Here is a 72,089-nt window from a genome sequence, read left to right as displayed (position 1 = left end):
CACAGAGGGATAGCCATGCAAGGATGAAGGAGGAAGACTCTTCTTCAAAATAAAATGCCATCTGCCACGTTTTTACATAGGGGAGGAGATGGCTTTACAGCAGCCAATAGCATTTTCATTTTTATATAAAAAAAAACTTCTGCTGCCATAGCCACGTTGGATTTGCTGTGATTTTAAATGCCTTCTTCAGTGCTTCACAGTTCATGCACCATGCACAGGGAGAGGAGGATTTTTTCTGGGTCTTATGGTAGCCAATGCATTTGTTTAAATGGTTTAGTTTGCTGCTGTAGCTGCTACCAAAGGGAGAAATGGGTGTTGGCATGATTGCTTCAGCATGCCACTTTCCATAAGTTGCACATTGAATGTGGTCTCAAACAACCACTTGCATTTGCTTGGAATTTCACCATGGGGCTACTGTATATGAGAGGAACGAATGACAATTTTCATTTGCCAGAAAGTTCATGATGCCCTCTTTCAACTTCTATGCTGCCATTGGAGGGAAGACATTGCAATTTAATTGCATTTACTATTCACTATGCTGCCCATTTACCACTTTGTTGAAGGTTCTAATCCATCAATTGGATTTGCTGAGAGTTTTTTAATGGCTGCCTAAATCAGTCCATGCATTATTGGGCAATATGGCATCTCATATTAATTTTCAAAAATGCCCAACTGGCTTTGTCGACACTGCGGACCTGATGAAGTCAATGTTCTGGCAACACATGATGCCTTTCTTAAAAATACCAAATGGCCTCCGTAGGCCCTCAAATTTGGAACACAGGTACCTTTAAGTACATACTAAAACTTTGGATTCTTAGTTTGATCACCAGATTGATAGGATGCAAATGGCACGCTCACAAAAATGGCTACATTAACTGATATAGCACTGAAAGTACAGAGAACTAAATTCGATAGTAAAATGAGCTCTTTTGAAAACCGATCAAACGGATTGATAAAGGCTTGAAATTTGAAACGTAGCTCATCATTTATACCAACATCAGCCCAGAACAAACATTCTGACATGACGCTTACTGAGACAACTTTTACACTTGTGCGAAACAGGGACTAGTCAAACCACACAAACTACAAACGGATTTGGCTTTGAAAACTGAGCAAATGGATTCGTTAGGACTTGAAATTTTGTAGACTGACTCACATTTATGCATATGATTGAATCCATTTTGAATTTCTCCATGATGATCAACAGCGCAAAATATGTAATTGCTCAAAGTAGGCTACTCAATAAAATACTACATTTGTGCCTAAAATGCACTTCCAGCTCACCCCTCAAACTGGGTACCTCATAAACTTATCCAAATTGAATTCTAAAAGTTGCACATCACTAAATAGGCCAAATGAAAGGTGTGGGACATGAATCCTTAGCCTTACCCTTTGAAAATCAACTAGCTCCATTTTACCCCCTTGCTAACTAGGTCGTTCAAACTGACTCATTCAGATCATTTGGAAATGCAGGGCAAAATTTTGAAATGGGCCTATAAAATTGACTCAGTTTTAAATACTCCCAAAACACAGATTGGTACTAGAGTGTAAGATTGAAAATGAAGCGATCCCATGCCACAACCTTATGATAATCATTGGGCACATATCAAAAGACTTTCAATCCTTACAACAAATCTCAAACCGACAAGAACTAAAAAGATTTACTCAAGTTAAGATAGGTTCTTTTTATCAGATAATTGAGACAGAGAAGAAAAAGGTTGAGGAGAAACTAATCCTAATAAAAAATTCTTTGAAACAATGTACAAATATATATAGGGTATGTTGTAATACAAAAATACTTAACAAAAATGTAGATAAAAAGATAAAATAGATTCAAGAGAAATTTGCAAGTATTGCTAACTCTTTTTATGGATTAATTTCATTGACTACATCTGTGAGATTTTGCCAAGATCTAGAGGCAATGAAAAGCACAAATAAGAGACAAAAAATGTATGACGGGAATAAATTGTATTCTATCAAGATGAAAATACTAATCAACTGGATCATCCAACATTGTTACATACAATGTAGATGTGCCTACTTATATAGGCAAGGCTATATGGATATGTGAGCACACAAACATGACATGTGGCTCAATAAGAAACAAAGGTAGGTAGGAGAAACAATAAAATATTTCACATGAGGTGGATCACCCACTGAAGGTGGAATTATCACTCCACAATAAGTGGATATGATAAAGTAGGAACAAGATTACACCATAAAAGGTGGAAATTCTCCTACACACACTATCCCAATGTGGCACAAACACCCAAGTGTCTCATACCCAAACTACTATGAAATGCATTTCCCTAGTAAACATAAGGTGCAATAATATCCATGACGAATAATTATTTACACCAACACCCCCCCTTAAGTGCAACTTAGGGAAATGCACTTAAGTCTACAATGCAACTAAGCAATGCAAGATGGGTCCCAACTACTAGGCCATGTTAGGTACCCATGTACAAAAGAAAATGCATGCAAACCAATGCAATGAAATCTCTCACAAAGTTGGGAAAGAGAGAAAAACCCAATGGGAAATAACCCTCCGCCAAAAGAGAAATAAAAGCTATACAAGAGAACTCTCATATAAGTATGTGAGGAACAAAACCCCATGTGAGGAAAAAGTCCCCCCCATTTGAGAGAAGAAGAGAATCTAGGAAGCCCCCCCTAAATGTAGAATTTGCACCAATGATAGAAGCTCGATGATGTATGAAGAAACTTCTCCATGAATGTTGAACAACATTCCTCCCATTAGGAAGAAACAAAACCAAAGGTGTATCCATGAAGTCTCCCCAATCATTAAGGGAAGATGAATGAAAAACCTCATGATGAATGAAGTCTCTGAAAGTTGCTCAAGTGTCCCCATGTCGATGCTAAAAGGTACCCCCTCCAAAGGTGGTAAACTGCCCCACACTTCTAAAAAAAGCACTCCAAGATCTAGTGGAGATGAAAGTAGAACAAGTCTCAAAGACTCACATGTCTCCTCTAAACATAAAGAGACCTCCTCCAACTGTTGTCATAAGTATCCACAATCATGTCAACCTCAAAAGAATGATCATGTAGAGAATGAACAAGAGGTCCTGAGTATTCCTTCGCAATAGTCGAAGAAGGATCATCTTCATCAAAGAGAAGATGAATATAATCAATGATGTCTCCCAAATGTGCAATGTAGGATTCCACAAACAAACTTGTAATGTCTGTCAAGTACTCATCCCTTGAAACTGAAGCTGGAAGACATGAAAAATCCTGCTGCACTGAATCACATGAAGGCAAAACTATCACACTATCCACATCATCAGGGGAAATAGGTGATGTAATATCAATAGGAGATAAAATACAAGGCTCAAGAATGGGGTCACATGTGAGAATCTCCAAGTTCAAGTACCCAAAGTTCTCCTGAAAATCTGAATCATCACAAGAAGTATGATCATCATGTGTAGAAACATCATATGTGAAATTGTCATCATCAACAAAATAAAAAAATGAGTATAACCGAGATGCATGATCAACCACCCCAGTCGCAATGATAGCTCTAGTCTCCAAGTCTCTAATGAAAACTGACTTAGGTGTGAACTCCACAATTCTCTTAGTTGCGCCAAGTGTGATTTGATAGATAGAAAGGAGATTGTTTTTCAAATGGGGTACACACAACACATCATTGAAGGAATTATCCCCAATGTAAATAAATCCTTTCCCAATCACATCCATGTATGTATGATTTCTCATCAAAATCTATGGCATGGTGCAAGACTCAAATGTAGAGAATGTAGACTGTGAAGATGTCATATCATGAGAAGCCCCTAAATCTAGAAGCCATCTCCTTGAATCATGACTTGTAGTAGCACAAAGAGATTTTCCTTTTCTTGTCCCAAAAGAGTGAGACTTCTCACTTGTAGAATCCATGAATGCTTTCCCTTTTCCTTTTGATTGTGAGGAAGTGGAAGTTGATGAATCATCCTTCTTGTAGACATTAGGCAAATCAATGTTGTGCTTTTTGAGGATATGTGTGAGCTCATCAATCTTCTTAGAATAGCAATTATGCTTCTCATGGCCAAACTTTTTACAATAGGCACAAGTAGGTCTCTCCCTTAGGTGAATTGTTCCTCTTGGAAGAGGATGAATATCCTTGATGTGGAGAAGGTGGGTCTTTGTCCCTAGGCTTTGATTGCCATTTATTCTTGTTTGAGTTGTCCTTTCCTTGATTTCCTTTGTTCCCTTGATTTGCCACTAATTCTTGAGACTTTGAATCCTTAAGAATGCCCATTCTTATCAACTTAGTTTGTTCCATCACCAACATTTCAGCGAAAGCATCAAATGTAGGCATTATGTAGCTTGAACCCATTGTCATCTTATGGGTTTGGAAACTAGAAACAAATGTTGCATATTCTTGTGGAAGCTTGCCATCAAATTGAACATAAATTGAGTATCCTTCTTATCAATGCCACAATCCTTGAGTTGTGCCCTCAACTCTTTTACCTTAGTGACATAATCTTGTATAGTATCAACGTTCTTGGGATCTAAAATGGTGAGATCACTATCAATCTGATATCCTCTAATCTCATCAACTTGACCATACAAGTCTTGAAACTTTTGCTAAGCATCCTTGATTAGAGTACACTTCTCAATATGAAAAATGAGAGCCTTTGATACATACTTTCTTAGGGTACCAATTGCCATGATATTTTTAGGAAGCCAATCCAAGTGACCAATTGGATCAACCTTAGGATTAGCGAAAGCAACAATAGTTCCATCAATATAATGAATTGTTCATTTTTCCATAAGTTTACTCCATGCATTAATTTTCCAAGTAGCATAATTATGAGGAATTAAGAGAGGAAACTTAGAAGAACACATAGAAGCAAAAAGGAAAGAACACAAGAGGACAAAAGCACAAGGGACACCCCCCCCAAAAAAATTCACTCAATCAAAGTACCCCCAAAAAATGATGATTTTGGCACTTTATATGTAGTGCATGTACAATATGCCACTTGCAAACAATGGCAAGGTGGACTTCTAATTTCAATTTTACGACTTCCTCAAATAGGCTATAAGAGACTCCATCAAATACTACAAGTAATCTAAACTGAGATCCAAGCAAAATACAAGTACCAAATAGGCCAAAAATGATCAAATACTGAAAGTAAAATTTCTACTCAATATCACTACAAACTAATGGCCGATTATCAAAGTAGATGAAAAATAATGCACTTTAAAAAAAAATGGCACTTGAAAAGGAGTCCATATGAGCCTGAATGAAGCCTCCAAAGCAGGATTTCATGATTTCAGAAAACCTGGTATCCCAAAATCTAAAAAATCATTCAGAGTTGTACAAATCATGCAATTCTACCCTAAAACAAAAAAAAATTCTCAAAAAAAGGAGTCCGGGTAAGTGAGATATCACTATTTGAAACTTCAAACTTCAAATTTTTGTCGTAGCTTCTAACTTCAAATGCCTCTAGATTTGGCCTCTGAAGTCTAATTTGGATGAAAAAAAAGGCAAAACTGACTTTCTTTGACCTCTTCAATCCAATGGTGACCTTATATTTGACCCATCAAGCTTCAGTAATAACCTGCAATAGAAAGCTCCAAAATACACAACCCCAAATAACATCAAATTTCTCTCAATTGACAAACCAATGACACTCTAATGGCTCTGATACCATGTGATATTTTGCCAAGATATAGAGGCAATGGAAAGCACAAATAAGAGAGAACAAAATGTATGATAGGAATAAACTGTATTCTATCAAGATGAAAATACTGATCAACTGGATCATCAAGCATTATTACATACAATGTAGATGGGTCTACTTATATAGGCAAGGCTATGTGGATATGTGAGAACATAAACATGACATGTGGCTCAATAAGAAACAATGGTAGGTAGGAAATAGGTGTGGTAGGTAGGAGAAATAATAAAATATTCAACTGAGGTGGATCACCACCGAAGGTGGAATTATCACTCCACAGTAAGTGGATATGATAAAGTAGGAACAAGATCACACCAATAAAGGTGGAAATTCTTCTACACACACTATCCCAATGTGTCACAAACACCGAAGTGTCTCATACTCAAACTACTATGAAATGCATTTCCTAAGTAAACTTAAGTAAGGTGTAATAATATCCATGATGAATGATTATTTACACCAACAACATCAATTGATGGTCTAATTTTGACTTTGCAGAAATAATTTTCTGCTCTTGAAAAGGAAAGAGACAAAATAATTAGAAGAGCTAGACATTTGAGAGGCTTGGTGTGTCCCCGGTTGGATTCACTCTATGTACACAAGAAAGAATGCATGGATATGGTGGGAAAACTCACACCAATAGAGGTAAATGATAAAGAGTCTTTTCCATATTTATTGACTGGACTTGTATCTATTTCCCGCACATTCAAAACCGGCAAGGATACTTATGTGGAGTTACTGGAGAAAGCTTATCCAGGAATTTTGAAGTTGGTCAAGCTTCGGTAAGATATTTTTGGGGATATTCTTTGTATAGTTCTTATTCTTTGACATTCTTTTTAGAATTCCTAATGGAATTGATGTCAAAGGAGGAGTAGTATAGATGTGAAAAAGAATAAAAGAATTGCACACATTAGGGGGAGTTATAGAGTTATATAATTATTGGAGATATGAAATATTTTGCATATTCAGCTTAGGGGGAGTAGGGAGGGATGAAACCGGCAGATGAAACCTTGACCCATTTTTCACATGAGTGTTACCATCAATTCCAAAGGGGGAGATTTTTGGAAATTGACACTCTATTGGTTGGTTTCACTATTTTGTCATTGATGGCAACATGATTTTGTGTTCCAACTTCATGTTTTGATTCTATGGTATACCGACAGGCTATTCATAGATTCTACACTGGCACTACCACCGACACCAATAGGTCAAGAAGATTTCTTTGGTCACCGACAATGAAAGCCGATATGGTATAGTAAAAGCTATCGATATTGGAGGCCGACATATCTTGGATCTGGCATCAACAATTTGTTGTAATGTTCATACATTTATGTTATCTAGACGACATGTAATTTGATATTGTATATATCTTTGTAAGCTGACATGAGGCACCCAATTGTATAGGGTATATAGGTCAGTTAAGATTAGATCACTTTGACAAGATAGAAAAGGAGAGACATATATGGATATGTGAATGTAATATGAAGCGAAATTATCCAAAGGGATTATGTATGGGAGGAAAATATTGTAAGGGTTATTTCGTTAAGCGTTGCAGATTGAAACATAAAAAGCTTAAACCATAACTATATTCTAGCATAGATGATGCTATCTTAGCAGTTCACACTTCTTTAAATTGTAGTCTAGAATTTTATGTAGTTAGTGAGGCTCCTACTATGATTGAGTAGTGTGCTCTAGGCTGTAAGCCTTCTTGCAAGTGTAGGCCCCTCATATTTTGTAATATCTCTTCATATGGCCAATGGATTGATATTGTGGGTCACAAATCCCACCATGGTTTTTCCTCTTTGAGGTTTTCCACATATAAATCTGTGTTATGATTCTCATTTATATGTTTGTCTTATTGGTTGCTTTACTTCTTTCAATTATGTATATATCGGTATACTAGTTGGTGTATGAATGTGTTAATAAGGCTAAAATCTATTATTCTAGTATAATTCTGATTCACCCCTCCCCTCAGTGTTATTGGTTTCCAACACTATCAAATTGGTGTTATCTTGTCATTCGTCCTTCATAATAAGATTAAGTCACCCTAAATTTTTTTTATTCAAATCCTTATCTTTCTAGAAATTCCTTGGTTCAATCCTTAATCCATTTGTAAATTGTCTCTTAATCCATAATGCCAAGTTTTAATGATTTGTTTAAACCCCATTAACTCATTGAACTATTTTGAAGGGAGTTCATAATGTTCATTTAGGTTCCACAGGTTCTAAGGTGTCTAAAAGGTTTTCATGCTAATGTTCACTCAAGTGTTTTGCAACAATTATTTTTCATGGTTGCATATGATGTGTTATATCCTCTTTCTCCAGGCCGTGAACCCTTTGAACCTTGTTCATACAGTTCAGTGGTGTTCAACATGTTCAATGAAGTTCAAAAGATCAATGACACTTGACAGAGTTAATCCTTTCAAAGAGAATTTTCTTGGCGTAGTGTACACCTTTAACGACCCGAACTCTCGTAAAGTCAGTTCAAATTGTTCATGCATGTTCAAATTAGGTGGGTCCGATGGACTAAAGGACATGATGGTGCATTTATTGCTAAGTATGATGAAGATTGAACCATATCTTGGGTGACATCAACTGGTTGAGTTTTCAAGGCAAGTAATCATTTTTGGGAATGGGCGGTTACTCCAAAAATGCCACCATGCATTCAATGCACGTGTGTGATGTCCAATCCCAATGCTCAACACATTTGAGTTGATGATCAAAATTAATGCACTAAATAAGTTTGTATCACTTCTTTTTCTATAAGGTATGAAGTGATTGTTTTTTGAAACTTGTTATTCATTGTTGCGGAGTGTTTGATAGAAGGTTTGTTTGCTGGTAGTTGTCCAATTGGTCTCAACTATGAAGGTGAGTTTTGTTTTCTAACTCCTCTAGTGATTTTTAGCTACTTTTCTCTCTCGTAGTAAAATTTGTTGGGGAAAGTAAGGGTTGTTGTTTATGAATTATGAAGTCCACACTGCACCTTTTTGGGAATATTTTCAGTCTTGCATGCACAGAGCCCATAGTCAGTGATACAGACTTGAAGGGAGAAAATTTGGACGTTTTCAAGGAAAGGGTGTTTAAAGGAATTGACGGTTCATTCTGTGTAGAAATTCTAAGTAGTGGTTTCATAGAAGCGGCAGCTTCTCCCCTTGCTGTCCCTTTCCCAGAACTAGTTAGGGAGTGTATTGCGAGATATGATCCTATCTCTGAAACTATCAAAAGGGATAATGGTGAAACCCTCCTCGCAATTAACAGAGAAGTTATTTCCTCCATTTTCAAATTGCCTGATTATCAGTTCTCAAATTTTTCTCCCGCCCAATCAATCACCGAGTTCAATGTAGATAAAACTGGACACCGGAATAATATTGCAAAGTATTGGTTGAAGGTTCCTCAAAGGGGTGGCTCCTGATTACCTAAGTATCCTAATAGGAATCACATGCTTTGCCACATCCATGATGTCATGTTACTACTACACTGAGTTAGAGGTTTAGCTGAGGCCTACAATTTTAATGATTGGATTTACTCTTATGTACAGCTAGTGTTGGAAGGAAAGTAGTATCTCGACTGGGCATAACTTATTCCCGACTCCATGAGGGAACAGTTGAGCATGGTGAAGAAGTTCAAGCAAAATTTCTTTATGTCCTCATATTTGATGTATTGCTTGGCATGTGTTAAAGAGATAGTGGGAATGCCTAGGTAGCTTGTTGAGGGAGAGGTTTCTATGTATGACTTTTACCCCATGTTACAAAAAGATAATGCATTGCAAGATTTTAGGAGATTACATAATTCTTTCCTGGGAGATTTGTGTTATGAGTTAAAGAACATGAAAACCAAGAGGATGTCTGAAGATGCACGGGCATTAGTAAGGAGATATGGTAGTTTATTTGTTCAGTTTCCTCATTTTTGAGGAAGAGCCTTTCAAACTTCCTCATTTTTATTCGAATTGTTTTGTTCTTGCTGAAATCTGTAGGCAATTGGCTACCATAATTTAGGAAGGCTCAACCCAAAGATAAATGGGAGGATCATTTTCCTATTCAATTGGGTATTTTATCTTGCAGTTCAATGTAAGATGCTTTAAGCATTGGAGCCGACTTGAAGAACTTCAATTTTCCACTGTATCATGAAAGAAAGGGCTTTGACAATAAAGGTTTCTCACGGAGTCTTGGTTTGATGTTGCACCTCCAATCCCACACCTGGAGGACTTCTAGGAAGATTGCAATGATGAGCTTGAAGTGTTCAAAAGAGCAAACATGAGAATGGTTCTAGAGCAAGTAGTTTCACTATAGGTGAAACTTGATATAAGGGGAATCCAAGAGGATTATCTAGAGCTCTTTGAACCTGGATATCAAGACCAAGTTGAACCCGAAACATCTTGCATTAATTGGGATGTGGAAGAAGAGGATGACATACAACTTAAAACAAAGAGGGTCTTGGAAAGAACCTCAGAATGGGTTAACAAGAGAAGAGCAATGAGAAAAGGCATCAAGATTGGTCTTGCAAGAGATAGTGAGGTTGCTCTATGTTCCCCAAAACATTTTTCTAACCCCACTTCTATGCCTGTTCATGCAGGTAAAGATAAGAAGTCATCTCACACCAAGCACAAGCCTAATCTAGCTCTGGACTTTTCTGCTCCTCGATATATAAGGACACAGAGTGCTGCACAAAAGAAAATAGACCAAGTCAAAGACACAAAGGCAAAACTCAAAATCCTCGATACTCATATTTTTGAAGTTGAGGACCTTGACAACGACATTGTCAACACCATAGATTCTCATGCGGTCACTGTAGCCATGACATCACCACCTAAGGTGATTGGAGGAACAGCTAGTTCAAGTGCAACTCCTAAATGGCTAACCACTTCCGTAAGCAAGAAATGAAGTTTCATTCTAGTGATCATTCCGATTCAGGACATGGTGGTTAAATACATGGAGAAGGGTCCCAAACAAAAGAAGTTCAAAACAACTACTAGATTGGAAGCTGATGAAGAGACTAGGAAGTGGGTTGCCAAAATTTCTTCTTACAAACCCAAAGATGAGAATAAGAAGGTAAATGCAAAGGACTTTGAGATTACCAATGTGGAGCTCAGGAACATGAGTAGGGATTTGGATAATCACCTTTTCCAAGTATCAACTAAGAAGATGCTCACTAGGTTAGAAAAAGATGGGCAGGAGAGAGGAGAGTTGAAGTGGCATATCAAAATTCTTGCTCAATTCATTGATAGTATAGGCTGTTTTGGAGCACTTCCCGTATCACATGCTTTAGAAAGTTTTGACCCTACTATGCTAGAGAACAAGAAGCTGATGGGTCAAGTTCAGCAGGCCAAAAGCATCATGGGGGCTATGGAGAAATGGATTGAAGGAGTGATTAAAGATGGTGAAAAATTTATCACAAGCTCCAGGAAGTTATGCGACGAGATGCAAAGCCTCATTGCAGAGATTCAAAATCAGATTGTGCCATGGGAAAAAAAAAAGCATAAATGGGAAACTATCTTGCCCATGCTCACCAAGATAGAAGAGTATGGAGCCACCAAATTTTTAGCAAAAAACTCAATCAAGTTGGTAGATGAGTGCCAACTCTTCGTATTGAAGAAGACTATAATGTGGTGGGTACTCACATTCAAGTTTGTGATTTACGATGCCAGGGCTTCTGTTTATGAGCTTCAGGATCTTCAGTGTAGCTTAGTTAATGACAATAAAGTGATTAATCCAAACCATGATTGGCAACTGGGACTTTGTGGGCTAAACATGCAGGACGCAATAAAGGATTTTAGGCTACACATGGAGAAAGTTAAAGCCAAAGGCGACTTCACTCTCGAAGATATAACACAAGTCGCCCGAATTGAATCCATGACATTTATCGGTAACAATCAGTTACCTAAGCATGTCGAGAAAATGGTGAAGCACAAGTGGGACAAAGAAGCTGCAAAAGCAAAGATCAATGCCATGAAAAATCCAAGCCAGTCTATAATTCAGGAGCTTGCAACCGCCCACGATACCCATAAAAGTGGAGGAGAGGATGATGATGGAGAAGAAGCGTAGCATGATGATAATGCTCTGATTTTTTGTATTTTATGTGTTTTTCATAATCTTGCAAATGACTTTAGGACATATGTCCCTAAAATACTCTATTGGTTTTTATAACCATTTTGGAGGAGGTTGGGTTTTGAGGGAGACCTCCTCTATTCTTTAAAGTTACTATAAATTAGATTAAGATAGATAGAGAGGGGGTTAGAATAAGTTACTTAGATTTTGTTTTTAGAAGTTCTATTTTTGTTTGGAAAAGAAGTCATCAGTTTTTCAAATCTGAAATTAGAAAGAACTTATACGTGTATTGTTGTGTCTTTGTTGCATGAAATACATATATATATAAAGATCATATGCATTTTGGAGAGGAAAAATCTTTGAGTTTTGAATCCGTGGAGTGGTATTTCTTTGCAAATATTAATCCAATTAAATGACTATGATTATCTTTTTGATGGTAGATGTTGATATTAATCTGAGGCTCCTATCTATGTGTTTTTTTTTATAAAAGATAAATGTTTGAAAAGAGATTTTATTTCTCTTACCTTTTTTTATGAAGTGCTGAATCGGTGTTTTTGAACTTTTTTTGATCACTCATGATCTTCATGTTGAAGCATTTTGAAGAATATTTTCCCTAAAATATTTGCAAACTAGAAACCTCTCATCTAAGAATGAAGTAGGTAGCCTTATGTGCTTTCAGGTTAAAAGCATACTAGTTTAATTTAATTAGATTATTCCCTGATTAACTAATGGAGGGAGCTGTACCTATCAAAAATTTTGAGGGAAGTGGTGTATGTCACACTTACCCAACTGTTTAGTTGAACTTTTGTCTTTCAAAGAAGGCGACAGAGTTGGAAACAATTTAATTAGAAGAAAGGCAAAAATTTGTTCATTAACAACTAGTTAAATAAAAAAGATGCATGCATGTATGATCTACTACCAGGTCAACACATGTCATTCAATTCTTTTCCAAACCTGAGACAAAATTTCCTCAGTACACACCACCAAAGTTACTACAATGATCCCGGAATACATTGACTCACATACTTTGCAATACCAATCAATATCCATACCGGTCAATATACATACTGATTTACTATACCGGATCAACATCTCCACCAAATCACCTTCCTCTATTCTCAGTCCTCTTGTGTCAAGTGCCTCTGATTCCAATTGAAATTTGAACCATCGACTGACACATGCAGCAATAATTGATATCTTAGATGTAGGTATGTAGCCAAATCACTAAATACACACACTATCATCTCATCTTCTTCCTTATATTAGTGGAATCTTGTCCTTCCATTTGTCCATTTCAGCTAAGGGGGTGAATGATGTGATCAAAATGTAGCTCCCCCTGAGTCCTCCATGGTTCTATTTTCTTCCTTCTTCATCCATACCTACCTAAATGCACACCTTTTCTCATTTGCAGTCTTTGGAGTATGTCTTACCTTCTTCTATTGATTGGCCCTTTCTCTACAAAATTTTACAGCATGACCAGAACTATTGTTGTAGAAGCAAACTATATTCATTCCAAATAACTCATTTGAGGACCTTCCATCACACCGGTTTGATCTTCTTCTCCTAATCATGCTATTGAAACTAGCTACCAGAATCAATAGATTTCTTGCTCCTGCAGGAAGATTTCTCCTTTGGTTCCATGCAGGTCTTTGACTCCGATATGCTCTATAACCACTTCCATATTGAGCATAGTTGTTATACCGGTTGCCATATGACTGAATGTTCTTATTCCTACATTCATGACTTCTATGGCCAAGTCTATTACATCTTTGATAGACTAAATTGTTATTTCTAGGAAAAACATTTTATCTTTTCCTAGACCTCTTTTTACATTCATCTGCCCTATGGCCATAATTGTTTGCATGAAAAATAGTAAATAGAGAAAGGGGTCTTGTAACTTACAAATTTATTTCTCCAAGAATGAGGTGATCTTACTGGCTTGGTTTCTCCATTTCTACTTCTCCAAGGATTGTTCTTGGGAACATCAACATCTCTTTGTCTTCCACTCGCATGAGGTCTTCCAGACTGCCTTCTTCTGTTCTTATTTGTGATGAAGCTACCTTCATTTAGCTTCCTTTTTCCTTTTGGATCTACATTATTCCTTCTTGCAACACCGGTCTTCATCCTCATTTCTTCACCGGTTGTAGTTAGGTCAACCTTCTTCCTAGGGGAATTTCTAATAGTGAAGGTATGTCCTTTGTCATTTCCACTTGAGGAGACAGACTAGATTTCATTGTTTGAGACAACCTTTCTTGTGGAGCATTCACCAACACTAAAACCTAATCCTTCGATATCCTTAGAGTGCTTTTGTTTGTTCAAAATTTTGTCCAAGGCTTCAGTGCTCCCACTAAACTGAATCCTCACCTTGAGCTCATCTTGGCACTTCTAAAGGTCTTTTCAAAGATTCTCCATTTCTCCTTTTAGCCTCTGGCATTATTTATCCTTTGTCTCCACTTCAAGTTCCAACTCCTCACATCTACTCACCTTGGCATCAAAGACTAATTTTAATTCATCAATGATTCCTTTGCTTCTTCTAGTTGAGTTGTCAACATGCAGATATTCTTATCCGACTCTTCAAGACATGTTCTCAACTGGCTGCATTCTTCATGAACTAAATTTTTTTAATTCTTAAATTCCTTCCTAACATTTTTCAGCTCATCTAAGGCACTTACCAACTCTCCTCCAAGATCAACTTGAGATTCATCATCTTCTTTATCTTCACCATCACTGCCAGACACATCTTGCTAGTAGGATTGATTTGCATGATCACTTTGAGATGTGTGCATCTCACTTTCTGTCTCTTGAGCCATGAAGAGATGGCTATCTAATTCATCATTGTTGCAACAACCGACTGATCTATCTTCATCTACAGACTCATGTATCCCATTTCTTTTCTTTCTCTCACAAATCGATTCTATAGTGCTAGGTTCATTTCCATATAGATTCTCCAACCAATCCCACAAGCTTTTTGCCAATTTGCATATGTCCACCTGTGAAGAAATATCACCAAAAAGTCTACTGAGTATAGGATTCATGGCTTCAATGTTGCATTCATATCTTTTTTCTGCATAAGGACAAGTGGGAGGATTGACTAGTGTAGAGAGATCATTAATAATAGATATCCATACATCATACCTTAGAGAGGATAGGTAGACTTCCATTCTACAACTCTATATAACATGTTTGAACAATCAAACACCGGAGTAGGGGTTTACCCAAAACAGACCATTATATTCTAACTCCAGATTCTACCCAAGGTAGAGAAAGCTTATCGAATTGGGAACCTAGGCTTTGATACCAATTTTAGAATAGAAGATGCCACTAAGAGGGGAGGTGAATCAGTGGTTTCCAAACTTAACCCTTTTAATTCCTAAAAGGTGTGTACCAGTTAGCAGTTCAAACACAACATGGATATATCAGTGAGATAGGGAGAAGACTCAAATACAAGCACACACAAAAGGAACATCACATAACACCAGTTGTATGAGGAAAACCCAACATGGGAAAAAACTTGGTGAGAAATGTTGTCAGAGTCTACTTCTCCAATCCAGCCTCATAGTAGACATGGTTACAATGTTTAGGGAACCAACTCAAGGAGCACCAACCCCTACACCAAGGTCCAACTCAATGATTACAATAACATATATCAAAGAAATGGTAATAACCTTGTTACAAAAGAGCTTTGTAACTCTCACACATATCTCTTCACCGGTTCTCAGCTCACCTTCTCTGTCTCTTCCTCTACTCTACCTCTACCAGTTTTGTCCACTCTTATCTCTATTGGTTCACACCTTACTGGTTAAGCCTTTCTAAACACTCTTACTAGTTACACCTTCCAACACTCAGTCATTATGATCTTCGATGAACTCTCTGACTGGTTGGCTCTCTACTGCACTTTCACACTCTACTCTCCAATATCCAACACCTAATCATCTAGCAGCATCAATCATCTTAGATCTTTAGTCAACATATTTATATGTGAGTTTTCTCACCATGACCGACATTCAAATTTCACATGTATAGGGTTTCCTCATTGACCACGAGGCATACAAAATCCAATCAGATCTTGTCCCAAAGATTGACCATCTGCAATGGATCACTCAACTCCACCAATCCTGTTTCGTCCAAAACACATTTGGCATATTTAGCAAACATGGCATGTTTGTCGGTTTGTACTTGTCAACCATGATGAAGTCATCACGTAGTTAGATTCACCTACCCCAATCAGCACCTAGACACACTCCATCGATCATGATGCCAATGGATCAAATCTCTATCCTCTGATCTGGCTCGAGCCACATCCTTCTGCTCTTGACCTGTGATTTATGCCATCGATATTAATGTCGACCAAACTCCAACTACCTCACCGACAATGCATGGTCCATTTATTTGACACCTAGACTCCATGTGGCATCTCTGTCGACATGCACCTCAACTCTGTCACTGTGTTAGTTTAGACTATGTCACTGACCACGACACACAACCAGTGTTCATCTACCGATTCACTAACCTTGCCGGTTATACCCTAACCAGTCAACCTTCAAGCCTGCACTTTTCTATTCTATGAGAGGAACTACTTAACCCATTCACCAACCTTGTCAATCCATAGCATGCTCATCTTCATCAGATAGGATCCTTTCACTTCTACACTTTGTTCGTGTACTGGTAACCACCTTGATGACACCATGTCATCAATCTTCAATAGTCTCCATTTGTCTGCATCTGCATTCTAGTTGCACAGCTTCTCAACCTTTCCTTCTTCTTCATCAACTTGGATGTCATCTCAACTAGTTTTTCAAAGTGATAAACCAATCACTTCTTTAGTCTTTCTTCTCTGTCCTGGTAGCTCAACTTGCCAAGTCTAGCTGATCAGATGCACATCTCTAGTTTCACACACTTGAGACATCCTTGTGTTTCAATGGCTCATCCAGTGTGAGCTTTCAATCACCTGCCTTCTACTTTTTGGTCTTATCTTAGAGGGTTATGATCCATTCCATGGATATTTATATCAATATTATAAATTATAACAATATATACTATATATTAGCTATTATGATATTTGATAGTTTATTAATAATTTTAAATGTCATGTATACGGTTTTTGGAAAAAGTAGCATGTCAATACATAGGGTCTACAAATTTTATTAGTTGTCATATACTGTCTAAAAGTGCAAAAACGGTCATATAGACCATCAAATTCTAGGCCTGCTACAAAGTAAATAATTATTCCCTAGAAGCTGAATTACATGATGAAATAGCAGTTCAAGAAAAGACAATGTGGTCTGAAACAACTAGATTTTTAAAAAATCTATTTTTATCAATTTGTTATTCTTTCTTTTAGGTTAATCAAGTGGAATACACCAGAGATTTTGACGCTAAAAAAGAAAAAACAACTCAATTATTCCCTAAAAGCTCAATTGCATTATGAAATAGCAGTTCAAGAAAAGACAACTGGAAAAAGGAAATAAAAAAAAGATACAAAACACCAACTATTCAGAAAGGATAAAAAGAACAACTTAAAAATAGAAATACAAAGCACCATCTACCTAGAAATCAAGAGTCTAACTAGAAGTCAAGACAAGAGTCCAACTAAAAGCCAGATTTTCAAAAAATCTATGTTTATTAATATTTTATTATTTCTTTTAGATTATTTTGATGCTAAAAAATCAAAAACAGCTGGCTTGTGAGACGCATATGTCTACAAGTAAAAAATTATTCCCTAAAAGTTGAATTACATTATGAAATAGCAGTTCAAGAAAAGACAACTGCAAAAATGAAATAACAAAAAGATAAAAAGCATCAACTGCATCAACTTTTCAAAAAGGATAAATAGGACAACTTAAAAATAGGAATACAAAGCACCAACTATCTACCTAGAAATCAAGAGTCTAACTAGAAATCAAGACAATGGAATCTCAAACACTTAGATTTAAAAAAAAAATATGTTTATTAATATTTTATTCTTTCTTTTAGATTACTCAAATGAAATACAACAGTGAGCAGAGATTTTTATGCTAAAAAAACAAAAACAGCTGAGTTGTCAGACGCATGTGTCTACACAGTAAAACAAATTATTTCCTAGAGACTTAATAATTGGTGGAAACAATTCAAGCCTTTGTCGTGGTCATGGAATAATTTGCGTGGGGAGCAGACAGGAGAAGATAAGGGATGAGGGACTTTCAAAGACAAAATCATTCATGTGGTCCTCCCCACTAATACCTAAATCATTGTCAGCCATACAAATTTCACGTACTCTTTCCCACTCTGCACTATAAATAGCAATCTAAGCTCATGGCCAAGTATTAAGCTTCTGTTCTCATTAATGGCCAGTTTAAAGATAGAACACTCTTCTTCTTATATGCCAGAAAGATTTCACAATAAGTGGAATAATGATTTTGTGCAGTCTTTGGAAACACCATACGAGGTAAATGACTTGTTAAATATTATTACTATTTCTTTATAGATTTTTCTGGTATGTTTTTTAACATGCTGATTGTGCATTTTTCAGGGATCAGAATACCGCGAAAGTGTGGAAACACTGGTGAATGGAGTCAAAATCTTGTTAAAAGAATTGCAGATTGGATTTGATGGCGATCTGATCGAGCGGCTTGAGATGGTTGATGCATTGCAATGCCTCGGGATAGATCGATATTTTCTGGCTGAGATAAAAGAGGCTCTTGATTATGTTTACGGGTTTGTTAACTTTCTCTTTTAGCATTTGGACTGCTAACAAAATATATAAGCTGTGATGGAGCTTATAACATAAAACTCAATGTCATAATTTATATCTTAATACTGGTAACACTGGTTAAACAAGTAAAAATCTTGTGAAAAGAAATGCAGACTGGATTTGATAGCGATCTAATCCAGCGTCTTGAAACTGTTGATGCACTGCAATGCCTCTGAAAAGATCGATATTTTCAGGCTGAAATAAAAGCAGCTCTTGATTTTGTTTACTGGTCTTTAAAATTATATGTTTAAGATTTCGATTGTTAAAATTAGAAAGTGTGTTAAAATGGATGCAGCTGTTGGGATGGAAGTGTGGGGATAGGATTAGGCTGTAAAAGCACTAGAAAGGATTTGAATGCCACTGCTTGGGATGGAAGTGTGGGGATAGGATTAGGCTTTGCCACTGCTTGGGATGGAAGTGTGGGGATAGGATTAGGCTGTAAAAGCACTAGAAAGGATTTGAATGCCACTGCTTTAGGACTCAGAGTACTTCGACTCTATCGTTATCACGTCTCTCCAGCTATTCAAATAATTATTTATATTTTTCTTTTGTTTTATTAGGGGAGAAGATTTAGTAGCCGCATCTTAATTTGTCTGTCTTTTAGACGATTTCAAATCATTTGCAATTTCCTTATAATTAAAGTTTCAGACCCACATTACCACATTTACATTCTCAATTACTGAGTCTTCTTCTTGTTTATCAAGAACTAATTATTTATTAACATGTTATATATTGAAAAGATGTGTTGAAGAACTTCAAGAACAAAAATGGGCAGTTCATTTCCCATGGAAGAAATAATGATCAGATTGATATCAGAGATGAACACATGATGAGAAGTATGATCAACCTCTTAAGAGCTTCAAGTTTAGCATTTCTTGGAGAGACAGTTATGAAAGATGCTAAAGTGTTCAGCTCTGCTTATCTCAAACAATTATTAGAAAAATCTGAAGATATAAACCAGAAAAGTTGTTTGAAAGAGGTAATGGATTTTGGATTTTTTCTAAATAATAGATATTAAATCTAAGGTGCAGGTTACTCAAACACAAATATAAGTATCAAATTTAACATTGATTTTTTTTTGATTAATTTTAAATTTTATAGGCTGAGTATTCTCTCCTATATGAATGGGCTTCTACTTTCCCTCGGTGGGAGGCACGAAGTTATATAGAAATATATGAATTGGATAACAGGTAAGAGTTGTAGGATGTTATTATAAGTTTTTAATTTTTTTTTAATTCATAGATTCATTTTAATATATTTTAATTTTTTAGGTTGAAGGACAAAATCATTTTAGAATTGGTCAAATTAGATTTCAATATATTGCAATCTATATACAAGATGGAGATGAAAAAACTCTCCAGGTAATTATTAGGTGGAAAAAATTGAACAATTTTAACTTTATTTTTCCTATGATTTAATAGGAATCATATCTCCAATTTTTCTAATTTAAATGTTTATATCATAAGAATATGCACATCTCATTTTAGAGAATATTTTTTATGTCACTTATTACGCTGATATTTTTTTAATATTAAATTATTTAATTCATGTTTTATAAGATCATATTCTTAAAGAATTACTCTTTTTAATCTATTGAATTAAACAAGTACACCTAATTATTAAAAGCATAGAAATAGTGCACTTAAACAAGTGGCTAATATATGTACAATCATTTAATTAGTATTCTTAAAATTTGGCTTTCTAATCATAGAAGGTGTTATTAATCATCCTACTTTGTTCAATTGGGAGGATATCACTTGTTCTCATTTTTATTCAAATTCAATTAGAATTTCAAGTGAAAATTAATTTGATCTTTTTATCATTGCAATTGGTAGCAGAATTCTGGGGTTTCAAAATTGATTGTAGTTAGAGAGCGCTCAATTGAATATTACTTGTTGGCAGTTAGTGCTATAGATAATGCAGAGTTTGGTAGTAGCAGAATAGCTTTGGCCAAAGCAGCAACTCTTGTTTCTTTACTAGATGATCTTTTTGATGATTACTTGACCCTTGACCAAGTTGAGCTTGTTAGTAAGGCTATTGTTCAAGGTTGGGATATTTCTATTGTACAAAAAGTTCCAAACAATTTCAAAAAAATTGTGGAATTTGTTTTTAAAACATTACAAGAATTGACAAGTGAGGCAACACAAACCCAAGGACATGACATGATGCAATTCATTAGAAAAACAGTATGTATTCTTTCCTTAAATAATTCTAATTGAAACTATATAAGAAAAAAGTTATATATTTTTTAGTTTATTTAAATTAACATTAAAATTATAAAATAATTATATACAAGAAAAATTAATCATTGAATATTTTACATACATTTAGATTGTGCTCTTAACTTTTTTTTTTCTAAAAGAACATTTATAATATTATAAAAAATAAATGGAAGACATTTAAATTTAATTTAAGTTTTTTAAGAATTATGTAAATATTCTTAAATTCCTTCCAATAATTATTGCAAATTATATAAATTAGAATTAAGTTACAACTACTTATCTTTTACGATATTATTTAAGGAAAAATAATTAATAGATTATTATAATTTTTTGCATGCATAATTTTTTCAATAAATTTATTACAACAATTTTGAAAGATCTTAATAAGCATATTGATCATAAAATTAATTCATGGAACGGATTTTAAGAATTTTAGAATATTGTGTTTTAGTGGGCAGATTATGCAGAAGCTAGTTTGAAACAAGCAAAATGGAAAGAAAGTCAATATATTCCAACCTACAATGAGTACATAAATATTTCTGCAACAACTGGAGCAAGTGGACTATTATCATTGCATCCAATCCTTTTAGCATTTCCTAATTTGGAAGATGATGCTATTGAGAAAATATTTCTCAATAAATCAAGATTATATGAGATTATATGGTTGATTGGATGCATAGTTGATGATATTCATGATTTCCAGGTTTATTTCCTTCTATTTCTATTTGATGATTGTGTATAGATAAAAAAATTATCATTCTTATAATATTAACATATTTTTATTCTTTTGAAGGATGACAAGCTCCATGGACAAATAGCCTCAACAATTTCTTTCTATATGAAGGATCATCCTGAATATTTAGAAGAAGATGCATTAATGCATATGAACAACCATTTTGATGAATTGCTTACAAAATTAAGATGGGAATTTCTGAATCCCAACAAAGTTCTTCTTGAATGGGATAGATTATACTTCAATCTTGGTAGAGGAGTTCAAAGCTTTTATATATTTGGTGATGGGTTTTCATATCATGAAAAGGGAGTCCACCAACGAGTATTCAAAGTTCTTTTTGATATAGTTAAAATATAGAATGATAGTGCTTCTATCATATGAAGACCAAAGTAAAAGTTTACTATAGTCATATTGTCATAAATAATGGTCATTAAATCTACATTCCTACAAAAAGATACTAAACTTTATAAAATATACTTTTACTTTTTGATAATAATTCTATTGCTTCTACACTTTATCAATGTGTTAATCTATATTATCATAAATTACTGCTTTTAATTACATGTTAGATTCTATATCTTATGAAAGTGTTAAAGAATTGGCATTAGATTTAATATAAATCCATCTAAGGTTATATTTTTGTATAAACATAATTGAAAATATTACTAGGTTAATTATTTATACACTACTTTCTATTTTTTGAGGATAGGATTAATTTAGGATGCACCATTTTTAATGCATGTCACTCATTAATTATATTTTATCTATAGATATCTACATTGGTAGAGTTCCTCATAAGTTGCATATGATTTCATTATTGACATTTCACATTTGAATTGATGCATACTTAATGCATCTATATGGTTTAGAACACCCCCATAAAAATATAAGGGAAATAATATGTAAAATGTTAGGTAATAAAGAATACTGATATTAATTTATAGATAATTTAGTATTTAGATTATAATATTTTAGAAATTATTTTTTCATTACATCATTTTTGAAGATTGCCTAGGTAAATATGCATGATGTGCAAGGAATAAAATATCATACAAATATCAACTTTTAATGTTCACCTCTATTATATTAAGAATTTTTCACAATTTAAAAATATATATTTTATCATAGTAGTGGTATATTTAATAGCTATTTATTCTTAAGTAGGATAAAATTGTAAATTAACAATTTTTTCTTTAAAAACATCCCAAATTTTATGAATATTAATCTCAATATGCCTTTATTTTATCATGAAAAATGATATTATTTGTAACTTTTTATTGAAATTGAAATGTCTCAATACAATTTGCAAGAAAAACATTACACAAGACCAAGAATAAGAAAAATATTTCGAACACAAACTAACTCCTTTTCTACTCTTTATTCTACTTCACATGAAGTCAATGATATAGTTTATTTTTTTCTACTTAATATGATGAGGATTGATCGAAGTTGAAAAATATAACTCCCAATAGATTTTTTTTTGTTTATCTTCACTTCAATCTAAATCTATCAAGCCAACCAGGTTAATTGAGTACATATTACCATGGTGGATGTTATAGTGATTTGTGCTAAGAATGCATGTAAAACTATGTTTGTAGCCTATCAAGTCATAAAATGACACAATCCCAAAACTTACAAATAAGGATACCTATTTAGAATATAAGAATTCAACTCCAAGAAACTATACACATAAAATGAAATACACCTAAGAAATCTTAGATAGACAAATATATAGAATAGGGATATTTTACACTAATCTTTTTCATGATGTCTCTCTAAAGAAGAAATGCAATATATAATAAGTGGCATAGTTAGAATTCAATACTAGATTTTGGATTGGCCAAGTATTAATTTCATGCTTTCTCTTATTTTCTGAGTGTTTTGTGTGTGTCTTTGTTTAGTTATTCTCCTTATTTGATCCTAATGTAAATTATTTTTATTTGTCTTCTTTTGATCCCTTATTAGGTTTACTCCTAAATATAACTATTCTTTTTATATCATCTTGTGAAACATGTTCCCAACTAGATATTATTGGCATTCAATATTATATTGCAAAATTTACATGAGCTCTGGGTCCAATGTTTATTTTGGATCTTCTTACCCAATGCTAACAAATAATATAAGATGTCTCTTATTTTGACCCCCCTGGAAAGCATAAATGTTGTACATTTTCATCTCCCATGTTCCCATTACATGTTGTAGGCTAAAATTTTTAATTTTAAAATTGGTGTGTTTTATGTTAAGTTTTTTAGTTGCTATACTCAATGTCAAAGTCCTAGAGCTTCCCTACATCTAATATGTCATTATACAAAATTTTTGTATTTTATTTACCATTCTTTAGATATTCAACTTCTCCATCCCAACATACCTTTCATCCATTATTTACCTTCATTATTTTTCCTTTTCAAAATTTTTAAGTCTCTTTCTTGGCATCTCTCTCTGGACTTCCACTTTATATTGTGATGTCTCAAAGGTAGAGATAGATCCATAGAGATGAGTCATGGCATATGTATCCATACGATAACTTTCCTTAATAAAAATACAACTTAGATCTATAGAATATAGGCAAAGTTCTCATTATTATTACAAGGTGTGCACCCTTGGTTTCCTTGTACAATGAAGTGCAACACTTAGGTTTGCAACATGGCTTAATTGCCTCCCATCGATTCATTAATTATTTTGGTTTTATTAGGAATTAACAAGTTGAACTTTTGGTGCAACAACAACTGTGTTTCCAATAAGTGGTATCAAAGCTTGGGTCATAGGTTCAAACCCCACGCTTGCAATGAGAGGGATTGTTTCAAGGTGTGTTCCCTTGTTCTCCTTGTCTTGTGCAACACAACACTCAGGTTTGTGAAATGTCTTAATCGTCTCATGTGGATTCATTAAGTCTTATAGTTGTATCGAGAATTTATATGTTGATCTCTTGGTGCAATGACAACTATGTTTCCAACAATTACTTTTCTCACAACCTCATTTTCTTCCATCTTTTCACCAACACCATTGACTCCATTTACTATATCATTTAGTGAATGGAGGTAACTATCAATGTTATCATCTTTAAACATCCTAGAGTCTAAAATTTATATTTCATATTCTATATCTTGACTTCCTTAATCTTCTAATCTCCCTCATAAATGTTGCCTAGATTCTTCCCAACTTTCTTTGTAGTCTTGAGGAACATGTCTTTCAAGAGAATAGAATCACTCAAACTATTGATAAGTTCATTTCTTACTTTCCCATTGTCTTCACACAACTTGGTCACATTTGGATTTGAAGGAACACAAGTCGAAGGAGTACAACCATCCTTAATAGCTTCCTATTATCCCAATGGCATAGAATCCAAATAAGATTCTATTTTCTCCTTCCAAATGGAAAATATGAATGATAAAACTTTGGTACATTTTGACCATAATCTTGTTCCATCTTGGACCTTCCTCAAGTGGTTAAGCCTTTTCCTAAAGAAAATTTTCTCTGGTAGCCATTGTTGAACACACCAAAAGATTGAGGGGCAAGGGGATGAATAGTCTTGAGAAAATACATAAAATTTCTTTAATCACAAACACATATCAATTAGCTTCAGTCAACTAAGAAACAATGGAAGATGAAATAATAAACACAAAACACATGAACACTAGATTTTTATATAGAAACCAAATATAGGAAAAACCACGTTCATATTAAAACTCGCTGTATGATTAAATGAATCTAATATTTTAGCCTCAAGGCCACGGAGGCTCATTGATCCTAATTTATACATGGAGGATAAGGTGCACAAGCTTAGGGAAAGATACAATGTGTGTAGGGGAAAAAATGACACTAAGCAAACATGCCCTAATCTCACTTTCAATCACACACTTGTGGAATACGAAAGAGCCTAGAGGTATCACACAATTGGCTAATTCTTTTTGTGGAAGAGAGAGCCATGGGCTACCTATTAGGATTTCTATTCCTTTGTTGCAAATGATAGATAGAATGATGCAAGTTCAACTATTAACCCTAAAGTGTAAGTATGAACTAGTAACTTTGAGCACAAGATTGTAGAATTCAAATTTAATGATGAACAATTGTAAGGATAAGAGGAGAAATGTAATTGTGTACCTTGAATGGATTTTATTCTGCAAGATCTGTTGCTGAAGCCAAAAGCCTGAAATACTGAAGCTGCTACCTCTGAAACTGCCAAAATTCACTGAAATGGACAAGGACCAGGGCGCCTAGCGCCCCTGTCCCAGGGACCAGGGCACCCAACGCCCCTGTCCTGGAAGGACCAGGGCACCCCACACTCCTATCCTAGCTTTCTAGGTTGGAATTTGGTGTGAAGTTGTGTCTCGGTCCGCTTCCATCGGATTTGCAACTTGCGGCGTCCTTCGAATTCGAAAATCTGTAATTATATCTAAAAAGGTATGGTGGGTGGCTATATAGGGTTTTGCCTTAGTCAAACCCCTGCTTTGGTGATTTCTACCTCCATGAATAGCCAAGTTGTATTGTAAAAGTAGTGTGCGTGCAGACCTTATGTGTGTGCAAGATCCCAACCCCAAGGGAGGGGTACAAGCCAATCTTCAATCGGTGATCCCCTATTGCTCTTCAATGCCTTCAAAGCCCTAAATGGATGAATGAAATTGATGAATGCTTGATGGATGGATGTTGAATGTTGTTGAAGTCTTCAAAGATCTGCTCTTTTGCTGCATAGAAGGTCCTTGAAACCAAAATTCCCATGTTTTCAAATGAAGAAAGAGAGCTCTTATATATGAAACCCTAGGTATTAATTTCAACTTTTGGCTGACCTAGAGATTGAATCTCCCACCAATTTCTTGGGGTTAAGCTTTATTTTATGATTGGATCGCGCTCCTAAAATTTCAGGAAAAATGTCTGGGACCGTGTGCACTCCGGGCGCCATGGTCTTGGCAACTTCTCACCAAATTTTTAGGGCCGTCGGATATGATGATTTTAGAGAGAATCCCAAAGTTATAGGTGATTTTGAGATGTTTTGACCCTTGAAATCAAGCCCCCAAGTTCGAAATAGGACCTAATTAGGGTTTTTGATTAAATGATGTATTGGAGGAATAAAATGAAAAGGGTACACTTTAATGAAAGGGCCCAACTTTATGATATGGGAAAAAATAGAACCTTAGACCTAATTAATTTAATTAATTAAGTGCTAAAGGGGAAATGCAATGCAAAATGCAAAATGCGCCAAGGCGGGTGCTAAACTAGGTGTGAAATTGTACCACCCTAGTAAGTGCGTACAATTTATGATGCTATATTTAGCCCCCACTTTAGCAGTCATATGAACACTACGTGCATATGCAAGCTAAAGTACAGAAAAGTAAACATTATTTGAAAAAGGATATATCCATAAGTTGTCGGATGAAGCCCCCAGCGGTATCTGCAGTACTCAGTTAAGAACCACAACCTACAAAACCACATGTTAGATCACAAAATCACCTAATGCTTACTAAGGAAGGTGATGAAAATTCGAGGGTAGCTATATGCCCCCCCCTGTTTCGGCTTGCTAATTTTAGTGAGTTGAAACAGGGTATCATGTTTACCACTTCGAATTGTTAAAGAATATTGATGACAAATGCTCACAAGAAGATTTGATATGAGATCAAAAACTAATGGAGAATCATTTGGTAAGAAAGAGGACTAAATCTCAATTCCAACACAACAAAGAGTGTGAGGATTTGGGAGTTCTCTAACACAAGATGAAGGATGTAAATGGAAACAAAATGCAAAGAGAAGAAAAGAAAGGAAAAAAGCATGAATACACACATTGGTGATCCATGAAAAGAATAGTGAGAGAGAAAACATGGACTTCTCACCCCTAGATCTTGTCTAGGTGATCCATGGGAAAAAGGACATGGAAAACTAGCCCCTAGAGTCTATCTAGGTGATCCATGTAAGGGAGGAGAGTGAGAAAGTCTAGCCTTATGCCGCTAGTTCCACTCAACCTCATGCATGTGTGTGTAAGGGAGGTTAGAAGCACCTCATAGGAGTCTATGCCCGAGTATGCTACAACCTATATATGTATAGTACAAAAGCGTGACATCTCGCTCTAAGAGTCTGTGCTCTGGGTCCGAGAATAATCACCTTGCATAAAAGAAAAATGGAGACATCTCGCTCTAAGAGTCTGTGCTCTGGTTCCGAGAATGACCCATTGCTCAAAAAGTGTAATGTTTATGTCATAAGCAAAGTAGAACAAGGATACCTACCTTCATCACAAAAGAAGATAGCCCAAAAATGCAACAATGTCATAGATCCAACCAAGAGAGTTTTTCACTCTTTAAGCAAGGATAAGATAGTTGAAAAGGGATATCTTGTAGTATGTGTAAAGGAGATCCTTAGAGGAGAAGAGATCTTTGTACAAAAGACACCTATCCCTGAGATGAATTGTCTTAGAGAAATATAACATCTTCTAGAATAAGACAAAGAAGAGAATAAGAATGCAATACTTCCTTCTTTTGCGAGGTGAAAGTGATTCTTAATGAAGGATGACACTCTTTTTAACCCAATTGGGAGAGTGAATTCATTATGGATGTATTTTACCAAGTGCAAAAGAGGTTGTAGTCAAGGACTTACACCTCTTGTAAGAGAGAATCCTTGAACAAACAATAACAAATGCATACAAGGAATAACATCAAGTAATAAAGTTCACACCATCCACAAAATAGGAAAAAGTGGATCCTTAGATAAAAATAAGGAAAGATCATTGCCTCCCAAGGATAAGGACAATGAGAAGGACTTACACAATCTTCTAGGGAGAGATTTAAACATAACCAAAATGTACTACATACTCACATGAGTTCATGCAAGCAAGACATTAGTGTATGTAAAATGCTCCTCACAAGAAGTGGGTAGGATAAGAAAGAGAATACACATCTTCTCCCATATCTAGGAAAAGAGGATTCTAAAGAAAAGATGACCAATATTTCCACACTATTACCCCAAAGGGAAATTTTAATCATAAAAAGAAGAGATGTATGAAATCACTCTTGTCCCCATAGGAACAAGAGATAACATAGAAAATTAGGCTATTATGTTGCTTCAAAAAAAATATGATTGCACTTGAAATTGTACCATCATGAATGACAATGAGCCCCCAGTAAATGAGCTACCAATGTCACATAATGATGAGCAACATAATAGCCATTAATGTTATTTAAAGACATGATAGATTGAATGAGGTATTTGAATATGACATGCTAAACACTCAACCATAAGTGAGATCAAAAACATGTATAAAATGATAAAAATTGAAGAAGAAAAGTCACAAGAAATCTTAGAAGAGGGATGAGTGTAATTTATTAGAGCCTTATCCCTAGAGGAAAGGACTTTATGATGAATAGGGGATAAAGATTCATAAGTGGATTTAGAAATTTGAGGGGATTCATAAAGAGATTTGTTCATCGCCAAGATTTCCTTATGAGGGGAATGAGAGTTGATAGAAGTAGAAGATGATTTAGTTGAAGTGAGATCATCATCACTACTAAATATAGCATTCACATTGAGAGATGGTCTTTTAGATGCTTTGGTGCGCTTGTAGGGATTATAACCAAGTCCAAAGGTCTCATCATAAAGATTATTCCCTAGAGGAACCTTTATCCCTTGTTCGTGAGCGCCACAACCATTTCCGTTATACCCATACTTAGCTAAAATATGAAAACCACGACCATAACGATTAGCCATTTCAGAAAGAGAAGGTGGTTTTTCATAAGAATAAGAATCAAATTCTTCAGAATTAGAGGTGTGAGGAGAAGAAGTTTGAGAAGAGGCCAAAAAATTACTGTTCATAGGTTCAGGTAAGGTTGATTGATCTTTAGTTTCTTCCTTCTTTTTAACTTTATGCTCTCTAGGAGGAACCCTATACTCACCTACAAAGGTGGGATTAAAGTCAAGAGATCCCCAATCATCTTCTACAAGAACCTTCTCAAGATCAAAAGCCTTTTCATGTGTAGATTCAAGTTGAGAAGAATCTTCTTCAAGAACTTCAGACTCATCCAAAGAATTTTGATTATCAGAGGGTGATGATTCATCCATAGGTATCTTGTTTAAAGAGTCATCACTAGAAGAGGAAGGTTTAGAAGAACTCCCTTTGGAAGTAGATGTTTGCAAACAAGCTTGAAAATTAGTATCACCTATCAAGGTATATGTCTTATTGTTATAAATAAATTTAACTTGTCTATGCAATGTAGAGGGGACAACTTGCATACTGTGAATCCAAGGTCTCCCTAATAATAAGTTGTATGTTAGATTTCCCGACATAACATGGATAGGATTAGGCAAAGTAACAGGTCCCACTATGATGGGTAAGGTGATAATACCTAATGAAGACTTAGCCACATTATCAAAGCCTCGAATGGGATGAGAGTCAGGCTCAATAAGGGATGTATCCACATTCATCTTATGCAATAGATTAGTGCTACACACATTAAGGCCAGAGCCATTATCTACCAGTGTTCGTCTTATAGCAGTGTCATTTATGATAACCACAATCATCAAGGGATCATATTGATGTTGAATTTCACTAGTAGGCAATTCATCTTGAGTAAACACAATTTGAGCTTTAGGATTCATCACAGAGTTAACCAAAGACACTATATTACTAGATGTATTAGGTGGAGGAACATTCAAATCTTTCAAGGCATCTTGTAACATTCCATGATGAGCAGAAGAAGTTTGGATCAAATCCCGAAGGGATATCTTAGCAGGGGTAGCTTTAAGTTGTTCTATGAGATCATATTCCTTAACAATAACTTGTAAAATACGTGGAGCTTGAGGAAGAATAGGCTGGGAAGGAGGAAGTGAAGTTGGGATAACTAGAGGAGGATTAGGTTGCCTATTGTTTCTTGTGTTATAGGTATGAGCAACCGCATTATAACTCTCTCTAGTCAGTTGCTTAGCATACTCATAAGGGCTCTTAGAAGAATAACCTCCTTGCACAGTAATAATAGGTTTCTTAGGAGTGCAAAAAGAATCATTAGCATAACCACCTTGAACCACTAAGATAGGCTTATTTAAAGGTTGAGAATTTTGAGAAGGACAAGCACCTTGGACAGTGAAGAGAGGTTTGTTAGGTGTTTCATTCACATGTATCAAATTGATTGAGGATGGTTTAGAGGAATGAACAAAAGTGTTGGAAGAATTATTGATAGTCTTCTCTTGCACTAAAATCTTATCCCAGATTAAATCAATTTTAGGAGAGAGACAAGGGGTAGGCATTGATGTTCTAGTAGGAAGAGTAATACTAGGAAAGGTCATATCATCCTCTATCATCAAAGGATCTACATGGGGAATAAACTCTCTAGGAGAAGGATCAACATTACTCTCTAAAGTCTCACTTTTGAGAGGGAGATCTTTGAAAGAAATGTTAACCATCTTGCTTTGAACTAGGGTATCCTTATGAGTAGAACCAAGTTGAGGAGAGGGAGATGCTTTATTTTTAGAGGGAGAATAATTGAGATTCAAGGAAGGTGAGAAACTATCAAGGGAGTTTTCAATCTTAATTTCATCCCCTTTGGCTAGGGTTCTCTCATGGGATAGAGAATAATCTACACCTTCTTCTAGTGGTTCATCCCAAATAGTGAAGTGGTTGAAAGGAATGCTTGGAGTATTGTCAATTTCGAGAGAGGAGATAACATTGTTTATTAATTCCTCACCCTTAGGAGGGACAGCATCAATAGATGTGTTAAACTCATCCTCTTTCCTCAAAATATGTTCAATATGATCTTTAGGGGAGAGAGAATTAAGGAAATTGCTTATTATTTCATCTTCTTTCTCTAAGGGATGCTTATGGGTAAGACAAACTTTGGGAGAAGGGTAAGCATTTATCATTAATTCATCATTTCTAGTGGGAATTTTGTTGGAAAAGGAAATGCCATCACTAGGAAATGTAGGGATAATGTCATCTTCTTGCACAAAAGGATCCTCATGAAGGGAGTGTTTTTTAGGAGGAACATGAACATATTTCTCGAAAGATTCATGCTTAGGAAGGAGATCTTTGAAAGAAGTGTTCATAACCTCTTGTTGCACTAACATGCCCCCATTGGAAGGACCAAATTTAGGAGAAAATAAGTCAATGTCCATCAATACCTTTTCACTTAGAGAGGCATCATGTAGGGAAGGTGAAGTAACATTAAGAAAGGTGTTTATGATATCATTCTCTTCCTCTAGGATAGCTAAATAGGGAGGGCACATTTTAGGAGAATTGTCAAGATCACTCTTAAAGTCTTCATCCTTAGAGCATGGGAGAGTCTCAAAGGGATTGGTAGCAACTCTTTTAGGCACTAAAATGTTGTTATAGATGGGGGGAGGTTCTTTAGGAGAAGGAAAAATTGAAACAAGGGAAGCTAACCCATTATCACATCTATGAAATGAATGCATCATGACAACAATTTTCCTCTTTCAAATGATAACACATGCAAAATAGAAGGAAATGTTTAATTTTAACCAATGCAAGCACTTAGAATGTAGATTTATAAAATGAAATTTATGATTCAAATGAGTTCCTAAATCAGATTTGAAATTATTGATCCCAATTAAGCTATCCACAAGTTCAACTTTGAATTGAAAAATTAGGGTTTTAGCAAAAATTTCCTCTAAATTTTTGAATCTTGTAAGAAATTAAAACTTGTAAATAAAAATTTGAATTTGAAATAGCATAAACACTCAAATTTGAAAACATAAATCAAAATTAGAGAAGATTGGAATTCACGTCGGGTTCACCAAAAATGTGTAGGGGAAAAAGTGACACTAAGCAAACATGCCCTAATCTCACTGTCAATCACACACTTGTGGAATGCGAAAGAGCCTAGAGGTATCACACAATTGGCTACTTATTTTTGTGGAAGAGAGATCCACGGGCTACCTATTAGGATTTCTATTGCTTTGTTGCAAATGATAGATAGAATGATGCAAGTTCAACTATTAACCCTAAAGTGTAAGTATGAACTAGTAACTTTGAGCACAAGATTGTAGAATTGAGATTTAATGATGAACAATTGTAAGGATAAGAGGAGAAATTTAAATGTGTGCCTTGAATGGATTTGATTCTACAGGATCTGCTACTGAAGCCAGAAGCCTAAAATACTGAAGCTGCTACCTCTGAAACTGCCAAAATTCACTGAAATGGACAAGGACCAGGGTGCCCAACGCCCCTATCTTGGTAGGACCAAGGCACCCCATGCCCTTGTCCTAGCTTTCTGGGTTGGAATTTGGTGTGAAGTTCTGTCTCGGTCCGCTTCCGTCAGATCTACAACTTGTGGCATCCTTCGAATTCAGAAATCTGCACTTATATCTGAAAAGGTATGGTGGGCGGCTATATAGGGTTTTGCCTTAGTCAAACCCTCACTTTGGTTATTTCTACCTCCATGACTAGCCAAGTTGTATTGTAAAAGTAGTGTGTGTGCAGACCTTTTGTGTGTGCAAGATCCCAACCCCAAGGGAGGGGTACAAGCCAATCTTTAGTCAGTGATCCCCTATTGCTCTTCAATGCCTTCAAAGCCCTAAATGGATGAATGAAATTGATGAATGCTTGATGGATGGATGTTGAATGTTGTTGAAGTCTTCAAAGATCTGCTCTTTCACTGCATAGAAGGTCCTTGAAACCAAAATTCCCATGCTTTCAAATGAACAAAAGAGAGCTCTTATATATGAAACCCTAGGTCTTAATTTCAACTTTTGGCCGACCTAGAGATTGAATCTCCCACCAATTTCTTGGGGTTAAGCTTTATTTTATGATTGGATCACGCTCCTAAAATTTTGGGAAAAATGTCTGGGACCATGTGCACTCCGGGCGCCATGGTCCCGACAACTTCTCACCAAATTTTCAGGGCCGTCGGATATGATGATTTTAGAGAGAATCCCGAAGTTATAGGTGATTTTGAGATGTTTTGACCCTCGAAATCAAGCCCCCAAGTTCGAAATAGGACCTAATTAGGGTTTTTGATTAAATGATGTATTGGAGGAATAAAATGAAAAGGGCACACTTTAATGAAAGGGCCCAACTTTATGATATGGGAAAAAATAGAACCTTAGACCTAATTAATTTAATTAATTAAGTGCTAAAGGGGAAATGCAAAATGCGCCAAGGTGCGTGCTAAACTAGGTGTGAAATTGTACCACCCTAGTAAGTGCGTACAATTTACGATGCTACACAATGGACTTGCAAGATAAGATGCAATCCAAGTGAAAAATACACATTTTACACAAGCTATCAAAACAACTCAATATCTTTTGGTAGGTATAGAGGAATGATGAATTAAAATGAACAAGATCTCCTGATCATGAAATTATAGTTGAACCTTTGATTCAAGAGACCAATATCATGGAAAATACAAGTCTCAAATTTGCTACATCAAAACACTATTGCATTGAAAGATATGATCATTAATTCTCATCACAAAATAATATTTGCACATCTAATTACCACATATGATTCCAAAGATCTTCCAATCAAATCACCCAAAAATTCACACAACTGCATATCTAGTAATATCACCTTATTCACCAAAACTTTCAACTAGGCTAGCAATAAAGAGAATAAACATAATTTACATAAAGTTGGCCACCAGGACAAACCATGCTAAATGTAGTCCAATTTAGGATATAAAGAGGACCAAAATGCATCACAACATGTGGATATCCTTGTACCTAGATAAACCAATTTTCTAAGGAAAATGCAACCTATATTGGGCTTAAAATGGCTCTTCATGTAGGTTTCAAGAAGGTTGACCTGGAAAGTGATTCGCTAAACATAATTAACTATTTGATTAAAAAGAGTTCCCGCAATTGGATGATTAATAGCATAATGTAGGAGTGCTTTGAAATGATTACCAAATTTTAAGAAGTTCAAATCTCGCACATTTTTAGGGAGGGCAATATACATGAAAACCATGAGGCAAAGCTTGGAATTGCTAGTGATGATGAAAAATTGTGGTGGGAAGGGGAATCCTTTCCCTTTCATTTATGTAAAAATGGTGAGGAAGAATGTCAAAAATATCTCTTCAATAGAAAATTAATGATGATAACTTTTGACATGTGTAAAGCCATTCCTAGAAAGATGTGGAGGCGACCTTCCATATTTTTTCTTTGTGTTTGGATTTTTATTTCCTATTTTGAAGCCTGATTTTAATGTTTTTGCTAGAAATTATAGATGAAACAATTATATGGGGGAATAAAAGAATAGGATGGAACCATCTTCGTGTGAGATATAAGAGAAAAATGAAGAGGTTTGGAGGGAAGATGTCGATGGTGTTCTAGAACCATATATTAGAAAACTCCATGGCCAGAACCACAAGCTCAGGGAAATGTTTGTTAAAAACTGGAATAAGGGAGTCTTAAGTATCATGGTACTAAATTTAGGGTAGACAAATATTTCATTGCTAATATTACTAGGCTAAGTATGGAGGGTAAAAAATCTATAGGAAGAGGAAAAATTTAGAAGAAGCCCTTGTTATTTTCTATGACAAAAAGAGTGAGAGAAGTAGACTTAGGAAGAACTTGGATGGTGGCTACAACAGAAAGGATCTTCTAAAGCTTTATAAAAATATGGCAAAGTTCACCATGAGGTACATAACCCTAGATGGTCGATATGATAATATCTTAACTTATCATTTCACAAGTCTAAATCACTTTAGTCATGATAAAATAATTTCAATGTCATTTTATTTACTGTCTTCTCTTTCAAGCATTCTATTCATAAGCACTTTGAAAATGAGGAAAATTTAGTTTTGCATGAGGGGTTAATCCTCTTGATTATGGAATATGATGAGTTTCATGAGGTTAAACCCTCTCCTATTCTGAGAAAAGACAAACCCTCAACCAATCAGGAGGTGCATGATGTTTTTGTACAAATTTTGATGAGGAGGAAGGTGGGATGGCTATGAAATAGAATGACATCCATGTTTTAGATGAATTTGAATATAAACCCTAGTAGGATGAGGCCCCCCAACAAAATCTCACTCTAGGAATTACTAGCAGTAGAAAAAGAAGAAATCCACCTAGATGGGTAGCGAAAAACTTGAAAACCCCTATTTGTCAATCCCAGAATTTGGGGCCATAAAATGTTGAAAAGAAGAAGATGAGGAGAAGGGTAAAGACTCAAGAAAAAGGGGATAGTGAAATTAAACTTAATATTCTCCTCACAATTAACCACAATGAGCCTAAAAGAGATGATATTGATGTTGATAGGCTCTTGGGTCATTTGATATGCAACTGGGAGAAATGTTTTCACTGGGTTTTTGGTGAAATTAATCTTCTAAAATAGGAGATCAAGGACATTATAGACACTTTCACTTAGGATCTAGCACCTGATAAAGCTGATAAACTCTTGAAGTTGACCCAAAAAATTACAAAGGATATCAAGGTCATTAAAACTAAGCATGAGGCTCGGATTGACAGGTTGGAGAATGATATTCAGGATTTGAAGGGTAAACTCAAGGGCTCATTGGGGATCAGTAAGGAGGCACTGTATAATAGTGTGGAAGGTCTCAAAAGAGTGAACATGGAAATGGCCATTCAAAAAACTCATCTGATCAGATTTGACATATCCCCTGACATTAGCTTGGACAAGAAGAACCGGGATGTGTAGAATTCCACAGGGCCCTCTACCAAGACCAAGAATAAAAAACAAGATAATGGAAGCTCAAGAATTATCAAAAATTAACTCTAGGTGATAAACAATAGGACATTCCAAAAGAATATGGAGCTCTTGAAAGATCTCAGTTAGTTGTGTTTTAGCTTGTATTTTCCACTTTCATTGTGTTTTTTTTTGTTAGTCTCTTTGGGATGCTTCCCCTATTCTTGTTGTTGTTTGGCAGTTGCTTAGACTATGGTTTATATCTATGTATTTTGTCATGGATTTAGGTTTCGTGTCCCTGAAAAAACCCATTTATCTTAATAAAAAGCATGTGGATATCCTTTTTGACCTATTATGTGTGGATTGTTTCTTGGCATATAATGTTCTTGAGATGAATGATCTAATGTTGTTATGGTGTCTAGTGTGAATACTGATTGAATGTATGATATTTTTGAAAGGTAATAATAGTTAAAGCTAAAAATATATAGGAAAGCATATTTAAAGTCTTTATAGGAGAATTCTGTGTATTCCTCTGGCTTTTAAAGATGATGGCTTGTGATTATGGATTTAACATCTATTTTTTTGTGGATGTTACACTATTACATGTTTTTTAGGTTCTCAAGGTGTTGGAGTTAGTTGTTGTAGTTTGTTGCCAATAAGGTTGTCCTTGAAGACTAGTTTAGAGAATGTTATGCATTTCTCCACCATGTTGATTCAAGTGTTACAGTTTGGAGGACATGTTCAAATTGTGTGTGCATGTTCTAGTTTAGAATTCAAGTGACAATTTACTTCACAAGTGAAGTGATGATGCTCTATTGTTTGACGTTATCATTTGTGTTGGTCTTTAGCCAACTCAGATGGTTCATATTTTTGGATCATACTCTTTTTCTCTAGATATACTTTCGAGGTTGAGTTGAGGTATTTTTTGAGTCTTAGCATGGTGTGAGAAGATCTAAATTAAGTAATTTTATATGCATAATACTTTTGGGTTGACTAATTAACATTTTTTATTATTTATCTATATGTTTCATTTGATGGTGAATTTATAGGGTGTGTTGTTGTGTGTTTTTTATTGGAATCAACTTAGAAATACATATTGTAATATATTTAGCTCCTCTTTATCTCCTAGAGTGAACCATATTTAATGTAGTTTCTCATGGTGGTCAAATTCGTGTAAATTATGTTTATTCTTTTTATAGCTGACCTAGTTGAGAAATATTTGAAGAATTGTATGTGGGAAGCAAAAGTGCAAATAACAATTTGTAATGAGCTTTGATGATCACACCTTTCAAGGTGATAGAGCTTTGATGCAATGAATGTGGGAATAGTGTTTTTCATGATATTTGTCTCTTGAATTAGTGGAGAAAGGAAAACCTCATGATTAATATATATTGTTCATTTAAATTCATCATTTATATATACTTGCCAAAAGATAGTGAGTCACATTTGGTAACTTGTGTTGATTTGTATCTAGCCTTGGGATCATTCATCTCTGCTTGGAAATTGATTATATCTTGCCCTAAGGTTATGCACCTTATCCTGAAAGTCCAAATAAAGAGCAATGAACCTCCCTAGCTTTGAGCCTAAAACATTTTATTCATTTATTCTTATAGTGAGTTTAATTCCCACTTTGGTTTTTTCCCATTTTGGATTTTCCACATAAAAATATTGTGTTCATGTGTTTGGTGTTTATTATTTCATCTTGCATTGGTTCTTAGTTGATTAAAAATAATTGATATGTGTTTTTAATTGAATTTTTTTAAAGCATTTTCTCAAGTTTGTTCACCCCTCTCTTAGTCTTGTGGTATGTTCAATACTTTAACTTGATATCAGTAATATTTGTTTAGAAGAAGGAAGTAAGTTACTAAAAAATGATACTTTAATGTTTCTCCCATGTTGAGATATATCTTTTGTACTTTCTCTTGATAAAATTAGAAGACTAGATGAAGAAATTTTTGCTACAAATGAGCTAGAAAAGAGAGCCTTATTTGGGTCGCGATTTAGCACCAAATTTGATACATTGACAATCTAAGAAATGATCCCTAACATAAATATACCTAAGGTGGTGGATAGTATTCATGAGATAATAGGGAATCTCATAATAAGAGATTATATAACACAAATTTTCTTGAACTAAATTTTTTTGGAGTAAACAAAACTCTTTTAAACAAGGCAACAACTAATAAGTTGCAAGAAAATTTTGATAAGATGCGTGAATAATATGTGAAGTTATCTTAAATGAGTTGAATTGGTTGAAGTCCCTTATACTTTAATCTCTAAGTATATAATGGTGTCAATAATTTTTAAAGCTTCTAGGTTTATAGAGCCATCAACATTAGAGAAGGATGCCCTAGTTGTAGACATTTAGCAATTGACATATCAAATGAAAGTGGCCAAGGAAGATAAAATGAATTTTTTTGATTTACAATGTTTCAATGATTTGATTGATTATATATTATCCAAAATAATAGGTCAACCAAAAGTGAGAATACATAATTCATTTTATTACCCAAGGAGTTTGATCCTCTATGCATGGTATATCCTGATAATAGTTGGACACATTACAAAATATAAGTGACATACATTCAATGTTGAAAAGGATGCAATATGGGTTAGTCCTAGAATATGGATAAAATAATGACTTTACATAAATTAAATATTTCTCATTTTTATTTAATTTTTATTTTGCATAAAACTTCTAGTTTGATCCACCTTTTACAACACCTTTCACATCAAAGTCATTTCTAGTAATATTGATTCACCTTTGACATAAATAACAATAATATTTTTAACAATATCACACATCTAGGATAAAAATGATAATATATTACCATATTGAACCTATAGTATGTAAAGGAAAATATTCTATAATATTTGCAAATATGCTAGCAATAATATAATCTAATAAAATACTAAAAAATATTTTAGAACTTTGTAAATTTATAATAATTCTAAAATTTAATTGAGACTGATTTTTTAATGAACATGTGATATAACAATGAGATAGATATATGCAAGAGAAAGAGATTTCTTATGTGTGATTATTGTAGTAGATCTAATAATTGTTCTATGCAGTGTAAAATTAATGTAGAAGTGTATAATAGGAAAATGCAAATACTATATATAATCATTTCAATACATAAAGAAAGAGAGAGTTAGTAGACTCAATAAATATAAATAAATATGAAGATCTAATATATATGTGTTCATTTAAAAATATTTTTGAGATCTAAAAGCATTTATTTTAAAATTTCAATTTAAATTGCTTGAATTTTATTAATTTAAAATAAAAGTAACATTGATTATTTCTATAATAGTTGGTGGATAGATTGTAAGAGATCTACAAAAGAATGATGATAAGACAATATTGAACTGGATATATTTGTGGGGAATATTATTATAGATGTAGTGGAATTTAGTAGTAGTTGGGTGGTCATCATCGAAACCTCAACCCTTGTCCAAGTCAATTTATTACTAAGGCCATTATTCAATGTTGAGATATTTCTATTACATAAAATATCTCAAAAAATTTAAAGATAAACATATCATCAAATTTGTTTTTAATACAATGGTAAGTATAATTGATTAAAAAATTATTAAAGAAAAAAAAAACATGTCATGATCACTAGAGGAACCTAATTTTGTAGGTAAACATTTATACACATTTCAATTTTATTGTTTTTTTATTAAAGAGTGGGGAAGGGTTACAACCCATTACATAACTAAAAAAGACCAAGTAAAAAACATATTGTTGGAGGAAAAACAATAATTTTACTCAAAATTAATCAAAACATAAGACAACCAATCTCAATTGATCCAAAACAAGCAATTAAAGATTAAAGTTGGGAGCCCAGTGGGCCAATCTGAGTTTTTTGGGTTAAGAGGGAAAGATGAATCTTCTTTAAATGAACAATAGCATGAGAATAAACACCTTTGTTTAGAAATATGAAAGGATTATTTTTGGAGGAGTCATCAAAGGTAGTAGAAAAGTTAATTAGGTATCCCACCAAGCATAGAAGGAGAACTTGATAGTCCAAAGATAGAGAGTTAGGAACCATGGATGGGATGGGGCCCAAACTTGAACGAGCATGGAAAGGAGATAAATAAATAGAAATAACACAATTTAATGAAATAGAGGCCATTTAGTAGGGGCAATTGAAGTGGTAGCAACATGAATCATAAAAAAATGGGTCACCTAAGCAAGGTTCATAGGAGTATAGATAGCATGATCCATTAAGGAAGGCACAACAATTGAAGACATAGGTGCAGAGTTTGGAAGAAAATTTGACCTAGAGTTTAAATATTTTGGAAACATCATAAGATGGCATTGCTTGACATTAGTTCACTAGGTAGGAGAGGAATATAGTCAGGAGCCATGTGGGCATGTCATGTGGAGGCTACATGACTAGTAGTGAAATAATGTCTACATTAAAAACTGATCCCCTGGTAGTCCAAGATGTGTCTACAAGATAACTTGTCAACCTTAAGTGAGATTTGAGTAGGAAGTGAAGAGAGAAAAATGAGAAAGAAAGTTAATTGCATAAAATAAATCATAAACATATTAAGAGCATACACAATATGTTAGGGTTTAGGCAGATCCGGAGAAAATACAAATTAACAATTATATGCATATACAAACACAAAAGATGAAGAAAAATTCATAGCATAGATAACACAAAGATTTAACATGGTTCACCCAAGATGGGCTACATCCACCAAACACAGTCATCCAACCTTTTCTTATTATCTAGTAAATCGGTCCAACATTGTTACAATGCCTTATGCATTCCAGTCGCTTATAACATGCAATTTTAGGGCAACATACACAGTTGCCTAACAAAGAATAACCCTAACCCTAAAGGAATATTCTCATAATCTTCTTCTTGTACATGTATTCTCATACTCATATTTTCATATTCTCATATTCTTATATTCTCGATTCTCATATTCTCATTCACATGAGAAATTGTCCGGTTAGCTCCACTTACCATGAGCATTTGGCTACCAAATACTTTGGCCCTTCCGACTGACTCGTCTGCCCAATGAGTGTATAGTACTAGCATGATCATTCACCACATACTAACAATCTCCCACTTGGAGATTGATTAGGCACCAAACAATCTTCCACTTGGAGACTAATCTTGGATGGCACTACTAAACTTGTAGCTCCCACTGGATAAAACTCTTGGACTCAGTTGTACCTTAATTAAACAATGTTCAGTCAAGAATGCCGAGAGAAAATGAGGAGGAAATTAGCTTCTCTTATGGGACTACCTTCATGAACATATTTGCAGGATTGTCACTTGTGTGAATCTTATCAAGTCATAACTAGAAATCCTCCAAAACAAACCATATGAAGTGGTACCTGAGTTGAATATATTTTGTCATCGAATGAAGAGAAAAATTCTTGGCAAGATGAATGGAACTTTGGCTATTAGTATACAATGGGCTATCCTCCTTCATGTAGCCTAGTTCCTCTAGAAAATATTGTAACCAAATCATCTCCTTGCTAGCTTTAGTAGTAGCTACATACTCATCCTCAATGGTTGAAAGCACAACAACCTTTTCCACTCTAGAAATCCAACTAACTACAGTTCCCCTATAGTAAAAACATACCCTGTAGTACTCCTCCTTGTATCAATGTCACTAGTTAGATCAAAGTCAACATTCCAATGTTCCATTCCTGGATTGCTCATGAACTTTCTCACAACTCCCATTGCATGTGCAATATATGGCCATGTGCATACCATCTCATACATCAGACTGCCAATAACTGATGAATATGGGATGTTATACATCTTATTTACCTCTCGTGTGTCTTTGGACACATCTCCTTATTCAATTTGAAATGACTAGCCAAAGGTGTAACAACTACTTTTTCATTATGCACATTAAATATTTTCAACACCTTCTTTGTATACTCACTTTGGGACAAAGTCAATATTCTTTTTTACCATCCCGTGAAATCCTCATACCAAGCTTGCATTTTCTTAGCTGCACCGAAATCCTTCATAGCAAATGATTTTTCTAATTTCTATTTAAGTTCATTTATATGTTGCATGTTAGACCCAATAACATGCATACCATCAACATAAAGTAAAAGGATAATATAAATAGCATTATCCAATCTCCTAAAATAAACACAATGATCAAAATTACATATGTGGTAACCTTGTTGAGCCATGAAACTATAAAATTATAAATACCATTGTCAAGATGCTTCCTTTAAGCCATACAGACTCTTCTTCAACTTGCACACTAACTCCTCCTTACCTTTGACCACATATCCCTGTGGTTGTTGCATTTAGATTTCCTCCTCTGAATTCCCATAAAGAAAAGTTATTTTAACATCTAGCGGTTCAAGATGCAAGTCTTCTGCAACCACAAGTCTTAAAACAATTATAATTAAAGTCATTTTTATAAATGGAGAAAATATTTCATCAAAATCTATACCTTTTTTATGTACAAAACCTTTAACCATGAGTCTGGCCTTATATCTTTTCTATACTCCATCTTCCTCCTTCATTCTATAAACCCATTTATTTGGTAAGGCTCTTTTTCCTGCAAGTAATGGAACTAGGTCCCAAGTCTGATTCTTCATCAAGGAATCCATTTCCTCTTCCATGCTTACCTCCCATGATTGTTTACCATCCACCTGCATTGCTTCTTCATATCCTTCTAGTTCAACAGAATCAGTTAATAAAATAAAATACAAAGAAGGAGAAAATCTTTTAGGAGGCCTACTTAACCTTGTCGAATGTCTAACACTTGCAAGAGTTTGTGAGATATTTTGTTGTTGTTGAGAATCAAGTACCAATGGCATTTTACTTTCAGGAATCTCATCCAACACCACGTATTCCTTTTTGACAAGTGCATGCTTCTTTTCCTACATCTCTTCTTTATACAAGACCTTCTAGTTTAATATAACATCCCTACTTCTAATTATTTTTTATTTTCAAAATCCCATAATTGATAACCAAAGTCATCCATTTCATATCCAACAAAGGTACATTTTTAAGATTTAGCATCAATCTTGGTTTTGTTTTGTTTATCAACATGGATAGAAGCTTCACAACCAAAGGTTATTAGAAATGAATAGTTTACCTTTTTACTAGTCCATGTCTCCTCTCAAATTCTACCATCCAAAAGATTTGAAGATCCTCTATTTATCAAATAAATAAGAGTATGTATAGCATTGGCCAAGATTGTAGGGGCAGTCCAATATAAAATATCATGATCATTGTATGCTCCATAATGGTCCTATTTATTCTCTCAGACACACCATTTTCTTATGGGGTTCCTAGAACTATTTTCTTCCTTCAGATTCCATCAAAAGATTAGTAATCTTCAAATGCTTTTTCTGCAATAGTAGCCTCCATTATCATATTTGAAAAACTTCAACTTTTTCTCTGTCTCATTCTCAACCAAAGTTTTCCATTTCTTCAAAGTTTCAAACAAATCTAATTTATGTTTTAGGAAATATACCCATGCTTTTCTAGTTACATCATCTATAAAAATAACATAATAACCAAAATAACACAAGGGCATCCTTTAAATCGTCTGTAACCCAAAATTATTACCACTGCAATCAACATTGAACCAAGAACAACAACCATGAAACTATAAAATATCTTATATAATGGAATCTCGTGGTTATGAGAATTGTGTGTCATTCGTGATTGGAAGTTAGTACTGTAGATAGTGCAGAGTTTGGTAGTAGAAGAATAGGTTTGGCCAAAGAAGCAAGTTTTGTCTCTTTATTAGATGATCTTTTTGATAATTACTTGACACTCAAGCAAGTTGAACTTGTTATTAAAGCTATTGTTCAAGGTTGGGATATTTCTATTGTACAAAATATTCCAAACAATTTAAGAAAATTTTGGAATTTATTTTCAAAATATTACATGAATTTACAAGTCAGGCAACTCAAATCCAAGGATGTGAGATGAGACAATTCATTACAAAAGTCGTATGTATACTTCTCTTAAATAATTTTAGTTGAAATTATAACTTTATCGTAGTTCACCTATTATTTAGAAAAATGAAATTATATATTTTCTATTTTATTTAAATTGACATTAAAAATATAAAATCATGCATACAATAAACTTAATCATATAGTATTTTACATACGTTTAGATTGTGTTCTTAATTTATTTTTTCTATCAAATGCATTTATAATATTATAAAAAAATTCAAAAATTATAAATTTTATTCTTATTTTTGTTTTTTTCAAAATTTCTTAAATATTCTTAGAATCCTTCCAATAATTCTTGTAAAAAATATAAATTAGAATTAATTTATAGTTATTTCTTAATCTTCTCAATATTTAAATAAAAAGTAATTAATGTATCTGGAATTTTTTGTATAATTAATCATGAAATAAAATCATGGAATGGATATTAATTATTTTATAATATTGTGTTTTAGTGGATAGATTATGTTGAAGCTAGTTTAAAACAAGCACAATGAAAAGCAGGTCAATATGCTCCCACCTATAATGAGTGCATAAATGTTGCTACAATAACTGGACCGAGTGGACTATTATCATTACATCCCATCCTCTTAGCATTTCCTAATTTGGATGATGATGCTATTGAAAAAGTATTTCTCAGTATATCAAGATTTTATGAGCTTGTATGGTTGACTGGACGCATAGTTGATGATATTCATGATTTCTAGGTTTTTTTCCTTTTAGTTTTATTTGATGATTAAATGTAGATTTTTTTTTACCATGTAGGAAACACTAACATATTTTTATGGTTATGAAGGATGATAAGCTCCATGGACAAACAACGTCAGCATTTTTTTGTTATATGAAGGATAATCCTGAATATTTAGAAGAAGAGGCAATGATTCATATCAAGAACCTTTTTGACTAATTTCTTAAAGAATTAACATGGGATTTTTTAAATCCCAAGCAATTTCCAATTGAATGGGAGAGATTATACTTCAATATTGGTAAAGGAGTATAGAGATTTTATATATTTGGAAATGGTTATGCATATCATGATAAGAGAGTCAAGCAACGAGTATTCAAAGTTCTTTATTGATCTAGTTAAAATCTAGAAAGATAGTGTTTCTCTCATATGAATACCAAAATAAAAAAATTACTAGTCATATTGAGTCATAAGTGATGCTCATTAAATCTACATTCCTACAAGAAGATGCTATACTTTATATTATATATTTTTTCTCTTTGATAATAGTTCTATTGTTTCTACATTTATTAATGTGTTTTTATAAGCGACTCAAGCAATGAGTACTCAAAGTTCTTTTTGGTCTAGTTCAAATCTAGAGAGATAGTGTTTCTATCATATGAATGCCAAAATAAAAATTTATAGTCATATTTTGTCATAATAGATGATCATTAAATATATAGTCTTACAAAATATACTATACTTCATAAAATATATTTATGCTATTCGAATGTAAGTCTATTTTTTCTACACTTAACAATGTTTTATTTTAAATTAGCATGCATTGCTAGTTTCTTTTAGATGTTGAATTCTATATATTATGAAAGTGTCATATAATTGACATTAGATTCAATATAAATCCATCTAATGTTGAATTTTTATCTAAGCATAACTAAAAAATATTACTAGATTAATAATTTATGCAATGCATTTTGTTTTATGTGGATAGGCTAAATCCAGGATACGCCTTTTGAAATGTATCCCATACATTGACTATATTTTATTTATATAGATATCTACATTGGTAGAGTTCCTCATAGGTTGTACATGATTTCATTATTGACATTTCACATTTTAATTGATTCATTCCAAATGCATATATATGGTTTAAAATGCCCCCATAAAAAATAATAGGGCAATAAGAAATAAAATCATAAGAAACAAACAGAAAACTAGAGAATACTGATAGGGTAAATGCACAAAGTTGTGTGCAAAAAAGTGGACACCTTCTTAAAAAAACATGTAAAAACTACTAACATGAACATGTTTTGTTTTAAATTTAAATAACATGTTCATGTAAAGGCGTTGGTTGCCAATAATAAGCCCTAATCAAGTTTTTAGTTTCAAAAACTGCAAACACATTTTTAGTTTTAAAAACCTTCTTATGTTTTACTAACAATAAAATAAATTTTACTATGGCCAATTGAGTCATTTTCACCCATAGCCACACGAAAAGGATTTTGGAGAGGAGTAAAAATAAAATATAGATGAATGAGTTTTGAGAAAAAAAAAATCATACACAATGCCACACCGACAAAAAGGTATGTAATTCATTATTTTTTATCAATTTTATGTATTTGATTTTTTTTTTTTTGAAATTTAAATGCAATTTCATTATTTTTTATTATTTTTTGTTATAAATATATGTTAGATTCTCAAAAAAATACCCCCTAGAAAAACAAACCTCTTGAGAACTCAAGGAAATACCCACAACAGGACCCTCAAGATACAAACCCTCCATCTCCTCTAATAGGCCCTTCACAAATGACATAGGAGGATTTGATAAACCAATTATCATTAAAAACTATAAAAATTACCAAATTGCTAAATAGATCGAAGAGATCCAGGCATGAACATCATGCATACCTCTCCATAGCCCTAGAATCAATGTTTAATAGTGTGAAGGAAGTTTCCAAACAAGTTACAAAACCGGGAAGCTATAGGGATCTATGTCATGCATTTTATGCTAGTGGGTTGTCCTATGATGCAATAAAAAATAAAATGATAAGTAAACACATGTGTGCTATTTTTAATGACCCCACAACTAATGAGACCTTACTTCTTAATTCAAAGAAGTTTCATATGCACTAGTATAGCCATTTGGGGATTAAAAATGCATTTTGGGATAGGTGGTGGATGGTGTTCGACCAACCACCTTGTAATAATTTTGAGGTTCCATTATATTTTTTGAGGAAACTATATTATGATTTTGTCCTTAATCAGATGCTAAACTATTTTGATATGAGATACTTCTAGAGTAGAGATGGAGGATTTTCCTAGGATAGACATGGAGCCTAGAGGTTACTAAACCCCCAAAATCACATCCCTCTAGTAGCAAAGCCTATGGTCCATGTCATCATCCTAGTATCCCTGAAAGAGTCTATGGAGGTAGAGACTCTTCAGGTCACTTCTACATTGATTGATGTCATCATTCAGTATGGCACACAATGACCACATCCTCTTAGCCCAGATGATGATGCAACAACTGAACCATTTGGCCCTAGTAAGCCCATTTAGCATGTGTGTCCCAATTGATCAATTATATGCTCTGGGATAGATACCAATGTGAATGAAGATGGTTCCACACCCCATGTGTGTACATGTTGTGAGGCTAGATGTCAAACTAGCACAATAAACGATCTGGAACTGACTAATGATTTGATGGATATGGTGTTTGTCAGTCAGATACAAACATAGGTGTCTTGATTTCAATTGATAATATTTTATTTATTAATCACTTAAAAATTGTAAATATAAATAATTTTTTATTTATAGATTGATTTTAATTGATATGAACAATATAAATTTCAGGATGCAATAGTTGGTATTAATATACCATCTCTCATTCCTCCCACTTTTGTTATAGTTGTAGATTCGATGCTTGAGGTAAATAGGACCTTGAACTAAAAATATTTTTTATAGGATATGCTAACTGTCTTTAATGTATATTTATTTTGTGTTTTATAGGCACTGTCAAGGGATCAAATGTCCTATATTGAAAATGTAATGCTCTTGACCATTGATTTTGGCCTAGAAAGGCTATGTGGTATCATATTTTGCACACCTTTTATTTATGTATTTTTTTTGAAAATGTGAGTCATTTAAATTTGGATTTTTAAATTATATTTAATATTATCTATTGATATCTCTTATGTTAATTTCATTCCTTTTAGGGTAGCCCATGTGCATCTAGGATACTACATGGGCAAAAGAAATCATCAAGGACACCTAAACGTCAAAAGGTAATTGAACACATTTTTAATTGACACAATTGTTTGAAAATATTGGTATAAATTGAATTGGAACTTTTAGATTGATTAGTTCTCTTTTATATAAAATGACAATTGGGCTTTATAGAATTAATGAATGCACCTAATATGGTGCAGGTTCAAGAGAGGGAAGAGGTATGTATCCCTACTTTATTTTCTTGATTTCATGATTATGTGCACATATACATGTGATCTTTAGATAAATTATAATGTTATCATTTTTCATTTATGAAATAGCCATAGCTTCCTCATCAATGATGAGCCTTCCTAGGTCAACATGAGAACTGTCTTAGGCTCTGATATGCTTTCGTTCTATATATTGGAGTTTTTTAGTGTTTTTGATCTGTATATGTTATTACCTTTTATTAATTGTATTTAACTTGAAATAGGCCCCTTCACAGTTTGCTCATAACATAGATCCTCTCCTGTACCAATTTAAAAGGACTCCTAAGACTATCAGGGCAAGGAGAGAAAAGACAATAGATCCCATATCAACATATGTGGTAATCTACAATTTAATTGCAAAGAAATTATATTTAAATATATAGTTATTTTGATAATTTTGAATTATTTTTTACAAATGGAATTTAATTTGGCATTTCAATTGTAGTCATACAACCATCTACAGAGCTTCATACTATATCAAAAAGGCTTGATTTTCATGATCCACCACAACTATAAAAAATACAATATGCTCCTTCAAAGTTTATAGATCCAAGCCCTTACCCTATCTTGGGACAATGTCATCAAGGTTTACAAGATGTTGATCCTTAACCTGTGTTGGGAATCATCTTATTGATTGGATTTAGACTGCTCCTCTTTGGAAACAACTCAATTCCCAGCTTCTTAAATATTGACATTGGTAACAAGTATTATATATAAATATATTCTTCTTATTGTTATTAACTTAAAACTTCTTTGTGATAAATATTCTAATATTGATTACACTATTTCACTGATTAATTACTCAAGACATTATATATATTTTGCATTAAAATTATTAGGCTTTATATATTATGCATACATATTAAGCAGATCCCCATGCATGCCACAAAGAATAAGAATTTTATTTCTCATAACTTATTAATAGTTATGATCACATTTGATCCATGGTAATGATCACTCGATGCTTTTGATTCATTTCCTTTATATATCTCAATGTGAGTGGTGCAAGAGCACCCTCATGCCCACAATGCTCAAATTTAGGTTTTTTTCTTGTTTTGTGTTGTTTCATCTAAATAATATTGGAGTTGAAAAAATACAACACCACAAGAGCCCAAATGATCTCTGCAAGCTAAAAAACCTATTACAAGGAGAAGCAAGGAAGCAAATCATAGAAGAAAGAAATACACAGAAAATGTGCTCAAAAAGAGAGAGCTCAATATTCACAAAAAAGTGTAATGTAATAATCCTTCTTCTTACAATGAAAAGAAAGAATTCAACCTTTAATAGGTCAAGAAACCCTAACGAGGAAAACCTAGGTTTGCAAATAATAATTAATAAAAGAATTAATTATTATGCACCTAAAGTTAGTTTAAGTGTAAAAGAGATAAAGGGAACTTAAATAATTAAACAAATATTGTTTAATTAATCAAGTAAATACCCGAATACTCTAACAACCCCCCTTAAGCTAGACTTAGGGAGAAGCTAAAAACCTAGAATAGGTACTAAAAGCAGGAAAGATGGGACCCAACAACAAGGCCTGATCAGGTACCAAAATACAATGAAATCTCTATGAATTGGAGAAATAGAGAAAACCACGTGGGAAAAAAAATCTACTCCAAAAAGAGATGGAAAAGAACACCACTGAAGCATTAAGAACCTGCAAACATTGTTGAAGAATAACTACTGATCTGAAGAACCTCCACTGAAATAGAACATGACCAGGTAGAGAAGACTATAATCTTTTGAGTTCCCTCAAATGACACTACTCAAATAAGAAGGCAAACAAGGAAAACAACTAAAATCGAAGATACACATGGCATGAAAACACCAAAGCTTGAAGAGCTGATCAATCAAACCATAGAAGCATTAGAACCAATAGGACAAACCTCCCCATAATGCTGAAAAAGGAAAGGGACAGGAACACTAAAAAGAATGGCCAAGAAGAACTGCATGACGAAGAACTAGGAACATCAAAGGTCCTGAGAAAAGTACATGGTGTCAGGGAAGGAACACTCACTTGACACACAGCATGAGGTGAATGTCATGGAAGGAACACTCACTTGACAAAGGTGGATGGCAAACAAGGCAAACATCAACTCCCTCATGGCACTTTAAAAGAAGTGCATGTACAATAAGGCACAAGATGTGCAAGATCCCAAGTAAACAATGCATGATGATACTTTATCTCAGTGTGTTTGTATAAATACAATGCTACAATGATAAGAAGACTAGAAATAGAAAGGAGAACCAAAATAGAGACATCATACTCAGAGAAGAGATCCCAAGACCTCAAACAACCATGATATCCACCAGAGTGCTGAAAAGAAAAAAATTGAATAAAATATGCATGGAGCAGAATTTGGAAATAAAACTCATATGGCTAGAAAGTACACAACACATGCTTTCCAAAAATATAAATTTTTCAAAAAATGGAGTTCGGATGTTCATTCTATGGCTCTCGGAGTGCAAAAAATAAGACCTCACTTTGACTGGAAAAAAACACAGTCAAACAAAAAAATTGGAAAAACATACCAACATCACAAGGTTTGACTCTAAACCAGCTTTCTAACGGCTATTCATTTTCAAAAAAATGACTCTGTATGCCCAAGATATGGCCAAAAAACCAAACCCCCCTTCAAAACAAGAGGAAGGGGTAGTCTGGTGATTGGCCAGGTGGCTAAGCAAGTGGAGGAGGCCAGTGGGCGGTGCTTTGGTGGCGACCGGGTGGAGCTCAAGTGGCTAGGCAGCTATTTACCATGAGGGCTATGGTTTCCAGCAAGCGGAGCCAGGGGTGACCAGCGGTCCGAGGGTGGAAGGGCCAGCGGGTGCGTTGGGTGGCGGGGCCAGTGGGGAGCTGCGTTGGCCGAGGGTGCAACAGCAGCGGCAAGGGCCAAGAGGGCCGATGGTGGGGGCTGAGAAGGTGGAGTTGGAGGTGGCCAAGAGGTGGGGCCAGATGGCGGCGCGGGGCCTGAGGCCTAGAAAAGTCTACTGCGGCAACCTGCGGCAGTTGCAGGGGTCCCACGGTACCCTGCGTACTGTGGGAACCCCAAGAAAATTTTGATTTTTTTTTTTTTTTTTTAACAAAATCAAAAAATTGGCTTGCATGCCATAAAAAGGGAAAAATAAAAAAAAAATTGAAATTTTTTCTCGATTTACATGCAAGGGCCGTATGGCCTAGATCTGGAGAAAAAATACTTCTAGAGGCTCAAGAACCAAAAAAGGTCAAGTTTTATATGACCATAGGGGTTTTCAGGCCTTCTAAGCATGATGGTGAGGTCCATTTAGGCCCAAAGTGCTCAGAAAAAGCCTATCCCTAGGTGCATAACAAAACTTTCTAAAACCCCAGATCTGCTTCCAATGCAAAAATTCTCAAGACAAGAACAGATAGATGCAAATCTAAAGCTCTGATACCATATTGGAGTTGAGAAAATAGAACACCACATGAGCCCAAATGATCTCTACAAGCTGGAAAACCTGTTACAAGGAGAAGCAAGGAAGCAAATCACAGAAGAAAGAAATACACAGAAAATATGCTCAAAAAGAGAGAGCTCAATATTCACAAAAAGTATAATGTAATAATCCTTCTTCTTACAATGAAAAGAAAGAACTCAACCTTTAATAGGTCAAGAAACCCTAAAAGGGAAACCCTAGGTTTGCACATAATAATTAATAAAAGAATTAATTATTATGCACCTAAAATTAGGTTAAGTATAAAAGAGATAAAGGGAACTTAAATAATTAAACAAATATTGTTTAATTAATAAATTAAATACCCAAATACTCTAACAAATAAGGTCATTTTGTACCATTAATGATCATTTGAAGTCATTTGTGAAATTTTGGGGTCATTTCGATAAAAGAAGTTAAAGTTGTTCAATTGTTATCAAAGTTGCCATGACAACTTTTTGCCTTGTAATGACAACTTTTAAAAAGGTTTTTAAAAATAAGTTTGGGGTTGGTTGGATTATGGAAACCACTTGTATCAACATAAATATGCCTCTTCAACATTACCCAAGGCTTGAAAAACTTTGTATTGAAGTTTTGAATGAAGCTGGAATCAATTTATAAACTATTTTTGTGTATTTTCCTACAATATTGATTCTATTTCATGTGGTATGAATTGTATAGATAAAATAAAGATCTAAGTCCTATTGGAATGTTACATATGTAAATCTAGTTTCATTTGCACTTAGTTTCATCATTTTTCACCTAGTACTTTAGGAGATATTGCAATTTTTGAAAAAACTGTCAAATTGCATGTAGTGGTGCACTCATCATGGGTATGAACAATCAAAAATATCATTAGAGTAGGTAGGTTTATGGTAGGCATTCTCCTATAGTGTATTCCAACTCACTAGAATGCTCAGAGCCATGCCCTAATGGCACTATCTCTCAAGTGCCCAAGTCCAAAAAAATGTCAAACTTTGCTAGACTATTTCTCGGAATCTAGGACATATATGAATGGTCTATTTGAAACTATGTGGTCATGTGAGGATCATATATAATGGCCAATCTCAAATTCTAAAGAATAGGAGCCATTTTCATATTGTAGAATTTTTTTAGTCGATGCGAAAATTATCATATGCATGCAATGCAAGGTTGCAGGATAGGCTAAGTTTCATTTTTTTATTGCAGGAAGGAACTATAAGCAATAAAACATCTAGGTAGGTAGATTTATGGAAATAATTCTCCTATAGTTCATCCCAACTCACTAGAACTTTCAGAGCCATACCATACCGACGTTATCCTCCAAGTGCCCTCGACACAAAAAATTGTCACTTTGATAGATTATTTTTTGGAATATATGACACATACAAATGATCTTTTTGAAGCTATGGAGTCATGTGGGGCCCATCTACAATGACCTATCTAATATTTTGAAGAATCAAAGACATTTTTACATGGTCGTATTTTTTCAATTGATAAGAAAACTGTCAAATGCATGCAATGCAAGGTTGAAAGATAGTATGTTTTATTTTGCTTGTTGTGGGAATGAACTATCAGGAGTGCATCTAGATAGGTAGTTCTATCATAGGAATTATCTTTTGGTGTAGTGCATCTTGTCAGCACATTTAGAGCCATCCCCTACTGACGCTATCTCTCAAGTGCTCTAAGTCCAAAAAATTGTCAAACTTTGATGGACCATTTGTTGGAATACAAGACACATACAAATGATTTGTTTGAAGTCATAAGGTCATTTGAGGCCCATCTACAATTTCCTCTTATATTTTTAAGACTTAGAGTCATTTTCACATGGTAGCATTTTTTCAATTAGTGCGAAAATTGTCAAATGCATGTAGCGCAAGGTTGCAAGATAGGCTAATTTTCATTTTATTCATCGTGGACATATACTATCAGCATAAGTGCATATGAGTTGGTAGGTTTATGGAAGGTATTTTCCTATTGTGCATCACAAATCACCAGAATGTTCAGAGCCATATTCTACCAACAATATCTTGCAGGTACCTTAAGTCCAAAAATTTGTCAATAAAATTTTCACAGACTGTTTCTTGTAATCCAGGACATATAAGGATGATTTTTTTGAAGCTATAGGGTCATGTGAGGCCCATCTACAATTACTTATCTCATATTTTGAAGGCTCTGAGCCATTTTCACATGGTAGAATCACAAATTAGGACATGTGCTCATAAATAGTCATACAAAATATTTGGTAGAATCATAAGTATAATTCATCACAAAATTCCATTTATGCATTTATAATCAATCAATATAAAAATTACATATACAAAAAATTACCTCTAAATATGGACAAATCAGCTCATGGCCATTTAAAAATACAAAAAAATTCTATAAAAAATAAATTCATGGTTGTTTAAATATATAGAATTTGACATTTAAATATGCATAAATAAGCTCATGGCCATTTAAATATGTAAAATTTGGCATTTAAATATGCACAAATCAGCTCATGGCCATTTAAATATATAAAATTTGGCCTCTAAATATGTAAAAATCAGCTCATTGTCATTTAAATATGCAAAATTTTGCATCTAAATATACACAAATCAGCTCATGGCCATTCATATATACAAAAAATGAATATACAATAATTTTCCAATGATATGTACAAAATTCTCAAAATCATTCTACCCTTAACAGTAGAATAATGCTTCATTGTAATGTTCCAACACATTGAAAACTTATAGATGACCAAAAATCAATCAAGTGATCCTATTAGATCAGCTCCAACACTTACTACATCAAGTATTGCCTCATGCTCAGATTCACTAACTTTCCATAAATTCTCATTATGAGGTCTACCATGATACCTAATCAATTGCATATTTGTTGTAATGACAAGGTTGGAGAAATGAAGAATATGTATGTGTGTTTCAAAGTCCTTGAACAACCAAACATCAAAATTATTGATAGGTTATATTCTTAGCCATGTCCCTATTATGACAACAGACCCTATTGGGTACTCAATGCCTCTCCATCAATGATTGTGGTTGTCAATTTTATTTTAGGCTTAATAAAATGACACAAAAAGTAATTTCTTCCTTCTTCATTGATCCTCTCTACAACAATTATGTACACATGACTTGCATTTTATAGAATGATAAGTTAATACCAAAAACAATGTGAGATGTAATAAAAGAAGAAAAAAAAATTATTTTGAGCAAAGTAATAAACCTAAAAAATCATTAGATTCCACTAGGTCTTATACATGGTCAAAATTCATTGATGCTTCTATTTGGTTCAATTAATTTAGTGCTTTAGGAATTTGATCTATATCAATGGGAACCAATAGTCTACAAGACCATTTGTCAACCCACTCTTGTGATTCACATTATTCCTACAAAAAAAATCATACATGGAGAGAAAAAACATGTAATCTCTATAGTATAAATTACTATTGAACTTGCATTTGAACTTCTAAATGAGTGCATGCCACTTGATCCTACAACTGTACAACAATATTAATAGTTTTCAATGTTAGATTCATTGTTTAGCTATAAATATATATGAAATATAGATGTTCCTACATCACCTAGTCCCATTGTTGAGTTACACCATCACACAATTGTGCTTCATCTATCAACTCAGCACCACCTCCGTACTTCAATTCTTCTCTAGAAAGGGATCTTTTTATGCATTCTGTTGTGCCATCATGTTATTCCTTTTGATGTCAAGCCTTAGTGAAATTCCAAAAATATTGTACATCACTTGTCACATGCATCCTATTCAACCAAATAAAACATCCTTCCATTCTTGACTTGTGAGGTGCAATTATCTAACTATATTATGTGTTGGTTGTAACTTATGTTTCATTCCCTTAAATTATCATAGAAAACTTTAAATCATCCTCGCACAAACTCCGATGAATGAGTACGATCATCACTGATGTAGAATTGATACTCTCTTAAAACCTTTCTAACCTCCTTCGTGATACCATCTACATGCATGAATGCTATGTGTATGTAATAATAGTAGCTTGTCTAGAATGGTAATACATATATTGCACTTGCTTTTGATCTTGTAGTGTGTAATTCTCATCAAAATCAGTGCTAGAGACAATGGTACCAAGAGGAAATGTGTCCTTACAGAATTTGAATTTCTCATCTAACAATTGAGCTCTATGTGTATGCATTATGTACTCATAAACTAGTTTCTCTTGATAAAATTTCATCAATTTAGCTATACATATATCATTTTTCACTAACATGCATCTCTTCAATTCTTTTCTATCTTTAACCACATATGTGATTGTCTTGTATTTTAAAAAAGAAACTAGTTTCTTACCAATTTCATGTGTGCCCTCTAAATGTATACATCTAGGCAAATGTTGCAAACCATGATATGTAGCACAAAAACCTTTCAAACACACCATTTTATAATAAATTTAACCATCATCTATTTTATATAGTATACTTTGAAATAAATTCTCTTGGTGACTTAGGGCGTGCTTGTATATTGCATTCATGTAAAACATCATTATTGTGCAAAGTACAACATATATGATGATAAATATCATAGTGCATGGAAAATTCAATATGGGTCATATGGGGTCCTCACGAGCCATATAGTTGTTAGAACACCATATGATCCCTTTGGACACCATACGACCCCCTAGGACATTATATTATCCTAAAGGGTCATATGGTGTCCTAAGGGGTCATATCATGTACTAGGATGTTAAAAGGGGTCATATGGTGTTCTGAGTGGTCATATGGTGTCCTAAGGGATCATATGTTGTTGTTAGGGATCACACATGTGGATGAGTTCACAATAATGGTTCCCACTTTCACCCACGAAGGAAAAAGGCGGTGGTGGGAAAAAACAATTGAAGGGTTTTGTTTTCAAATAGGGGTGTTCACAAAAACCACCCTTTGGGGTTTGAGCGAACCCCAGATCACTATAACTAATGCCCCCACCCCCCCCCTCCCCCCTCCTTTCGAGTGAACCCCTTTAATTGTTTTTTTTCTGGGTCAATTTTTAGTTATTTTGGGGGTTTCATTTAAACCCCTCTTCATTCAAAGGTATTTATGAGGGTTCATTCGAACCCCCTTCATTCACAGGTATTTAGGAGGGTTAGTTCGAACCCCCTTCATTCAAACCCCATTTTTTGCATTTTTTTGAAATTTTCTACAAATTTCTACAAATTTTTGGCCTTCAAACCTTTGGTTGAAGGAACAAATGGAATGATATTGACAAACCAAAAATTAGAACGATAGTTCTCAAAGCAAGCTTTCCAACAATTATAATTTTATTACATTGTGAGTTTATTATGATCTTGTTTTTTTAAATTTTACCAAATATATATTTTTCATTGATCATGAACTTTTGTGTTCAACGCATTGGAAAAAATAGTTAGTTAATTCAAAAAAAATCTGAAAAATATCTATGCACTAGGTATTGATGTCTTCTTTCTAACAAAAAAAAATTGAATTTTGATATATATAAAACAAGTTATATGTTCAAACATACACATGTCTAAATTATAATTATTACAGCTTCAAAACTTACTACATTGAAAAATATTCAACATATCACCATCAAACCAATTGCATGCACTAGGTGTTGATTTTACAAACCAAATTTTGAAATAGTTGAGTTTTTTTCATTTATAGAAAAAAAGTCATGCATTTTGGGATGCACATCATTCTTAAGAAAATGTTGTTTGTTGTAAAAAAGTACTTTTTGAGGGAAATGGAAAAATCAATACAATTTTCTCCAAAAAAGTTGATTTTTTTTTAGAATTTACTGACAAGATGTTACAAATCACTAGTTTAATTCATCTTTAAATTCTTAATGTTTTAAAAGTTGTATGTGTCGAAAAGTGAAGGTTTTTTCAAAATGGTCATTTAAGTGTCAAAGTTGGCTAAAAAGTGTAACCCACTATTGTGTGATCACCCATGTGTTAGAACACCATATGACCCCTTTAGACACTATATGACCCCTTCGCACACCATATGACCACTTAGAATATTATATTGTGATAAGGGGTCATATGGTGTCCTAAGGGGTCATACGGTGTCCTAAGGGGTCATCTCATGTACTACAATGTTAAAAGGGGTCATATGATGTTTTAAGGGTTTATTTGGTGTCGTAAGGGGTCTGATGGTGTTGTGAGGGGCCATATGGGGTCATTAGGGACCACACATGTGTTAAAGCACCATATGACCCCCTATGACACCATATGACCCATTAGGACATCATATTGTCCTAAGGGGTTATATGGTGTCCTAAGGGGTCATGTTGTGTCCTAGGATGTTAAATGGGGTCATATAATATCCTAAGGGATCATATGGCATCCTAAGGGGTCATATTGTGTCGTTAGGGGTTATATGGGGTCCTAAGGAGACACACATTTGTTAGAACAACATATGACCCCTTAGGATAATATATTATCCTAAGGGGTCATATGGAGTCCTAAGGGGTCATATAGTGTCCTAAGGGGTCGTATGGTGTCTTGATGGGTAATATAGTGGCTAAAGGGATCATGTGGTGTTGTTAGGGGTCATATGGGGTCTTCAGGGATCATATGGTGTTGTTAGGGGGTCCTAAGGGGCCACAGATATGTTAGAACACCATATGACCACTTTGGACACCATATGACCCTTAGGGGTCATACGGGGGTCCTTAGGGGTCATCTTCTATACTAGGATGTTAGAATGGGTCATATGGTGTTTTGAGGGGTCATATGGTGTCCTAAGGGGTCATATGGTGTCATTAGGGGTCATATGAGATCCTAAGGTGCCACACATGTGTTAGAATGCCATATGACCCTTTAGGACACCATATGACTCATCACAACACCATATTAGCCTAAGGGGTCATATGGTGTCCTAAGGGGTCATGTCATATACTAGGATGTTATAAAGGGTCATAAGGTGTCTTAAGGAATCGTGTGGTGTTGTTAGGGGTCATATTGGGTCCTAAGGTGCCACACATGTGTTAGAACACTGTATGACCCCTTAGGACACCAAAATACCGCCACGAGGGCTTCCCTTAGTGAACCTGAGTTATATCACATGTGTTCATGGAATACTAAAGAATCCCCCTATTTTAAAAAAGTATTGCACTAAACTCCTTTCTTTCACTCCCTCTAAATACACAACCCAAATTTAAAACCTCCCTATTTTTAGTAAATATTATATTTTTCATAGCCCAAATTAAAAACCCCCTATTTTCACCAAATAGGCAATATATAGTTCTTAATTTTTTAGGATAATAAAACCCTAATATGAATGCACGTGATATAATATTATCTAGGCAATGAAGCCCCTGTGATGAACCCTTAGGATAACATTTTGTCTCAAGGAGTCATATGGTTTCCTAAGGGGCCATATAGGATCATCAAAGCTCTATAGTGTCCTAAGGGATCATATAATGTCATTAGGGATCATATGGAGTCCTAAGGGGTCATATTGGGTCATTAGGGGTCATATACAATGTTATTACCTGGGTTCCAATGGGGTCCTAAGGGGACCCACATGTGTTAGAACAACACATGACCCCTTAGGATATCATATTTCCCTAAGAGATTACATGGTGTCCTAATGGGTCATATGGTGTCCTAAAGGGTCATGTCATGTACTAGGATGTTAAAAGGGGTCATATGGTGTTGTGAGGGGCCCTATTGTGTCCTAAGGGGTCAAATGATGTTGTTATCGGTCATATGATAACCTAAGGGGTCATATGGGGTCTTAAGGGGCCACATGTGTTATAGCACCATATGACCCCTTTTGACACTATATGACCTCTTAGGACATCATATTGTCCTAAGGGGTAATATGTTGTCCTAAGGGGTCTGTAGTCACATAAATCTGTCCACTTAATTAAATGAATACTTAGTATTTATTTGATTATTTAACCATCAATTAATAATTAATTAAATTAATATTTAATTAATTCATCTTAACCCCATTCTCCTATTAATTAAATAAATTATTCAATTTATTTGATTTAATTCACTTAACCAAATTCATACCATTAATTAAATAAATAAATCATATTTGTTTAATTAAATCTTCTCTCACATTTAAATAAATTAATATTTATTTAAATCCCCCAAAATCCCACCTCTCACATTTAAATAAATTAATATTTATTTAAATCCCCCAAAATCCCACCTCTCACATTTAAATAAATAAATCATTTATTTAAATCACCTTTATCCTCCACCCACTTGTATTTTCCTACAAATGCAAGTTGCACAATTATTTTAAATAAATCATTTATTTAAATCACCTTTATCCTCCACCCACTTGTATTTTCCTACAAAAGCAAGTTGCACAACTATTTTAAATAAATTATTTATTTAAAATCCTATTTATCCTCACCCACTTGAAACCTTTAATGGTTTCCCTTAAAGTAGTCAAACTTGATGGCTTTAAAGTCTTCAAACTTGATGGCTTCCTTCTATAGTCTTCTTAAGACTTTAATGGTTTTCCTTAAAGTCTTCAAGCCTTTAATGGTTTCCCTCAAAGTCTTCAAGCATTTTAAATGCTTTATCTTCATTTTTCTCATTTAAATAAATTAATATTTATTTGAATATTTATCCAAATGCAAATTACACCATTTAATTGAAATAAATGATTTTATTTTAATTGAAAATACCAAAATTTCTCCCACTTGCATTTTCCTACAAAATCCACTTGTATGCCTAAACCCCTTCTAGATTCTTCTAAACCCTTCCTAATTAGCCTAATCCATCCCCTAAATATTGTCACATTCCTAAGCAAATTGGAGTCACTTCTCAAAGACTCCAAAGTCTTTGAAAAGCAATTAATGCTTTGTGTGTTCAACAAATTAACCCTCAAAGTCTTGGATAACCTTTGAAAGCTTCCAACCTTCAACCACTAAATGGCTCAAAGTCTTTGATAACCATTGAAGGCTTTCAACCTTCAACCACTTAATCCCCAAAGTCTCCAATAACCATTAATGGTTACCTCAAACCCTCCCACATGGTTAAAACATTTGTTTTGACTCAACCTCTACCCAACCCAAAGGTCTCATCAAGCCTTTAATGCTTTGACCATGATTATCTCTTAAACATTTGCACAAAGGTTTATCCTTGGATTAACTCTTAATCCAGTGGGTAATCTTAATTTAGACTTGACCCTTACCTTCTAGATAACCATGAGGTCTTCTCAGGCCTTTAATGCCTCCAACCTCTTCTCTCAACCCAATCCTATGTTGACACTTGTCACCATTTTATTGGTGCCAATTGTGCACATGGATCCCCAACTTTCAATCCTAACCCTTGTTAAGATTGCTCAATCTTAACCCTTCATTTCCCTATTTCTTCTATAAATAGAACCCTTCTCCTCAAGCAAAAGGAGAAGCATTTTAGAGTATTGTTGTTATACTGGCATTAGCATAGAGCTTTTTCATAGCATCACTATCTACTCTAGCATAGTATTTAGCTTTTCATTTCATATTTGAAGCTTAGTATTAAATCTCAATCCTCCATAAGCATCCATAGTGCAAAAAGCTGCTGAGAGCTACACTCATTTGGGACTTGGAGAGGAGAGGAACAAGGGAGGAGCAACTATGAGCATCTTGATTAGCTATTTCATTTTATGTTTATATGCTTTCTATTTCATGCTTAATATCTCTCTTGATATGCCTGTTTAGGATAATCTTTTGTTGCTAACACTAACGTTTGTTTCTTGTGCTCTTGTGTGTGTTGCCATCAAACAGATTTTCTAATCCTTTTTGCAGAGCATCATTTGGTGAACCCGACGTGAATCGAACACGCAAAAAGATCATTTTTTTTTTTTAACCAATAACATGTTTGAATGTTGAAAATGTCACACAGGTTGCGATTTTGACACTGTTTTGGTGCGTTTGGCATTATTTTGGCGCTATTCCCCCTGTTTCAGTGCTTTTCCCTTCTCTGTCTTTCCCTTTCTTTTAATACGTTTGTGTTAAATAGTGCCTCTGTTCAAACGCAGACTAGCGCTATTGTAACAAAACGTTGTACAAATCACCTTGTAACCAAAAAAAAAATAAAAAATTTAGGCTTGTAGAAGCCCACGAAATAGGCAGATTTTACTAACTATTTTTCTCTTTTGTGCAGATTTAAATTAGATTAAAGAGTAGATTTATATTTTTTACTAACTTGTTTTTGAAGTTGGTTTTAAAAATGAATTCACTTTTTATTTTGGTTTAAAATTAACTTCACATTTCAAATTTGGGCTTTTGAAAAAGAATCACACATTTGTTTGGGGCTCTTAAAAAGAATTTCATTGTTCAAAGGTAAAAAGAACCACAAACTTATACAAAAACAACTTTATTTTTTTTTTGCAAGTTAGGAAACAAACTTCGTTTTGGTGCTTAAAATCAACAAGGCAAATTTTATTTCTTGCATCAAGATAAAACTCACCATCCACACTTCCATTTTTGGTGCAAATAAAATTCACAATCAACTTGTCTCATTTTTAAAGCAATCTTACTTCATGCAAACGTGTTTTTCATTAAGTTGACCAGGATTTTCAAATTCTAGTTTACTCACACAATTGCCTTTGAAAATTAAAAAGAACACCATGATTGTTGGAGCAACATCTCCAAATAGATAGAAAATCATTGCGATGACAAATTAAAAGGAACAAGTGAATTTTGTGTTTGGCACACTTGTGCAAAAGAGTTGGTCGAGTGGTCCTACCTCTAACACACACTATCCTCTCCCTTGGCTCTCGTGGTCCTAGGTGCAAGAGAAAAGTGTTAGTAACGCTCAAATTTTATCTTTTTAAGAGAGGCCTGCCAAGGGATCGATACTCTTGGGAACGACCTCGAGCGGTAAATCCTTCGAGCCGCTATAGAAATCAGGTGAGAGCGAAAGCTGTAGCCTTGGGTATAGCTGTTCCTACAGTGTAACTGGCCGAAAGGACAAATGGGCCCCACCACCAGTTACAAGGCTCTTAAGTGAGTCACTGCAGAATGAACTTATATCCAAAGCCATCGAACATGACTAAACACCTTTAAGTAGTAGCCCACCTGTTCTATTGATTGAGGATATTTGAGGTATAATTTAGTGCAAGAGCATAGATGGTTTTGCTCCCAAGATACTCACCATACATATTTCCTTGAGTAGAAACATAGCTTTTTGAAAAGTCACTTGTGGCTTGATAAAAGTGGTGACTCCCCCATCATAGGGATCATCTATTTGTTATGCTCGTGCAAGACTTAGTATATCACATCCTTACCTGCCACGACGGGATTCATAAGGTATGTAGTACCAAAGTCGAAGAAATATCAAGATGTGGGCTAAATTTATCACAACTGGCCATTTGACCTTAGGGATAAAGAGTGTTTGAAGTGTGTTCGTTTTACAGACCTAGTGCAAATTGAGCCGACTTCAGGCTTTGGGAATTACACCTTAAAATACATCTAAAGGAAGGGTCAAAAACAAGTCCAAGAATTGGGTTGATCTAGACCCATACTCATTTGTGCCTTTGAGGCTACAATCTTGTGTTTGTGTGCTTGCTTTGTTTTCTTGTCAAAGAAAAATCAGAAAATCAATCCCAAAAACAAAGTATTCATCCAACATCTGTCAACACAACCAAAAATACCAAAAACAAGTGCAAACCAACAAAGAGTCAAAAATTTATGACCATTCTTCACATCTTGCGAAAGAAGAAGTGTCATCAGAGTATCACCTTGAAAAGGAGACCACTAAGCTCAAAGGCTTTAATAAAAAGGAGGAAATTCTTCTATATCAATCGACAAATCTTTGTCTCCCATAGAGTCTTTCTACATCGCATGCGTCTATACCTTCAAGGTAAAACAAACGAGTTTGATTCCGAATCATTGAACCGCAGAGCTTTTATGCAATATAGAGCTCTGAGTTATCACAAAAATCAAGGAGGAAAGATTAATCCCAACTTCTTCCCAAACATCTGTATCACCTACAACATAGCTCGAGAAATGCCACCAACGCTTGAAAGGGAAGAAGTAGAGTTTGTTCCATTTGTAACACAAAGTTTTTATTAAAGTTGAAAACAAAACATCCATCATCTCATTCATACATCATTTTTCCATCATCAATTCATCCCAAAACTCTCAAAACATTAAGAGGTTCTTGTCCCAAGATTCCTTTTTTAGATATTGCTTGAAATCAAACACATCACATCACTTTTAGATTGTTTCTACATCTAGGATAAGCTCATCCTAAGAGACACATCTACGCAGGTTAAAACTAGTTCATGAGTGAATCCTCTCATTGCTAGGTAGTCAAAATCTGTAACACATCTCAGATTTCTCTACACCTTATCACATCCAAACTCATCAAAACAAACAAGCAATTCAAAGAAAGAATTCTGGTTACATTTACCTTTAGAGTGCTAGAGATCTACAATCCACTAATCATCCATCTTTCATCGAACAACTCATCATCATCTTCAATCAACTTCAACACAAACTTGCAAACAAAATGGCTCAAACCCGATCGCGATCAAGGCAACGAGAAATAGAAATTGAGGAAGAAGAGGACAACCTCAATGAATTTCAAGAAGCACTTGGAGGAAATGTAAATGATGAAAACCCAAGTAGTCCCACTCCTTCAACAATCGAAAGGGTTCAGCATAACCCTCACTTTAACAGATTATTTGATGAAATTCTCAGGAGCAATGCGGATGCTCACTTCTTAAGACTTGCTCAAGAAGGAGCCAAACTCCCCTCAGACTTTGATCTTGCCCAATTAAGACAAGCATCAGAAAGACAAAGTCGCCATGAGGAGGAAAGACGTAGAGATCCCATCAGATATAACATCCCTCGAGGTAACCCACCACCTCCTCCTCCAAATGAAATGGAGATGTTGTGGCAACAAGTCGCGAATCTCGCCCAACAACTTCATAGTGGTGTTAAGACCAATCAATTTTCACTTAACGACATCTGTCCCTATCCGTTTGATAGGAATCTTTATATGCCACCCTTTCCACGCGGGTTTGAAACACCCAAATTTGAAAAATATAGAGGAAAGGGGGATCCCCGTGATCATGTCCGAGAATTTCATTCCGCTTGTCTTGAAGTGGCTTATGAGGACACATACCTAATGCGCCTTTTTCCCCAAAGCTTGGGAGGAACAACCACATCATGGTTTTCCCGACTTCCAGGTGGCATTAGAACATTTGAGGAACTCATCCAGAAGTTCCTATCTCATTACTCTTATAATATTGAACGCGACATCACCATGGCTGATCTATGCAACACCAAACAAAAACCAGGTGAATTATTCGCAGTATTCCTGCAACGATGGCGCCAAATGTCTAGCAGACGTTCTCTTCAGTTACCTGAACGAGAACTAGTGGAAATTTTCATTTCCAACTTAAACGAAGAAATGGAATTTCACCTGGATGTCAAAGACACAGACTCTTTTAACGATATGATCACCAAAGGTATAAAATGTGAAAGGGCACTCATCAAAAAAGGACTCATCAAAATCTTTAATGAACCCAAAGATGGTCCTCGCCCGCGCTTCAATAGTAATAAACCGAACTTCTGGAACAAGAATAAGAATATCGTCAACGATGGAGTTGTGGATGCTCGGACTGTCCAAAATGCACAACCTGTGGTTCGGTTTGCAGGACAAAATCCTCCACCTCAAAATAACACAAATGTTCCTCTTAATCAAGGTCGCATCACATCTCATGATGAACCAAGACCCCGTCCACAAAAACAAAAACGCACTTACACTCCCTTAGGGGAACCCATTGAAACAGTGTTGCGACAACTCCTCTCTCAAAATTTGGTCACTCTACCTAAGCTATCAAACTATGAGCCTCAAGTCAAACCAGCATGGTGGAAAGATACCGAACACTGTGAGTTCCATCAAGGAAGAGGACACAAGACAAGTAATTGTCACCGATTGAAAGATCTCATTCAAGATCTTATTGATCGAGGAGAAATTGAGATTGAAGGACATGATCCAAAAACGACAAATAATGATCACCTGATGTTCAAGAATCCACTTCCATCACAAGATCAAAGGGGTCCTTCCACTTCCAGGCGAGGCACCGATACCACTGACTATACGCAGGCTGCGTATAACTACACTGTAAATCACCTATATGATGCCAGTGAACAAATTGCAACTATAACCTTCAAAAATCCCACCTCAAATTGCAATGTTGTTACACGTCGTGGCAAAGTTACCATAAAGGCAGCTCCATAGGGCACCACCTCTGTCCCGAAGCAATACAATCTTGTGGAACAATTAGACAAAACCCCTGCACTTATATCCATTTTGGAGCTTTTGCGTCTGTCACCCTCTCATAAAACAATCTTGGATCACGCACTCCAAGAGGCAACAGTCCCTGCAAACCTAAACACGGACCAATTTCAAGCCATGGTTGGAAATCTAAAGTCATCACCTTGTCTCACTTTTTCCGAAAGTGACAACTCTTCGTTCCAGCAACCTCATAACGCCTCACTCCACATTGAAGGCTTTGTCAACCAACACAGGATCAAGCGAGTCTTGATAGATAATGGAGCAGGCCTAAACATTTGCACACTACAGTTGGTCACAGCATTGGGATATGCAATAGAATCAGTGGATCCTCGTAAGAAGATCACCATCAAAGCCTATGATGATGCAGAGCGTTCATCCAAAGGAGCTGTAGTACTACCAATCCGGGTTGGCCCTGTGGTAAAGCATATCATTTGTCAGGTTCTGGACCTTCCTCTGCCATATAATCTATTATTAGGGAGACCTTGGATACATGCCATGCAAGCTGTTCCATCTACCTACCATCAATGTGTCAAGTTCCCACATAATGGTGCAGAGATCACAATCCTGGGCGATGCAAATCCCTTTGCATTTTGCCATAATATCAGCCATCAACCAGAAATTACTGTTCCTAATAATAGGGAAGCCATTTCCTCCACATCATATGTAAATCCCGCCTCTCTTGCTAGTTCAAACACCCCTATACCCAAGCAAGAAAAGCTTAAGATGAAAATCGCAGAGGAAGGTCCTGGAGAATACAACTTGAGTCAGCTCTTTTGTGTGGGACAAATGCCCACTTCTCCTAGAACACATGGTAAACCACAGCAGTTGCTCCAGCAACCACTAATCACGCCTCCATGTGCCTTAACGCCTTTCATTCTTGGAAAGAGTCAAGAGGAAGAGACACAAGATGAGGACCTAGTGGACTGGATCTATAAAGATCCCATCACCACTGACAAACCGCAAGTTACACTTCCTACGGAACAGTATGGTAAAGGCCTCCTCATTATGCAAAGAATGGGATATGATGGTCAGAGTGCTTTGGGATACTGCAAACAAGGATGACATGAACCTCTGCTACCAGAATTCAAGCCCAAAGGTAATACAGGCCTAGGTTTTGAAAAAGAAGTCCTTCCTAAACTCAGATTCAAAGGAAAACCCAGCAAACCATTTTGCCCACCTACTGTAAAGAGGACACCTTTCATAATCAAAGCACCATCAAGCAATATTGCCATTGCCCCATCGAGGCTCACAACCCCACCACAACCATCACCAGTGCCAAACATACCACCAATCGAACCAGTAATCCCGTCAATAACACCAATAACAGCAGCAACTGTATCAGAACCCGCAGCAACATCTATGGCACTAGCCCTTCCAGCAGAAGTCACTAAATCAACACTGCCGATACTTCCAGTGACAGATCTTTTAAACCCCATCACGATTCCTGCAGCACCGATCACCACAAAGATACATAAACCAATCATGCCTGCAGTATTTAACTCCAAAGACATCCCAGTATGGTATAGCAATCAGATGCTGGAAAGTGATTCAGAGACCGACTCACATGAGTGGGAATTCGATTCAGTGCAACTTAATACTTCAGATGAGGAAGACACATCACCACCTCCGCCACGCAAAGACATTCCTATTTACGGAGAAGCACAGATAAAGACCACTTGGGTACCTGAGCTGGAAACATCTTCCACAGACCCTATGTCTCATCCTACGCCTGATTCTGACAGGGAGAGTACCATCAACGACCTTCACCACACTGTCTTAACCCTCACTGATACATCTCCCGCACTTAACTTAATCGATGAAGTAATGCCCATTATCCACCCTGAACTCATCGAATGGAACCAACCAAATCCCCCATGTCTTGACCTCTTCCAAAACGATGAGGCTATCATTGACTTTTTGGAATTAAGGGATAATCTACCAAGCGGGGATCACAAAGCTGGATTCGCCATTGAACTTAATAGCGCAGCATACTTCGGGGCGGATGCCAAACCCTTCAGCTGCAAAAATATAACATTAAAACATGGATCTTCCAGTGAAAACCACACTGTGGCATTGTTTGATCCAACAAAAGTAAAAAGAAAGAGCGTATCCAACGGTGAAAACCTCTCTGAGGCACTTGAGGATGAAGGGTTTGACATTCTCCCTGCTAGTACACAACAGGAACGATCGACGATTCTCATTGAGGAGACCAAAGAATACAATGTGGGGACTCCTGAAAACCCTCATATCATACATCTGGCATCTCTTCTCACTCCAGAGGAACAGCCTCAATTTATCGAGTTCTTCCAGCAGCGCCAGATCAACTTTGCATGGTCATATGCAGACATGCCTGGGCTTGATCCTGATTTAGTCATGCATCATCTCCCAGTAGCAAAAGGAGCCAAACCTGTCAAGCAGAAGCTTCGTAAGATGCATCCTCAGATTGTCGTGCTAGTCAAAATAGAACTCAAGAAACTCCTGGATGTTGGTTTCATTAGACCAATTGATTATGCAGAATGGATCTCCAACATTGTACCAGTTGGCAAACCAAAAGGGGGCATCCGCATTTGTACAGACTTCAGAGATCTGAATAAGGCATGTCCTAAGGATGACTTCCCTCTACCAAATATCGACATCATAGTATATTTGACAGCAGGACATGCCATGCTTTCACTCATGGATGGCTTTTCGGGATACAATCAAATAAAGATCGCACCAGAGGACCAACATAAGACAGCCTTCACATGTCCATGGGGCACATATTGCTGGAATGTAATGCCTTTTGGTCTAAAGAATGCAGGAGCGACCTATCAAAGAGCAATGACCACCATCTTCCATGACATGATGCATACTATGATGGAAGATTATGTGGATGATTTACTAGCAAAATCACTCACAAGAGAAGGACATCTCCATATCTTAGATCAAATCTTTGATAGACTGGAACAATACCATGTTCGACTCAACCCAAAGAAATGTGTCTTCGGCGTGACCTCCGGGAAGCTTCTAGGATACATTGTCTCAAGCAAAGGCATTGAGGTCGATCCAGCAAAGGTTAAGGCAATAATGGACATGCCACCTCCAAAGAATATCAGTCAGCTAAGAACACTACAAGGACGGCTTCAATCTATCCGCAGATTCATTGCACAATTGGCTGATAAGTGTCACCCATTCACACACCTGCTACACAAGAACATCCGCTTTCAGTGGGATGACAGATGCCAGCAAGCATTTCAGGCGCTTAAAGACTATCTCATGAATCCACCATTGCTGATGCCACCAGATCCAAGTAGACCATTGTTACTCTATATCTCGGCAACAAGTATGGCATTGGGTGTACTACTGGCACAACATAATGCAGAAGGCAAAGAATGTGCTATATACTACATCTCTCGCACACTGGTTGGCTATGAACTCAATTACACACCTATTGAGCGAGCTTGCCTAGCAGTAATCTTAGCAACCACTAAACTGAGGCACTATCTATTAACACACAAGGTACAACTCATTGCAAAGATTGATCCACTCAAGTATTTACTTAACAAAGCAGCATTGAAAGGCCGCTTGGCCAAATGGGTGATGATTCTAAGTGAATTTGACATTGAGTACGTGGACCGTAAAGCTATCAAAGGTCAAGTTATTGCATATCAGTTGGCTGATGCGCCACTCACAGGTGATCATCCTCTTATTTCCAATTTACCAGATGAAGAGATATTCATGATCACAACAGTACAACCATGGAAACTATATTTTGATGGTTCATACACTAGGCACGGCTCGGGGGCAGGCATTCTGTTTATCACACCTCAAGGTGATAGCATCCCGAAGTCTTACAGGCTCACATTTCCATGCACAAACAACATAGCAGAGTATGAGGCCTTGATCACGGGACTCAGGTTAGCCGTACAATGGAAATTACAAGAACTACAAGTATATGGCAATTCCCAACTAGTCATTCGACAAGCAACTGATGAATATCAGACCAAAGATGATAAACTCATGCCATATAAGCAAATGGTGGACAATCTAAAGGCATCATTTACTACTATCACTTTTGAGCAGATACCAAGAGATCAGAATCGAGCTGCTGACGCTATGGCTACCATCGCATCTCTACTAGATCTTCCACATAATTCAACACGCTACGAGTTCTTGGTAGAACAACTTTGGATCCCGGCTTATGATATCCCCGAATCTGAAATGATATGTTGCCTTGTTGGTTCTGAATCCCCATGGTACGGTGAGTTCTACACCTATCTCCGCGATCACACCCTTCCTCCCAACCAATCAAATAACCAACGTAAAACCTTCATTCGCCAAACTGCTCGATATACCATTATTGCCGAAACCCTATACCGACGCGGTCTTGATGGTACTCTCCTTCGATGTCTAGAACAAGGTGAGATAAAAAAGGCTTTGGAAGAAGTACATGAAGGAATTTGCGGGACTCACTCAAGTGGTCCATCACTAGCCAAGAAGATCATGCGAGCTGGATACTATTGGCCATCTATGGAAAAGGATTCCTACTACTTTGTCAGGAAATGCAAGAAATGTCAAGTTCACGGCAACCTGATACATGCACCGGCCCAGGAACTGCAACCAATCACGACACCATGGCCTTTTTGTCAATGGGGTCTTGACCTTGTGGGTAAGATTCATCCATCTTCATCCAATGGCCATAAATTCATTATTACCGCCACCGAATATTTCACCAAGTGGATCGAAGCTGTTCCACTTACCCAAGTCACCGGCAAGCAGATCGCCTCATTCATCCTCAATTACATCATCTGCCGGTATGGTGTGCCCATGTCCATTGTCACAGATAACGGCCTTCCTTTCAAAAATCAGGATGTCCGTGAGCTTTGTGAGAAATTTCATATCCAACACCGCTTTTCCACTCCCTATTACCCACAAGGCAATGGTCAGGCCGAAGCATCCAATAAAAACATATTGAGGATCCTAAAGAAGACAGTCAATGATGCCGGCCGTGATTGGCATGTTCAATTGAATCCAGCGCTATGGGCATATCGAACTAGCATTCGGACCCCTACAGGTGAAACTCCTTATTCATTGGTCTATGGTGCCGAAGCTATCTTACCTATTGAGGTTGAGATACCATCATTATGAGTTTCCTTGCATAATCTCATTGATGATGAAGCATACAGAGTATCTCATCTTCAGGACTTAGAGTTACTAGATGAGAAGCGACAAGCTGCATACAATCATCTCAAAGCCTATCAGCAGCGCATGAGTAGAAGCTACAATCACCGAGTTAGACCTCATACATTTGAGGTAGGTGATCTTGTTCTTCGAGAGAATCCTCGCAACCAACCAAACAGAGAACATCAAGGCAAGTTTGAATCAAATTGGCTAGGCCCATATGTTGTCACTGCTGTATTTGGGTCCGGGGCATATCAGTTGGCTACATCAGAAGGAGAACCGCTTGCAGATCCAATCAACAGCATGCACCTCAAAAGGTTTTATACCTAAGGTGTACAGAGCATCAGGCTCCACTGCACATCAGAAAATACCAAAAACATTCAGAAAATGTCCTGAAGAAAATACAAAAACATTCACAAAAGTAAAAAAAAAAATCATGCATCCAAACGGTGAACAACCACTCCGGTGGCACCTTGGGTAAGTGCGATGGTGAAAACCTGGCAAACAGGCGCCACTCGTAAAGGCAATGGCTCCAGTATCTTTCAGGCTCATTGCGATCACATTCATGCACACATACATCCATCCATCCAAACCATGGCTTGTTATTTGATCTGCAATTAAGAAAATACTCCATGCGTCTAGCATCCCACCTTTTCATAGTCAGGTCTACAAACTGGGGGCAATACCCTTACCCTCGTGAAGGAAGTGGATTCTACATTGTCTCATATGATTCATTACGCTCTTCATTCAGGCAATCATCAGAAAATATCAAAAACATTAAAAAATGACTCTCAAAATACCAAAAACATTCAAAATTGTTTCACAAAATCCAAAAAACATCGGAAAACCCATCAAAAATCACACAAAAACATGGCAACACCTTGTACATATTTATCCGATCAGATACAAAATAAACATTGACAAAATACTCACACAATGACCATTTACCAATCAAACCACACAATCGACATTAACAAATCCAAACCTGTCTTTAAACAAGGATGCATCCTTCCTTACCAAAACAAAGACAAGATGACGTTTTCTTTGACAAGAAAATTATGTTAAGCTATCAAATACTTGGTTGATTTGTGAGTACAATCGT

General features: G+C 35.3%; 1 protein-coding gene across 1 annotated transcript; it reads left to right on the top strand.

Moving 5' to 3' along the window:
- Positions 1–18,068: 18,068 nt before the first annotated feature.
- LOC131039800 (alpha-humulene synthase) lies at positions 18,069–51,190 on the top strand. Its single transcript, XM_059208956.1, is given in 14 exon segments — positions 18,069–18,160; positions 18,245–18,431; positions 18,872–18,986; positions 19,208–19,445; positions 19,568–19,656; positions 19,738–19,827; positions 20,295–20,652; positions 21,140–21,391; positions 21,482–21,766; positions 47,507–47,581; positions 47,663–47,698; positions 47,869–47,937; positions 48,082–48,099; positions 50,906–51,190. Coding segments are annotated over 14 exon segments (2,163 nt in total). The 5' UTR covers positions 18,069–18,094.
- Positions 51,191–72,089: the final 20,899 nt, after the last annotated feature.

This window comes from Cryptomeria japonica, chromosome 7 (assembly GCF_030272615.1).
Source record: "Cryptomeria japonica chromosome 7, Sugi_1.0, whole genome shotgun sequence".
NCBI classification, from domain to species: domain Eukaryota; kingdom Viridiplantae; phylum Streptophyta; class Pinopsida; order Cupressales; family Cupressaceae; genus Cryptomeria; species Cryptomeria japonica.
This window is presented reverse-complemented; position numbering and strand designations above follow the sequence as displayed.